Below are 52,241 nucleotides of genomic sequence, written 5' to 3' on the forward strand. Positions count from 1 at the left end.
CATCGCCGTGCAAGAAGGGTCGTGTATTCTTTATCACTGAATTTGTGCACCGTAGACAACAAGGTTTCCGGTTTTTCCGGACGGACGCCGCACGAGAGAGGAAGTGTACACGTGAGACGAACATTTGAAAGCACACTCGCTTATCTTACGCTTGGCTGCGTGGCACAAATTAAGAAAAAAAAAACATTTTCTTTAGGATGACAGGCAGGGTGGAGGATGTATGCAGAGGCCAACTAAACTTGTGAGGACATAACAGGCTTACAGAACCTAACGACAAGACATGGCAGATTGGACAAAGGACAATTAACTGACGTGAATGGGAGCTATAACTGACACGAGTGACGTTACGGCAGACGCAGACTCGGCAGCCCCTGACTCATCACGCTCGAAAGTCCCAGATTCACTGCAGTATTCTTTCTCGCCTTTCGCCTTGCGTGACCTTGCCATCTTGACCTGCAGCGCCTCCCCGTCGGGGTCAAGTTTCATCGGCAGGCTGCAGCTATGCGAGTGTTCGCAGCGGTGACAGGAAGATGAATGGTCGTAGACACGTGAGAAGGTTCTGCGAAGGCGGGTGTTTCCCTGCGGTATCGGTACATCGAAACACGCGTGACTTTTAACTTTTTTCATTTTTTGTTCTGTCGACACGTGCACTTGCCAGACGTCGGGAAGCGTTATAAGCTTATGCGAGAGGGCACAGTAGTCGGTGTTCGCATCCTGAGCAGGTTTTCCGCCACAGAAGGATACTCGGTATCTCAGAGAAGCGCACGCTTTTGTCGGAAGCTAGTCTGGGTGAGTTTGCTATGTGCGAATAGATATTTTGTTCGCGATGGTGAAGTGCCTGTTTAAGTTGGGATTGGCGAAGCTCTAAGATCGGTACACACCAGTGCATAATTAAAAACCGAACGCTAAAGCACACCTAGGAAATGATTCACACGATGATTCGAGGAGTGTCCTATTCATAGACGCGCGTTCCTTATAGTGTCACTTGACATAGCACAGAATTATGCAGTGAAAAAAAGAAGTGAAGGTGAACCTATTTACATATCATGATATAAACACTAAAAAATTTTACTTGTGAGCAAGAATAAAGCCATGTCATTGTTATGTGAATCAATGAGATGATTTACATCTAGCTCTTTTATTTTCGCTTTGTGTATGCCATCTATGTTGAGATATACAGTTCCGTCAATCAGCCATGGCGGTGGTGTTATGATGCTGGAACGGTGACCCGCTGGTCGCGGTATCAAAACCCGGTCACGTCGGCCGCGTTCTCGACAGATGCGAAAATGCTTTAAACCCGTGTGCTTACATTTATGTGCTCGTTGAGGGACCACAAGTGGTCGAAAGTGCTGAAGACATTCACTACGGACGACGACAAATAAGAGGCACTGGCAGGTGGGGAACATCAGCTCCTGTTTTCTTGAAGGTTTCGGGCCAGAAAATCGCGCCCAATGCTTCCAAGAAGGGTGCCAACGAAAGTGTGAAGTGCTCTGGATTGCTCCGATACCAAGACTTTCACGGTGGGCAAATGAAACAAAACTCAGGCGACTACGCTAAGGCTATTACAAGCAAGAACCTAGCTGATCCTACCGGTAAATAACAAGATTTATCCGGAGTCCTCTATTCCTGCAACACGCGATCGATGCCACGACACGATAGATCTCGCTCATAAGCTCTGGCGCTACTTCGCGTCACGCAGTGACAAAGAAAATACTGAAGAACAGTGGGACGCAGCTTTACGCAGTTGGAGCGACAATTATGGGTGGTCCAGTGCGCCCACGAAGCTGCTGAAGGCCTAGGTCTTACGGTTCCAACGCGGGAGCGTCCCAATCACGGCTAGGACACACCAGCGCGACCTATTGGACGTTGATAAAGTTCTTTCATCCATCCACCTGTTGACTACGCCGTATCTCCTATACCATATCATGTTTTTTTTATTTTAAATGCTATGAAGTATTATTTCCTCATTCATCTTTTTTTTATCGGTCAAAAGAAGCGCTTCGCACAGACGATTACGGAGAAATATGGGGTAACATCATCGTTATAGGAGTGAGAATGATCGCATGAAAAGGGGATCGTGATTATTGCGCTCTTATGGAGTACGTTCTATTGGGAGGTAATCTCGTCAACGGCCTAACAATCGTCCCCGTTCTCGCTGTTTGGAAGGTTCGTGTGTTATGTTTCGGAAACAAATGCACAGCCCCTGTCTTTTTAGGGGTGTATCAATTCTTCTCATAGAAATGAGACCGGGCTTGTGACCGTGAATTCATAATGGCAACGAGCCACCTGTACCCCCCCCCCCCCCCCGCCTCCACACACACCATTGAGCCAGCTGAAGAGAACTTCGCGCCTTCCAAACGTATTAACTACACATAAAGCGTGTCTCCTTCGCGGGCGCCTTTATCCACGATATAAAGGAAATGGCGTGTTTCCCTTAATTTATTCTTTTTTTAATGCTTGTTCTTGCGCACCTCTGAAAAACCTCAGTACATGTTCAGGCACAGCCACTATCGTAATCCATTGATGGTGCTCGACTACAGATCCGCAGGTTACGTAATCGAATCCTGGCAGCTGCGGCCGTGTTTTCGGTGGAAGTGAAAATGCTCGAGGCCCGTGTGCTTAGATTTAGGTGCACATTAAGAAGCTCCAAGATGTTGAAATTTGTGGAGCCCTTCACTACAGCGTCTCTCATAATCATATGGTGGTTTTGGGGTCTTAAACCTCTGGTATTTTGATTATATCTTAAGGCAAAATATTCGGCCACGCTATACCACAAATGTAGTAATTTTGATTTAGTCAGCTCGTCTGGTACGTTTCGAAGACATTTTACTACAATGGCGAGTGAAAAACGAGAAACTCAATGAAATGTCACGAAATGAAGCTCAGACTTCAAGCAGACGTGAAAAAGCAGGGAACGTACATAATGCTTCAGAAAAGCACTCGCAATTACATACGACTGTGTAATTACAAATGCTATTAATGAACGAATGTGCACCGGTTATTTTTATAATATAGCAAGGACCCCTGAATTATTTATATGCTGCATAACAGCTATTGCCTGCAACTGACGTTCCCTGAATCATATTTGTACCCAGCATCCTCGACTGAAAAAATGAACTCGCCGCAACAGCCAAGGCGCTGTGCTGCTGCGAATCACCCTTGACTGACAAAATGAACTCGCCGCAGCAGCTAAGGCGCTGTGCTGCATGGTGCGAATCTTATCATTCACAGCAGCACAGCGTCTTAGCTGCTGCGGCGAGTTAATTTTGTCAATCAAGGGTGCTACGCGCGTTACGTGGCCACCGCGGTAGAACCATTCCACGTTGGCAAGATGGAAAGTATGCTCTTCGCTCCTTCTCCCTTACGCCCCTGCGATCTTAATCATCATTCATGTGTTCGCAAATGCCCATACGCAAGCTTGGCTGATGTGCTATTCACATTGCTAACGGAGTTCAGGGACAGCTGGTATAGCTGGCCGCCTTCAGAATCAACTAGTTGCTGTTGCACCAGTACGTGGGCCTGCTGCGACAGTTGAACACTTTGCGGTTCATCTCATTGTATGCCGGAGCAGTGCCGGTGTGAGGGATGATTAAGACATTCGCGCGTAACATGTCCAAGGAGACAGGGGCCCAAACTCTGGGGCCTAACTTCTGAAAACACTGACTGTGCTGGCAATACTGTTAAATGAAAGAAAGGTGGCTGTCATACTCCGGCTATTGGGGCACCTTTACTGTGCTTTCGTGCAGCGCTGTGCGGGTGCTTGCATATCCTGTCGCAGAACCGCGGTGTTTCGGCATTAGTAACTCGGAAATTGCGGCCGCTCATTAATCGGTCTAAACAATTTCAGCACTGATAGATCGGGAATAGTAGCGTTTTGCGTGCGAACTTGCAGTATGCTTGTCGAATCAAATCATATTTTTTTCCTCTCAAATAAAAAAAAAACTTTCAAGCGAGCAAGCTGCTTAAGGACAGACTTCGTGCGTATCAAGCATCTCGAAAATGTGGAAGCACTTGAGCGTGGCGAAAAATTCTGAGTTTAGACAGCAAACGTTCTAAGTGCCTTTGTCGTGCTCTACAAATTCGAACTTCAGTAAACTGTACTACCCAATTTTTATTTTACAAAAAAAATTCTCTAATAAAGACATGCAGCACATATGTGAAAAAGAGGCGCATTTGTAAGGCAGCTAGTTTTAATGAGTCGCCAGAACAATAATTTAACCTTTGCACAGAAATTACTAATCGAACAGTTGGTGGTTGATTCCTGTTAGCTGGGTTGGGCTTGGATAAATTAGTGATGCCTTAACTTCCGCAAGTTTATCTTGCTAAGGACCGCCTGAATAACGGCTTGTTGGCGGATCCAATTTTTTCTGGAGCGAAACGGTGTCATATCATGGCACGTGAAATCAGTGGAGTATTTCTTGGTGCCAACGCATCTACAGCCAACAGTCTCACTAGCCCCTATAGCTTGCACCTGATGTATGAAACAAATTTTTAAATAGCTCGCTAACTCAGCGAAAGAAAATTCAGTAATTAGGCTATCATCTGAATCTGCATTCATCACTTCATTACCGGAATATAGTTCCAGGTTATGGACCCTGCCGCGGTGGTCTAGTGGCTAAGGTACTCGGTTGCTGCCCCGCAGGTCGCGGAATCGAATCCCGGCTGTGGCGGCTGCCTTTCCGATGGAGGTGGAAATGCTGTAGGCCCGTGTGCTCAGATTTTGGGGCACGTTAAAGAACCTCAGGTGGTCGAAATTTCCGAAGCACCACACTACGGCGTCTCTCATAATCATATGGTGGTTTTGGGACGTTAAACCCCACATATCAATCAGTTCCAGGTTATGGAAGTATTGCACGACATAACCAGCCTTTACAGAAACAGTTCGATGCAGCAGCCGTTGGAATTTTTGCAGTGCAGCATGGAACCTTCAGTGGTATGACTATGCCACGCAAGGGCGCCTTCTATCGTGGGATGCATATCACAATCGAATGATAAGATTGCCATTTGTACTATCGCGCCAAACTCCTACGGCTCGCTTCATATTGTTTTACATATTGATGTTCACGATTGGAAACATTGGTCGCGGTCAACATATCGCTATCATAATGGGCCTGACTTTACGCTGTCGCCGTTCAATGATGAAATTTCACGCTGTTCGTAGAAGTATATTGTATCTGTTTATGGAATGGCTATATATAGCATTTCCAAACGCTGCGGTACAGCTTCTTTGTCACATCTAAAACCACGAACTGCTCCATGTCTCGATACACGCAGTAATATGGCTGTGGTACTACTTTCACTCACAAACACGCGTATGAGTGCTCGCGTGGTTGCTTAGATTAAAAAACAATTGATGGAGCCCACTGTGTTCAATAGTAATCAGGTGCGCTCAGCGAGGCAAGCCTCATATTGTCATTTGAGTGCGCGAAACCTACATTACATCAACCTATATTGTTAATTTGACCCATGACGTGCGCTAAACAAGTCGACTTCGTGATATGTATGCGTGGCGTATACAACCTCTGACGCGGCTTCCTAACTGTGATCAACCGATATGGAAGTGCGCGTGGTCATGCTAGGTTCAAATATCTTCTGCCCATACTAGGAACAAGGTATGTTACGCTATCACCAGGGTACACTTCCGTCCATTCTCTGATTTTTTAACAAAGCATCTCCAACGCAGCATATTTAACAAAGCAGTTCGCGCTGTTCATCCGGGGAGCTGTGCCGTAACTGCGGCGTTCGGTTTGGCTAGCACGACTTCCCGCTCCGGCGTGTCACTGAGAGGTGTTCGCAGAAGCGAATTTCTGCTCAGCTATCGAAGACTACAACTTCCGTACTTCATTCAGCATTCATGACGGAGCAGCGCATCAACGCGGAGGCAGCGCTACCATTGCCAGGAAGTGGCGCTGCACCCCCGAGTCACCCAAATGATGGATGCGCCGATGACGAGATCACCGGTGCCGACAGGACACGCTCGCATGAAACCAAGGCAGCGGCAACCGAACCACCAGATACCACAGCGCTCGCCTCCAACAGCAATGCGACGACCATCACTGACACCTCCGAGTTGTGGTTCACGGAATTAACCTTCGGGCCCCTGTATCCGCGGCATTGGTACACCGAATTTCACGGAGACCGTACGCGCGTGGTGGATGGACAATCGTTGTTGCAGAAGCTGAAGCCAGCGGGTGCACGTGGAAGATCGTTTCAATGGTGCTCGCTCTGCTGGAAGCAGATGCGGCGTCATCCGTGCTTGTACGCTCCTGGTATTGCCTTCGCCATAGTGATCTTGCTGTTCTTGGCGAAGATTATCAACGACGCCTTTGTAAAGTGCGCATAACCCCACTTTTGTGCTACTTCTGGGCATGAGACGACCTGTCCCTGCCTGACTTTGAAACAATGCCGTCGAAATGAAGTGGACCAATGGAAAGCCTCCGTCCAGACTTTATCCCAGGGGCTGGTCCTCGCATTACGGCGCGAAGGTGCGTAGTCATTGCGCTGACTTCGTGTCACGATAGTGCTAGTGGGCGTCATCGGCGGCTACAAATAGGCGTGATTTTAGCTTTAATGCAAATGTTTTCTTGTCTCAGTTGTTTCACTACGCTTATGGGCACCAGGCAGAAGCGCCGCTGCCTCCGGACGTTGTTGGACATCGGCGGTTTTCCGCGCAGTAATTATACATCGACGAGCGAATGTCAATTTTAATATTTACCTTTTTGTTCATTTTAACCATGTGTGTGAACACCTAGCTAAGCACTAATAAACCATACGAACAATGGGTTGGCGTCTTGTATCTTCTCCACCTCCTACGTAGACGCAGCCGAGTACGCAAGAGTATGACGTTGGGCGTGTTGGTAATGGATAACTGCTCAGGTATAATTTGACGCAGGACAAGAGAATGAACTAAGCCTGTCGCCAAAATTTCTACAAGTAAGGTTTATTTAGAAGAGCGCACACACAGTGGAAGTTCGCGGCTACGATCACAGCTCACTCGAATTTAAGACTGATACAAATTTGTTCTTTGGTCCCGAACAAGGTTCCTTGGCCTGCCACGTAATGTAGTACGTTGGTAACAAACCAATTAATTTCCCTTCCAAGATATTTGATATGAATGTACGGCACGGCGCAAGTATACGAAGAAGTGCTGTCCACGCTATCGCGGAAAACGCACCAAGCACATACGGGCGCTGGCATGCGCGCGTTGCAGACAAATTAATGAAAATCATGGGGTAAGACACAGTGGTTAGAACTGAACCTTCAGTGACGTGTCATAGCCTCCAAAAGTGTGTGCGCGAGTCTTGGAACCCTAATTTGACTTGATGTGCCTTTGCACTTATAGATGCCAAATGCTGTTGGCGTCGTGCACTTTTTGTTAACGGGTGGACGCGTGCTCCTGTCGTTGTACTTTGTTTGCACGTGCTACGCATCTTATGAAATGGGGACAAGGACTGAAAGAAGACGAGGGCGGCCTTGTTGAAAGAACTAGGCCTTTTGACATCAACATGCACGAGTGCTGGGGACTCATTTTTGTGGTCGTTCGGCCGTAAATCTCCTGAAATACAAGTTCAACACCGCCACAAAGAAAGAAAAAAAGTAACAACATAAGAGCGCGGTTCTTAAATTTTCTGGCCGTTATCTAGCGCGTCAAAGCACTCTTTATGTCACTTTCGGCGCAGTACTTTTGCGTCATTTGAAAAAGCATATTAAGATTTGGAAAGGGCTACTGTCTCGGATCACAACACACTTGGTTCATTACCTGCATGGACTGTATAATTATGAGTTCAAATGGAATAGTGGACGTCTAAAAGCTTCACCGGTGCTCATTCAGAGCTGTTCGTGACTTTGATGCGGCCCTAAAGAAGAAATGAAATTGTGGACCAACATCTATTGTCGCACGCTGATTTTCCGTAAATTCTAGTGATACGAATCTGGCATGATATGAACATATTTCTTAATTCAGCAAAATTCGTATCACCGATGTTTTAGTTTACACACTTTTGCAATACAAACAACAACAAAAACAACAACAACAACAAACAAAATCATACAAGAGGCTCGCAAATGTCATGCGCAAAAATTTTACGTTCTCAGGAAATAGTCATCATTGACAAAACTCGAAAGAAAGAGAGCTGACACAACTCGGCACTAACATACAGATCCTCTCGTCTATGTCTCGATAATTTCTTTCTGATTTCTGATTTTTTTTGCAGTAGAATATTTTGTTTTAGTTCTGTGCTGTGTCTAATTTGGCGTTACGTGATCAGTTATACCAGACATACATGGCTTCCAGCATTTGCATTAGCCGTTGTAGACGGATTGCCAGATCTTATCGTTAGCGCCTCGACTCCTAATTCAACAAAATGTCTAGAAGCAGAGGGGACAGCATTTACCTGAGCAATTGTTGACTCCACTGAGTAAATTTTTAGCAATCCGAAAACCGCAATTCGTCATTGCGCCAAACCCAAGATCGACTCTGCTGCTGCTAGAATTACTGAGTCATCTCTTTCACCTAATCGCCCAGCTCTGTCATTTGGGTCCTTACACAAAGTCGACACCAAGGCAACGTGGTCTCACACACCCAAGCCCAAGCCCTCGTCAACAGAGCGGATAGTGAGCTGACTTCGGTTTGCAGAGCAAGTGATCTGCTCCTCAGCTGTGGCGATGTTGCATTGTTTTACAGAAATTCATGCCAAACGTAGCCTCCACCATCTGATTTCTTTCAAGGAGTGACCAGGTTTTGTGCCGTAGACTTCAAACGGCCACAGTGACGATTCCTCTCCTTCTCTCTCTTACAACGCATGACGAAATCTCTCCTCACAGCAACTTTTGTCCTAACACGAGGGCGAACTTCGCTCGTCTTTTTCACTTGCACCGAAAAAACCTCAACCCTCATGGCAAAAGTCAGAAAACCAGGAGCGATGGGAAGACGCTCTGCACAGCTCGCAACCGGTGCTAAAAGAGAGCTTTAGGAGAGCGTACATACGCTGTCTTGCGTTTGCGTTGCGCCTGCGTCGTATTCTCACTTCTTGCGGGCTCCACAGGGTGACGAAAGCCAACGCCACTCCTGCAAGCTTTGCGCACACTATTCAAAAACTCCCTAAATCTCCGGACAGTGCGCAGGGCGAGAGAGGTCACCGAGACACAAAAATATCCGACAATCTAGATCGGCCACAGGGCCCTTCGTCGTCCTGCTTTCTCCACCCCCCCCCCCTCACACAATTCTTTCGGAAATCACCAAACTTGCTTATCTGCCTACATGCCTCTGAGGCTACTTTATGACGACGAAGAGTGGGTTGGAGCCTTCGACGACCCAAAAACAAAAGCCACTGCTCTACAACCCAACCGACACACGAACTCGTAACGTGATTCCGGTTGTGTGACGCCTTGTTGTTCTTTTGCTCTTTTAAAACGTGTTATTATAGTCACATTAACGCGATTTGTTTCTCTACATGAACCCTGCCTAAGGTCGGTTTGCAACGAATTTTCAAGCTCCGGCGTAGCTTACTGGTAGTGTGCTGCGTTAGCAAGCAGAGGACCTGGATTTGAGTCCTAGTCTGTTTTTGGTGTTTTTCATTTACTTCGTTTTTTTCTGATATCGTGCGTTAGTGGTTACGAACACCGGCGGAGGACAGTTACGGTCCTTGTTGCGATTTCACAACTGCTATCGCTTTAATAGTAGGGAGAGAGTATAGCGCTGTGTGGTACAACGAAAGAAAGCAGTAGGTGAGGCATGCAGATGCCAAGCTTCGCTGGGCCCAATTTTGCCGATTGGCCGATTTCGTTCATTGAATGACCAATGTAGGGTCTAGATTAGGTACAACTTGCTTGAGCGCACGTACCACCCTGCCTTCCGCATCTCTGTTTCTATTTCTTCTTTCTATATGTGTCCACAATTTTTATAAGCACAAAATTTAGCACACAGTGCATAGGGTATTCGGAATGGATGTGTTTGGTACCACTTGTGGATCAATACGAGTGATGAGGAATCCTTTGCAGTTAGAGGGAACGGGTGGTGGGTTTAAACAATTAACGCAACATGCCGTATGAATTGGTTACTTTCAGTTTTACGTTGCAAAGAATGGACATACTAAAATGCCTCGCCACTTCAGTCCCATGGCTCGTCATAAGTGCCATCTGCAGCCACACTCAACCAGTGTTGCCGCGACACAAAAAAGGCACAACTTTGCCGCAAAGGCGAAGCAATGAAAGTGATAGTAACAAATTGGAAGATCACGCGCAGAATTGCAAGCAGATTGAAACGTGCCCTGCGTTTCTCACGCACTAATGACGCATAAAACGTACTCACAGGTACAGATGCACGTGAATAAGCGTCTCAGTTGCTACTTCGCTGTGTCTGAAAAGCATGCCCTTTCCGCAAATGAAGCCCCGCCATGGTGGTCTAGTGGCTAAGGTACTCGGCTGCTGACCCGCAGGTCACGGGATCGAATCCCGGTTGCAGCGGCTGCATTTCAGATGGAGGCGGAAATGATGTAGGCCCGTGTGCTCAGACTTGACGCATGTTAAAAAACCCCAGGTGGTCGAAATTTCCGGAGCCCTCCACTACGGCGTCTCTCATAATCATATGATGGTTTTGGGATGTTAAACCCCACATATAAATCAATTATCGCAAATGAAGACTGTGCAACGAGTGCAGTGACCTTTGTGCGCCCGCCATCTACAACAGAATTGTTCCAGCAAAAGCCCAAATGCGTATTATTGTCCCCACCATGAGATAGGCAAGCGCATGCGTCCCCACCCCGCAGGGCAAGGTACGCGTGGGAGATGAGAGCGCGCGCTGCCGCGTCGTGACGATCTGGCGACGCGCAACGAGTGCTCATTGCGCCATCTCACTGGTAATGCTGAAAACACGATAGTTCGCCCCGGGATGACCATCACCAGCGGTCAGTGGTAGATAAAAATAGCTTGTCGTTCACATGTTGAAAAAAGTGCTCTTCTGTGGCTCAGTGGTTGACGCCTCACACTCACAATTCAGTGGTCGAATGTTCGATTCCACGCGCCGGATTCCCTTTCTGTATTATTTTTTTCTTGCATTCTCATATAAATAGATACATACACATAAACGGTGAACGATGGTGATGCTGACGCCAGCGGCAGAATCCAGCCCAGAGTGTCCATATAATTGCTGTCGGAATAATAAATGTGGTAGCAGATTTTTCTCATGGGATATCAGTGGAAACCAGTAGATTTAAATTTTATTATTTGCGCTCAGCTCTTCAATCGCAAGTCAGCACTGATATAGGTAATCTACCAAGTAGTACTACAGTTTTCACGAAGTAGTAAAAGTGATGACTGTACGATTACTAGTATGCCGAAGGTGTCCACCCAGCAGAAGTCAAGACTCTGAGAAAATATACGAAGGTTTCTGATGGCACTCTACACACTGATGCTTTAGAGTTTCAGCCATGAAAACAGACACCTTGTGAACATGACTAGCGTATTTCTCTCGGAAGTATGTACCACGTGTCCGATGTCTTCATCGTGTCGAAATGCTTTCCCATTGAAAAGTTTTGTGACTAGAATGATTTTCTCCCTCTACGCCCAATCACCCCTCCACATTCCAGGAAGAGTGACTCTTAGCTATAAAAGCTTTCGAAAAAGCACTGTCTGAATGCCATTCCTATGAAAAAGTTTTGTTTATTTTGTATACTACAAAAATAAAGAAGTAGAAGAGCCGAAGAGCCAGAGAATGTAGCATGGAAAAAATAAATTTTGTTCCGGTAGTATATAGCTGGGGTCGAAAGCTGCTTGTTTGCAAACTTTGCTTACACATGTGCAGGGAAATTTTTGCGAAGTGTCAGCGTGGTTCATTCCAAAGAAATCGAGAGTGGCTTTTTTGCAAAAATACTTCACACACGCAAATGCTCGCTCAGAGGCTCTTTAGTGCTCTGAAGTTGCTTAGTGCTTGTCCAGGCCTCCGCATTCCAGCAAAGTAGTGGACTGCGAAAGAGAGAAAGAACAACAAGGAGAGGCATGGACGCATGCTGATAGGAAGAAATTTTTTTTTCGGATATTCTGTTGTGCAAGCTGTTAGTTTGGAAAACACACGCATTACAAGAAATTATTTTGATGTGTCACTGAGCAAGCTGATTCTTTCTCCCTTCTCTTGGCTGCCACCACACGGCACCTCGTCTAATCAAACTAGACGCTGAAAAAGTAACAGCTTGTGCGATCGTTTCCGCAGAAAATACCGTAAGTTGGTAGATACGGACGCTTTATCACTCCATCAGCAGATAATTTAAAAAAAAATGAGTAGATCTACTGATTGATCAGCAACTGTGGCAACAGTGCATTCAATCCGTTGCCAGACATGTTTCCTTTTCAAATACGCGAGCCTACAAAAATGATGCTCCCGTGCATATGTTGAAGGAAACTGCAAAAAAAGCTTTACAACCGTTTTACGTAGAAGCCGAAGCATACGTTAGCTTCGTGTCAATATCATGTTGCTATGCAGTACAACATACTAAAGAACAGAAGGAACCACTGTCGCAGAACAGTGCGGCAACTTGTACAGAGAAAAAGGAGTGATTTATAGTACATAGAGAACTTCCAGGCCACGTGGTGCATTGTAATGTCCATTGAGGATGGGCTTCACGGGTCCCGTAAATGCCTCTGTGGACCCCTCAGATGCCGCGGACCCCCACTGAGGACCACTGCCTTCGTGTCTTCCTATTCTCTTTACTGTGTCTCTTTTTTTCAGAATTCTGATTCACGGCCTTTTAATAGTTCTCACCAGAATAACTAAAAAACTACACTTCTTCGCAACTACCAATTGATTGCAGAGATAAGCAACACCTCGGATCGCAAGCTGTGATCTACCCAGAACTGGTCACGGAATGGCAGGCCACATCATGACTCTCTTGTGTACTATCGCAGTTGCATTCGTAACAGCGCAGTCAATATCAGTTGTGAGACCATCCATCGAACAGGCTGAGCAGCGCGTGCGAGAACTGACCCAGTTACTCAGTGACATCAAAGGTATGTTGTTCTCATTTGGTATACATTAAGGGTGACGAATCACTGGTGCCATGCTTGGCATTAATGACCACGAGGCGAGTTACGGAAAGAAAATAAGCATAAGAGGGCTTGTGAATGCTCGTATTTGTTGTATGACACAAGGTACTGCGCCATGCAGTTATGGGCTTGTGTACGAATGTGAAATCAAGGGATAACGTTGGGCTTAGTTGGGCACTTGTACGTGAGACCATGTTAGATCATGCTGGGCATTTGCTTGACAAGCCAACGTCATCAACAATATGGAACGTATAAGGTATATTTGGTATAAAATTAACTAAAGAGACGCACGGATGGCTGAACGAAACAGAAGAACCAAGGGAAGTCACCCCGAAATGTTATGGTAAACATATCATGAGTTGTGCATTTTTGAAGGATTTGTGACGTTCACCGATAGCTATGTTACCGTTGTAAGAACGTTGTCGTAGTCAGATATTTCAGTTGCTCTAAGTCATTTTCAATCATTCTAAGTAATTAATAATAATTTGCTGAATCTTTGTGAAGATAGCTTAATTATTAATAAATACTTGTTTTGTCACCTATGTATTCGCAAGGTATTTGACCCATTTGAAGATTTTTCTCACTATCGGTAAAGAATCATTGTGAATCATGCTCAGTAATTTCCAATGATGAGTCATTCTCAGTGAATTTGATATATGTGTAGTCGTTATTAATGTCGCCACATAGCCCCGCCGCGGTGGTCTAGTGGCTAAGGTACTCGGCTGCTGACCCGCAGGTCGCGGGTTCAAATCCCGGCTGCGGCGGCTGCATTTCCGATGGAGGCGGAAATGTCGTAGGCCCGTGTGCTCAGATTTGGGCGCACGTTAAAGAACCCCAGGTGGTCAAAATTTCCGGAGTCCTCCACTACGGCGTCTCTCATAATCATATGGTGGTTTTGGGACGTTAAACCCCACAAATCAATCAATGTCGCCACATAGCTGGTACTAACTTCGAATTCAGTTTGGTCGCACTCATCTTTTTCTGAGTTTATTACTTAATAGATAGTCAACTCCTAGTTGCAGCAAGCAATTTAACATAACCCTCACTGTAGGCGTTGTCTCTAGGTTTTAATTTTTTTAATCTACTGATATTGTTGGCCTATAGGTCGTTGCAGGATAGGTCGAAAGCAGTAATTTTTCAATGAGTGCGTCGTATAAATGTTATTCAATAGATTGCAGAGCCCTACCTAATACCACCCTCATCGCCAACATCGAGCATATTATGTATCATTACACATGTGATAACATGGTAACTCGTTTCTTTGGACTCACGACTTCATTTTATTGATTTGTACAGCTGCCGTTCAACCTCGCCACTGCACCGACATCTTGCATGCTGGCCAGCAGTCAAGTGGAGTGTACAACGTATTCCACAAGGCCGCTGGACCTCAGGGACAGAGGGTGTACTGCGATATGGACACAGATGGTGGAGGCTGGACGGTGAGTATTACCAACGATGAAACTGTATTAACCAGAAAGCACCACAACGACATAACATGAAGATTACAGAACACAACATCATGTATACAAGAAGCACGGATTGATTCGTTGGCAGCCGTAGTGCATAACGTAACAAATTTAGGAAGTTCTTGCTCGTTTGCCCTAACAGATAATGTGCTGGTCGTATCTAATTTCAGTATGAAAGTTATCAGTTGTCTTGTCCTGGAATTGAAAACAAAGACTATTAAGTACTGACCCGATCAGCTTCAGTGCTATTAAACTACCTTGATTTTGCTTGATGAAAATGACCTGAAACCAATTTTAAAGCAATATACATGATAGAGCGCTATTATGCATATCGGCAGTTGACATGCTTATAAGTGTCACAATACCTAGTTTTGTTTCGAGACATAACAAAGTTAGGAATACGTGACACGCGCACCAATAATCAGGTCGTCAATAATATATGTGAGTTCACTCGCATTGTCCGTTCGTTGGTACATGCACCACTCACACGTATTTATTACAGTAATAAATATTTCTTTCGTTGCAGCAGAAGATCTGCAGCGGAGGGGGGGGGCGGGGGAAGGGCAAAATTTTTTGGCCACGCTTTCACAGGAATACACGTGAGAGTGGCCTAGGATAATTTGATAAACTATATACGTCCTGGTTCATCATCGTCATCATCAGCTGGGCTAAGCCCAGTGCAGGGCAAAGGCCTCTCCCGTGATGCGTCAACCAACCCAGTCTTGTGCTTTCTGCTGCCACGTTATTCCTACAAACTTCTTTTTTTCATTGGCCCACGTAATACCTAATTCATTATAAGTGGAAGAAAAGTAATTCAGGTAAACAGTATTTTATTTCTGGAAAGTGATAATTATGGGACCTTAGACGTCTGCCCTAACTGTGCACAAAGCGACTAAAGCGCTCCCACATTACTTGAAGACAACAAACCTGAGCGACCGCCTGTAGATGGTGTGTGCTCCCCCAAGTGTGCTTGTGATTGTATGTTCCTTTCTTCGCTCTCTCCAACCTCTTTTCTCCCCTTCATTAATTACCCAGTGCAGGGTAGCAAACCGGACGTGCATCTGGTTAACCTCCCTGCCTTTCCTGCATCTCCATCTCTCTCTCTTTCTCGGGATAGCAAACTTGATCCTATGCACAAGTACTAGAAACTGATAGAGGTGAACTAGGGAAACGCGAGATCACTTGTACTCAGTAAACTTTAAAAAAGGCGATGTGGTTGAAATCGAACTACAAAGGTCAGCGCTACGCCATTCTTCAGCGCAAAACTCCAAAAAATATTCCAAGTAGTGAATTTTTTTGCAGGTACGAAAGGCTACCTAGGAAATATTAACTTTATATGAAGCGTGTAAACTCTTGAATCGTGTCGTGAAGGAATATCAAGTCTATGTAAAGTGAACGTAACTCAATGTAGCAACGAGAAAATGCGTTTTCCCTTTGATGCGGAATCAAGGTAAAGAATTGTTCCACAGATGGATGCATAAATTTTAAGGCGGTCCTTTGGAACGCGTTTAAGCACGTTGTCGGCCGTTACCACGTCCGAACAGAAGAACCAAGTTTATCTGCTCTGTCGCGTGCCTATTGGACTGACCATAACTGCCTTACAAATTCGGAGCTGGTAATGACCCCCTCCCATTTGTACGGCGTTATGACTTCTCCGCCCGTTCTGTTTTTATGGCAAGTTTCGTAACCATCAGGTTGAAGGATCCCTTCAATTCCATCCTCATACTTAGAATCCGGGGAGGGCACACCCTGGGAATGAATCAGTCCTCACCTGTCTTAAGACCACTGCTGACGTCCTCGATAGGGTTGCCACCTTTCATCTTGGGGCTTTGATAAACATCCGTGACCATAATAGCTTCCGGTAGCATACCCCTTATTTGTTAATCGCGGCCTATAGTTGCCTATGTGGTGAGGTCGTCTGCATAGGCAAGTGAATAATGCCATATACTTCGGATTGCATTTCAAAGAAACAAAACGAGGTTGAGTTAAAGAGGGTCAGATCTAAGAGTCGCCCTTTTGGTGTCCCTTTGAAACCAAGCCTCATTGGGTCCGAAGCGAGGTTGCTCATCTTGAGGACGGCTTCTCGGCTCGTTAGGAATAAATTTGGGTAGCCCTGAAAGCGCTTGCCAAGCCCGAGACACGAGATCTGCCTCAGCACGAAATGATGGAGAACGTTGCTGAATGCCCTCTGCCCAATTCTAGTACGGCTCTTATGTCATCTATGTTGAGATCAATAACTTGGCCTTCGGTGAGATTCATGGCATCTACCTCCCTTGAAGCCTCTCTTGTTGTGGGCGTAATAGTTGCGGTCCTTCGGATGACGAATATTCCTTTTCAGAATGGGGTGTTCGGCCCACCTTACTCACGCACAAGATGGGCCGAAGGTTGTCAAAGGTGGCAGGTTTGTCCGGTCTGGGGATGAGAATATTGGTTATTGTCTTCGAAATTTCCCGGACACTGCCACTCTCCATGCCCGGTTGAAGAAAATCTTCAGGTATTGCACCAGCTTGTCATCCAAGTTCCACAAGACCTCGTTCGTGACCTTATCTTCGCCAGGGCCGACTTGCGACTTAAGTGGCACAATGCTTGCCTGATTTCCTCGCATCTAATTTCCGCACCCATTTCTGAGTTGGCGCGTCCTCTGTTGTAGAAGACGGGGTATGCAGGATGGAGGCGATTGGTATGTACTTCCCAGCCAGGTCTCCCAGACCCTGATTGTTTCGCCCGGAATTTACACCCTGCTGCGTAAAGTGTGCGAGTCAGCCTACATCTCTAGTCCTACCTGAGTAGCTCTTATTCAACATATGCTTTGATATTCTAAGGAACTGCCCTCCGCATGGGCTCGTTGATGGAATTTTAGACCTTGTCCAATTCTGCTTAGAAGAAACTTTACCGCATTCCTCAAAGCTTCAGTCGACTTCGGAGATCTTACGAAGCGTGCGTTTGAGATGCTGCCCGATTCTCCCGGAGGGGAGGAACTGTTTGGTCACGAGATTATAAGACAGCACGCTGTGCATACTTTTTTTGGAAGGGGAGGTACTCAGTGACATCTCTAAAGGTAGGTTGGATGTCCTTGCCGATATGTGCCGTCTGGCGTTCAAGGGCGAGCTTTCTTCGTCCTCAGACCATTCATCTCTTAGATTGCAAAGCTTGTCCCAGTCGGTCACTTAGAACCTGTACCGTCTTGCATGCCTAATCCACAGGACAGTATCCAGGAGATAGTGTGCATTGCCAAACTCTACGTTGAGGTTATTCCCATAGATTTCCACCACGTTTTGGACAAAAGTGAGGCCCGATGTGATGTCCCGGCTGGACAAACTGCCACATCTTGTGGGGAAAGCAGGATTACATACTAGCATAAGTTAGTCGCCTCCCTCCAGATATCTGCGTCCTTGTGAGTGTCGTGTGGGTAGCCGCAAATGTGATAAAAAGCGTTAGAGTTAGCCGATATATTTAGAACTTGTGTCTCTTAGCCAGCGGAGCGCAAGACACACAAAAGAAACAAACACGTAAACAGGACGGCTGCTAGATGTCAACTGAAAATTTGCTGACATAAAGCGATGCAAATGTACAGGCACGCCCAGTATCCACAAAGAGTGCATACAGAACTGTTAGCGCTGATGTCTGCAATGACGCTTCAGACACGCTGTTTATTTCACTTACAACCTATATAGGGAAGGCGCACGGACGCATTTATCAGTTTCTAATAGTGAGGAAGTATGTCTGATGTATTTCACCACATTGCTGAGCAGTAAAACTGCACAACAGATGGAGGAACGCCCTTAACGTCAAGCGTCCAAAAACACCTTCGGCAGTTATATTGTTGATCACCACGTTATGGACTGCTTAGAAAGCGTAGGTGCATATTCCTTGCAGACCCTATGTACACGCTTGTGTATGCCACTCGTTTTCGTTACTTGTATCAAGTTGAGGCCAAGAAAGAGCAAAATATATCGTACATTAGATGAATCGAAGCTCCTCCAGGATTCATTTGTCTTCATTTAATCTCATTTTGCGTTGTAGTGATACATGCAACTTTTTTGAAGGCACTACCACGTTAGACGAGTCGTGCGACGTGCCGCTTCCTGCAAGCAATGTGAAAAGCAGAAATTTTTTCGCTCACATTTGAAATAACGAAAAATAAATTTGCACTTTATTTCTAGCCTGGGTTTAGATTCAATTTATGCCAAATGTAAGCATGAATGACTTAAGGACAAAGGGATATTAATTGCAACTTAATTAGAACGAGCTACAATAACACACACAGATTAAACAATTATCTCGTTATTTTTGCTGCAATATAATATTGAGTGCCTTGAAGTAACATTGTAGTGATTTGACACATTTATACACAGTTCCTAATAGTTGGCGTCTGAAAGGGATATACAAAAATATTCACGTACTAGGCTGGAAACGCTTTAGGCAAACGACAGCCTAAAAACCTTCGAGATTTTGAATATCTTCGCCTTGAAAAGAAACAGATTAACAATACTGTATTGACGCTGAGTGAAACGTTGAGGCTGGCACCTTCTGTAACATGGTGTGTCAATATGGCTATAAACAGACGAGTCACTTCTATATTTGCCTTCATTTCATTGTATTCGTTATTTTCAGGTGATTCAGAGGAGAGGCCAATTCGGAAACAGCGTCTACCACTTCTACAGAAACTGGGACGAGTACGCTGATGGCTTCGGAAACGCAAGCGAGGAATACTGGATTGGTAAAGTGTACTTGAAGATTTTGAACATGTTTGATGCAATTTCTAGGAACCCCTTTTTTAGGTAAAATGAAGTTACTAACAAATGATAACAACTGTGCATGTAAGATCTCCTAAGCGTACGGGTGGACAACAACAACAGAAAAGAGAAAGGACTAATGACATCGCAAAATAGCTCAATAACATTCAAGAGTAGTAAGCAACGAACGTTACAACCGTGGGAATTTCGGAATTCACGTAATACTGGGATATACTGAACGTATATGCATCACAGAGATGTCTCCGCTATCCCAATACCGCGATAAATTTGAATGGCTGCTGGCAATGCATACCATTTGTGGGAGAAAATAGCGCCAATGTAAGAGGCGGATTTTTCATCAATAACGGGTGTCAGAACTGCCAAGTACACATTTATATCTGCCTTCATCTGTTCCACGCAGGAAACAAGGCGCTACACGCTCTGACCTCGGACGACGATACGTTCACACTGCGCGTCGTGCTGAGCAACAGAACTGGCGAGAGCGCATTCATCGACTACGAGAGCTTTCGCGTTGGAAACGAAGAGAACCTCTTCAAACTGCAACTGGGAAAGATCCTGGGACCAGAAGGTAACACCGCTGTGCTTAACGAGCACGTTTCTGTTGGAATGTTTCTTTGAGCAGGATACTTTGCATCTCACTGCGAGTTTATCGATAATGTCAGCTTCGTGTACAGTTCTAAAGCGCATTGCGCATGTGCTATATTCAAAAACCACACAACAGCAAGTTGCAGACTAAGTGCAAAGGCCGTCTGATTCCCAATCCCGGCAGCCGCTTTTCGGTCAGTATGAAATACCGAGAACATTAGTGAACTTAGATTTAGGTGCACTTTAAAGAAGCCCATGCCGTCGAAATCAATCCTAACTCTCCCACCACGGCGTGCCTCATAGCCATGTGATTAAGATGTCACGTGGTCTTGAAGAACGGAGAATCCTTAGTGTTTAAGTCTACCATTAATAATAATGCTCTAAAGCTTTCATGAGAAATGTTTTAATGTTATATTTTTCATGTCACACAAATTAAGACGAATTAGACATATTCTAATAATGTAGTATATTTTTGTAGCTCACTGGTTAAGGCCTTTGGCGCTAAGGGCTCTTGGTTCAAACTCCAGGAACGCAGAAAAAATATTTGTTTGTACACTTATTTCTTTATAGCGGCGGTAGACTTACACGACGGGCACACGGACGTACAGCGTTCTCGTCCAGTCGGCCAAGACATACGTACGCGTTCTAGACGGATTGCATAACAGAAGCTCCAACAACACCTCGCCTACAAAAGCCGATAGCTTGCCCAACCTTTCTCGCAAAAACATGCTTGTTTCAAATGAACAAGTGATTTTGCTGCAGTTCAATCGCAAGGTTACAGTTATAAAAAGAAAGATGTCGGTTTTCTTCACAGAAACATTACGTCGAGTTGATTGATTGATTGATTGATTGGTTTGTGGGGTTTAACGTCCCAAAAAAAAACAACCATATGATTATGAGAGACGCCGTAGTGGAGGGCTCCGGAAATTTTGACTACCTGGGGTTCTTTAACGTGCACCCAAATCTGAGCACACGGGCCTACAACATTTCCGCCTCCATCGGAAATGCAGCCGCCGCAGCCGGGATTTGAACCCGCAACCTGCGGGTCAGCAGCCGAGTACCTTAGCCACTAGACCACCACGGCGGGTCTTACGTCGAGTTGAGTATTGATGAAAGAAAGCGTTAGCACAAAGATATGCGTTGCGCTGTGTCTGTGAAAAAAGAATTGCCATACTAACGCAATAGTGTGAGAGAAAGGGTTTCGCACAACTGCGTCACTGCAAAGCGTCACTGCATACGTCACTGCAAAGCGTATAAAATATAACCGACGCAAATACGACATTTCAACTGCTGCTCGCATCATGATTTGTTTTATTGCCTTTTTATCCAGGGTGGGACGCGCTTTCCAATGGAAACGGCCAGAATTTTTCTACTTTCGACAAGGACAACGATGTGGCGCCATCTGAAAACTGCGCCATGCGGTACCGCGGTGGTTGGTGGTACAAAAACTGTCATCTTGCCAACTTAAACGGCCTTAACCTGAATGGTCCGCATGACAGCTTCGCAGACGGCATCGAGTGGAGCCTACGCGGTTACCCGGCCCGCCTGTATCACTACTCATTCCCAAGCGTGAGCATGATGATACGACCCAGTGGATCACTTATAGATCGCCGAAGCAGGCTGGTGTCTCCGCCTATCGTTTGACCTAGGCCAATAAATGTCGAACGAGAACGTTCCCTTTGCGTGCATTCATTTAGACCTCTGCTGATGACACCCAATTCCCATATGCGGTTGATCTCTGCCGTTTCAAGGCCGGAAGGAGGACGACTCGCGCTTCCGCGCTTCTGCGGTACGCGCATGCGCATGAGGTATAGTCGTGTTTTGTAGATGCTGCACAGTACGACGGTGACTCCAATCGCTTTGTTGCTAACGTTGTGGACCTAAAGGGACGCGTATTATCAACCGCGTCATTCAGCACGTCGTTGGCTTGTAAGGCAGAGCAACTGGCCATTGCACTGGCAATCTTCAGGCCGGACAGAGAAGAGATATTTGCAGACTCGAGATCAGCCCTTCAAGCTTTCTCAACTGGGGCTGTTTGTGAGGAAGTTGCTAGGGCACTTGAGGGTAAGGTGCTGACTCATCACGTCATTACATAGTTCCAGGCGCACGAAGGCGCGGTGGTAGGGGGTTGGCCAACGTCAATGAGTTGGCCCATGCCCAGGCGCGAGGTCTTGCCAGCCACGCCGGGCACTGGGAAGCCGGTGTGCCGGTTGGGACCGGCGACGGACTTGGTACGACCCTTTCGGAAACTGACCCACCCCGCTTCAGGCACATTCTCTCCACCTTTAACGAAATCACTAGCCACTACCAGATGAGCCACAGGGCTTTCCCATTGCCCCATCAAAATTTCACGAGGCCCCAGGCCGTGACTCTCAGGCTTCTGATGACAAAGTCGTATCCCACATTCACCGTCTTCAGCAGGTACACAGAGGTCTCCCCTCTGTGTCCCGACTGAGGGGCGGTTAGTGACTTTAAGCACATGCTCTGCGCGTGCCCATCTTTGCAGCACCACACAATCCACGGCTTGACGAAGGAAGCCTTCTCTGCTTTCCTCACGAGCAACGACTGGTTTGACCAACTCCGGGCTGTCCAGAAGGCCCCCGATGCAGCGGTGAGGCGTGGCCTCTCTGTCCCAACGTGGGAGCGGCCCGCAGTCTTACCCCTATAAAAACAGGGTGAAGATTCTTCCGGACCCGAATAAAGTTATCTATCTATCTATCTATCTATCTATCTATCTATCTATCTATCTATCTATCTATCTATCTATCTATCTATCTATCTATCTATCTATCTATCTATCTATCTATCTATCTATCTATCTATCTATCTATCTATCTATCTATCTATCTATCTATCTATCTATCTATCTATCTATCTATCTATCTATCTATCTATCTATCTATCTATCTATCTATCTATCTATCTATCTATCTATCTATCTATCTATCTATCTATCTATCTATCTATCTATCTATCTATCTATCTATCTATCTATCTATCTATCTATCTATCTATCTATCTATCTATCTATCTATCTATCTATCTATCTATCTATCTATCTATCTATCTATCTATCTATCTATCTGCTGATGACAGCAAAATCATGTCACAAAAGTCTTTACTTGGGATATATCATTAAGCTACGAAAATTGCGTAGATGGCTCGCCATTTTCGTCATTCAGAAGTAGCCTAAGTAATCAGAAATTCTAGCATCCATCGAGTTGCTGGTCCTCGGGTGCATGTCTTTTGCTTAAACACCACGCCCAAAGCTAATAACGATGTTGTGGTTCATTAAATCTAAAATTAGAGTGAATTGCGAGACCTCTTTTAGAGTGTCAAGAGTCTGATGACACATAACTGAATGTGTAAATGAATAAATGCAGCTGGCTGTAGCGGCTTCATTTTCGATGAAGGCGAAAATGTTTGAGGCCCGTGTACATAGATTTAGGTGCATGTTAGAGAACCCCAATGGTCGGAATTTCCGGAGCCCTTTACTACGGCGTTTCTCATAGACATATTGTGGTTTTGGACGTTAAAGCCCGGATAATAATAATATTTAAATACACGTCAATGTCTAAACCACGTTTGCCATTCATACACCATGTGACAAAAGTTCAATAGGCTTATGGCATGCACCTTCCCGTGACCGCCAAAATGCGCGCTTGGTGTCAACTATTGTGAAAATAGTAATTTATTGATGTTCAATATCTTCCTTATCTGTTTTGCATCATTCCTACAGGTGGCTTATTACCCACTGCTACCCATTTTTACGAGGCATTCGTATAAAGCGTTTTCTGACTTCGTTTGTTTTTCTCCGCGAGTACAACGCACGGTTCACATTTTGGAATCGTTAATGTCTAGACCCATAATAAAGAAGAAAAGGCGGATGTGTTGTGCAGGGGTTAAGAAATCCTGATTGTAGGAGCCTGTGTTTTAACCCTTGCATGGAAAGAAATTTTCGTGAGATGATTTCTATCTTGATGGCCAAGATACGCTACACAAGGTCAGATAAAAATTGTCGACTTGGCGTATTGGTGCATCATGATTTGAAGTGTAAGGTGCGATGGTGACAGCGGACAAAGGTACTTTCATACGTACACCGAGTGCAACTTCTAACAACGTTTATTCAGAAAGAAGGACCAATGTGTGTAAACAATACGCACTGTCACAGATCACGAACACGCAACCACGTTTGGGTAAAGCAAAGCCTTTGGTGATAGTTAATACAAGCTCACACTTCAACGATTAAGCTTGAAGGTTTAATCTCACTGACTTATTTTCGTTATATTTACCGCAATACCTGGGACGTTCTTCGCACCTCGCCTTGTGGCGATGGCAGCGGTGACTTCTACAGGCCTGCGTGGCCAAATGTCGGCGCCTTCAAGCTCTGTTGTGGCTCAACGTTCATGGCCCCACATCAACGACGGCTCAAGAGATGCCCCTGCTCTCGTGCCCATGGATGAACAGGTGACGGCCGGCCCGTCTGCCTACGCCTGAAGCTGATATGAAGCACTGATTCTCGTGAGGATGCTGGCCCTGTACACTGCTACGTAAATAAACTTCAACACATGGCAACTAACCACAAAATAATGTTAACCCGACGTGACTACTGTATCGAATGAGAACATGTGTAATGTTTACAAAATCAGGTAGGCAGCACTGAATCCACTATTGAGGTTTAACGAAGATTAGGGTCAATTTAAAAAGCAGTTGCGAGAACAGGCGTAGATCTGTGGTAAAATGCTTCACTACGACACAGAATACTTGGGTTCGATTCCAGCCGGGACCCTGACATTTATTCTTGGCATTCGTCGGGTAAAAGCTACCGATGTCGGGTATCTTTTAACGCTCACACTTTGAAATCGCCCATGTGTGTTCTCGTTGCTCCTGCGTAGATACCATGTGTCAACCACCTGTGGCACATACCCGCATACTAGCGGCACACACCCGCCCGTGGGTATGTGCCACTGTTTAGCGGGAAGTGTTAGACGACGTACGCGACGGGATTGCGACATTATTCATGTCTTGACCAGCGCGTCATATTCGTCGAACCATCCTACTATCCATGCTAATTTTGGTTCACGCCAAGTTAAGGGGGTGAGCACGAGAGCACTGAAACCTAAGAGGCTTGATAGATAGATAGATAGATAGATAGATAGATAGATAGATAGATAGATACGCTCAAACTCGCCGAAACTCGCTAAGAAATGCTTTGAATTTAAAATTGACGCGCTGTTGGCCGTTTCAATACCAGTCGCTGCCGGTATCATCATCACAAATAATTAAAACTTTCTTGTGGTCTACGTTACTCATCAGCAGCAATAACACGGATGGTGCCTCAAATGTTGGAAAAAACAGCAACTCGAAAAATTGCTTCTGGACACTACAAATGATATATTTTGTTCGTAACCGATTCTTCTTCAGCACTGATGGCCTCTTGATACATACAGCCTGCGCGCTGCGGGAAGAGCTTTGATATTCACCCGTGCATAAACGGACAAATCTCGAAACTTGGTGACATGGTGTGTACTTGACTTGAATTTCGAGCGCGAAAAACACACAATCTCCAAACGAGAGGACAGGATGGCGGGGGCTTTTATCTAAGGATTGAGTATACCAACTTGCCAAAACATTGCGCCAGTTACGAGGCACGTCAGCCGAGAAAGAAATAATCTTGGTAGAGGTAAGGATCGCATCTCAAGGAAGCTGCTTCAAGCGTTTAATGTCAGGAAGTGAGGGGTCATATGTGCATGCCAGTGACACAACGGTGAGAAAAATAGGAAGGCAGAAGCTGAATACATCGATAAGTTTTGGTAAGTGAAAACGTGTTTGACTAAGCAGTTGACTGTGTGCGCATGTGTGCTTTTCTAGTTACATTTGAGGGCGATGCGTCAAATAAAGTTAGATGAAATTAGCGCCCGTCCTGTTCTCTCATTTTGTGAATGTGTGTTTGTCGCGCTCGAAATTCCTGCGCATAGTCTCTCGGCACTTTATGTTAACTTAAAGAAAAGCCACTTTTGTAGCCGACAAAACATGAACGCGACAGAATAACGAATTGCCACCTTAAAAAAGTGGCAATTCATTGATGCGAACATAGATAAGTAGATCAATGCAAACATAGATAAGTAGATGAATACTTGTAATAAAGCTCTTTATTCAAGCACGAAAAAGTTTTCGAATATCAAAACAAGCTTCATTGCATACCTTTAAGATGCAGTTCATGATAGTTTTTTAAATTACTTAACTGGCTTTAACAAAAAGGTTCTTTACCTAATATTTCAGTATATACATCTGTTCTGTGTTCTGTGTTAAGCGCTTGTGGCGTACCCTATCTTTTCCGTGTTTTTTCGCGCTACGTCTACGTTGTCATGGATGAGTATCAAGTCGCTCTCCTCTCCGTTTTGCATAGGTGCTCTATTGCCATGGTTTCGTATCACTTAACAAAGGATGACCAATTATCTATTTCGCTGGTCGGATCATCATTTCAACCTTCGGGTAAGAGTAGTGCGCCGCCTCCGAAGACGTACCTTCCCACACAATACCATCCCCGGAGCTGTCATGGTGGCCATTCAAGTTGAGTCCGTTGAGGTTACTGGTGTCACAGTCGAGGTACCACCAGGCACCACGCAAGCGCTCAGCGCAGTTGAACGCCGAGGCATCATTGTCATGATCATAGGTTGTGAATTTCTGGCCTGAAAGTCTTTCCATAGGGTCACCTGAAAATAAAAGCGTGAAAGTCTCGTGAATGACAGAATTAGTTCATTCACCCAGGTCAACTCGCTGAATCACCAAAGAAAGTCTTCATCGCAAGGAATTTCTTTTATGCGAGTGCGCGTACGCGATATATATATTGTCAATGGTTTCAACTAGCAATATTAGTTCCTCAGTTGAGACTTCATTGGATGGGACACTGCCTCAGCGCAAAGTTTATAAACTCGGCAGCAGACGCGAGGAATTGGGTACTTTTCAGTGATTCACAGGCCGCTTTAGGATCGCTCTCTAGTACAAACACGACAGTTATAAGTGATAGTATGACATATGAAACGCTGGAAGAGCTCACCAAAGCAAGCAATTCGCAACATGAGATTACATTTCAGTTGATACCTGGCCATTGCAACATTCCTAGAAACACAGCAGCCGATGAAGCGGCACGACAAGCACATCGTGAAGACGTTACTGTTCGTTTACCAATTTCGAAAAATGAATTGCGTAGTATTATAAAGGCTACAACTTTCAGAATGCGCAAAACTACTTGGTTTGGCCAAAGTACAAAAAACTGTGATTTATATCACATCGATACATTCATTTCATTCAAAATTACGCTAGCATTAGATAGAAGCATGTAAACTGTTATTCACCGATTGAGGTTAGGCACCACCTACACAAAACATTTTTTGCACAGAATTGGCAGAGCTGAATCTCGCAAATGCGAACGTATGTTTATAGATGAAGACGTGTGTCACCTTCTCATAGACTCTCCACACCATGACACGCCGATAAGCCGTCTCAAATCAGAACTGTTGGCATTAGGCCGTAGACCGTTTAGCATGAAGAAACTTCTGGGCCCGTGGCCAATTGGAGTTTTGCAGACTCACGCTTTAAAAGCGCTAACTTGTTTCTTACAAGACAGCGGAATCGCAGAAAAGTACTAAGAAAGAACATTTTTTCATTTGCATAACACATGTACTTATTATGTGCAGTATTATATGACACCCATCATATGTGTGTGCTGAAGTGAAAGACGTGTCGACTGGTTTGTACACATGAGCGAATACATCCTCATAAGGACCAGACGTGTGCTCTGCTCTTTTTACGCTGGTTGGATCAAATATTAAGGAGGGACATTATCAGATACTTCATTCGTTGTCTTATGAACATTTCCTTATTATTGTGTTGTGATATGTGCATATGTGTTTTTGAATATGTGTGCTCGAGTGTTCTATCTTTCATGCACTGTTTCGTATGTTTTCTTGTAAGATACGTGTTCAACTTTCACTCAAGGGCTAAGGAGTAGCCGGTGCCATACTTTATCTCCTTATATATCATATCAATAAAAACATTGTCAATGGGACGAAAAAACATTTAGTTGAAACACACACACACACACACACACACACACACACACACACACACACACACACACACACACACACACACACACACACACACGCGCACACACACACACACACACACACACACACACACACACACACACACACACACACACACACACACACACACACACGCAATACGCGCGGTGTCTAGCAGTATCACTTAGTAAACGAACACAGAGTGCAGAACAACAAATTGGTAATAGATCGAGTAATCAGTAAGCAAAATTTCACTAGGTCGCGTATGCTCTAACATAAGATCACTCGAAAGAGACAGCCTCCTTTTATTATTTTTTTTCGTTTCAGCCGGTGTATTGCTTCTGCCTTGCCACCCTTCAAATGATTTCGGCACCAATCATGTTTTTCCCGTTTCTCCAAGATTGGAGGCACATCACCTGGTTTTGCAATGTCTCTATGGTCAGCCCACCTTTGATGATGTCGCCGAGATGATTTCAACATGTAACGCCATTATGGTGTCATAAATTTGTTTCGCTATCTTGACAGCATGTGGGAACGACATCACGCGATGATGGTTTTTCGCACCACTCACGCTGAGGCCTCTGACGCATTTCGAATTTCACGCAGCGTAAAAGGCTTTTTCCCTTATAGTTAGCAAGATAAGTGAAAAAAAAGTGCAAAGTAGGACTGTCCAAAATATAAGTTTGCTAATTGTCAAGACAAGACAAATCGTCAAGAAATCAGTCAGTTGCTCTGACGCACGTTTAAAAATAAAGCATCCAGAAAGGAGAAAACTAATTGTGATAGGACCGCAATAATTGCGGCGCTCTCACTTTCAGTCTCCCCTACTGATCTTTCTTTCTTTCTTTCTTTCTTTCTTTCTTTCTTTCTTTCTTTCTTTCTTTCTTTCTTTCTTTCTTTCTTTCTTTCTTTCTTTCTTTCTTTCTTTCTTTTTTTTCTTTCTTTCTTTCTTTCTTTCTTTCTTTCTTTCTTTCTTTCTTTCTTTCTTGTTGAGTGTGCTCGCTTTTAACTTTTTCGCCCTTCACGCGGGGATTCGCTTTCAGCCACATTCTTACCACCGTTGTGAAACTGTTACGGTGTTTGGCTCATGACCCCAAGGTCGTGGGTTGGAACCTGGCCGTGGCAGCCATCATTCGATCGAGGCGAAACGCTATAGACTCGTGGGCTGTCCGATGTCAGTGTAAGTTCAGAAACACAAGCTGGTCAAAGTTTCTGGAGCCCTCCATTACGATGCATATTGTAGTTTCAAGACGTGAAATCCCCACAGTTATTACTGTTTTCATCCCCGTAGTTAAAAGCACAGCTCATGTGTTGTTACAGGCAAAAACGGTGGCCCTGAATGAATAAAAGGCAACAAAAAAAGGTAATATCGAAATGTAGCAATTTGAAATGGGATCACATATAAGGAAGGAAGAACTTTGCGGAAATTCAATAGAAAACCCGTGTTCCCATAGCCCCAAACGTCCCCACGGTGAAGCTGCTCAAAACATGGTCGAACGCTGGACAGAAGATGATGAAGTACATCATAGCGTTACTAGCCGAGGACAATGTTGTTACGGGGAGAATATATTTATGCTGTATATAAGCAGAGCGAATTGAGTGGCGGACAAGATGGCTATTAAAGCGAAAGCTGTTACGTACAATGAAACTCTTCGCCTATACATCCCTTAAAAGGTGCGAAGAAAGATTCCAGGCGTTTTTTTTGTAGTACTGCTGATCGCGCTAACTGTGCGAGTTAATGCAAAAGGGGTTGCCAGTTTGTCACAACAATACAAAAAGGTGACACACACCTCAGCCGTTTTTGTCCCCCACCGACACATCATGGCAGCGCAGACTGTTATGACAAGGTGAGCATTCCGCATATGTGAGTTGAATGGTCTTACCTGTCATTCCCGTAAAATCTCCTATGCGTAGTTGAAACAGTTCCTCTTCACTTGCTACGGTGAAAGTCTTGTAATCGAAATACGTGCTATCTTCAGTGCTGTTGCTCAGTACGATTCGCAGTACCATTTCCTCGTCTCCTGACGTGAGGGCGTGCAGCGCTTTGTTACCTGTGAACGAGAAAATGAGTACTTCTCTAGGTGTTTCAATATTTCGAGGTTATTAGACAATCCTACAAGAAAAAGCTTGAGAGGAAGTAGGTTATAAATCAATTTATGTACAATGCGGACACATATAAGCTTATAAATCATCCTCAGCCTCCTATTGACTCAATTTTGTCGCAAATATATAGTGTGATGATTCGTGGGCCAAGGAGCTCAATGAACAGGAAATGAGATGGGGATGAAGACAAACCTTTTATATACAACACGAAGAGGCAGCAGACTATGTCACAAAACACAATAGACCATTAGTACGCTCAAAGAACGCGTTAAAACTTTTTCGCAACAACGTAGCGTCATAATGCGGCTCATGAGTACGCCTTCGGTACCCGCGGTAATTTGCCACTGATAATACTGTTGCAGTTGTGGTGGTCGTCGGGGTGAAAGGGAGTCTGCACAGGAATTGCGTTCTAGGTGCATTTGAAGCTGAATTAACGGCCAAGCACAGCAGGAGGCCACCCGCTTATCTGCAGGCTCTAGCTGTGACCTCCGGAGCAGGGACCTAGCAGTCGGTCACCACCCTCAGGACACGGGCTGCTTGAGATGCCACCGAGCAGATTAGGAAGCTGCCCGAGCACATGAGAGGTCCAAGCCGCACAGACGAATGCCTTAATAGACCACGAGTAGCCGTGCTTGCTCCAGAAGATTTTAACCTCGTTATCTCGGTTTTCCCCGATGATGATGATGATGATGATGATGATGATGATGATGATGGCCTATATTTAAGGCTCACACTTACTCTAGGGGACTGGCCACTGCTTCCTTTTTTCTCTCCAGTGATGATGACGATGATGATGATGACAATTTCCCGAAGAATGACACAACCCACCACGGGAGATAAGTCACAAGACACGTGGCAGGAGAATTTTCGAAACAAAATAAGCAGGCTCCCGTAGACCACACTGTCAGAAAAGTCGTCTTCCACTATTGATCTAGCACCGTTTGTTTTATTACTGTCTTCTGCTCACGAAAGCAAGTTCTTGAGTTACACTAGAGAAAAACCTATAGCAACGGCAACCTTTCGTCTAAGACGGACGTCACAGCTATAATTGCTACAGCACTAGAACGAATCAATGAGTTTAGTATAGTGATACAAAGCTATCGGAATATCGATAGCAATAATAGTTCTCCTTCAAGATATCGATACTGAAAATAAACTATCTGTAACATTACTATGAAGACCCTGTCAACAGTATCGATAATAATATCGGAAGTACTGTAAACGAGAATACTACCGCTACTGCTGTGCATAACGGCGCTGTTGTGGGCCGGCGATATTGTCAAATATTTTGCCTTAGCCTACTGTAACAACAATATAATCGTTTAATTTGTGAGCAATATTTTGACGTAAGAAATAAATTATTTCCGCAGTGAAAATGCCTATGTCAATGAAAACGTTATTTTTGAAAAGTAACCATTGATATATTACTTCTGTCAAAATAAGTTTGTCTTAGTTTATGTTTGAACGAAAAATCCTAGCAGTTATTACGTGAAAATGTTATTTAAGACCAGGAAATAGCATATAAAATTGAAGGGTCACAGTACCGCTATATGTAACGGCTCCGTTTCCGCTACAGATTAACGGTTAAACTTAATTATGATGTGTCAGTCAAGCATTATGGAGATAGAACATACACGTATGTCATATTTCTTCACCTTCACCCTGTCGTTCGTTATGAACCACGCACTCGGGGAACAAAGCTCATGCAGCAGTGAAATGGCACTGTTGATTTTATACTATCACTAGTTGATTGATTGATTGATTGATTGATTAACGTCCCAAAACCACTATATGATTATTAGAGACGCCGTAGTGGAGGGCTCCGGAAATTTCGACCACCTGGGGTTCTTTAACGTGCACCCAAATCTGGGTACACGGGCCTACAACATTTCCACCTCCATCGGAAATGCAGCCGCCACAGCCGGGATTTGATCCCGTGACCTGCGGGTCAGCAGCCGAGTACCTTAGCCACTAGACCACCGTGGCGGGGATACTATCGCTAGTGCTACAATACAGTTCCGGCTGAACTATCGACAGTTCTACGTCGATAATGTAGCATTGCCTAAGCGGTGATAAGTTTCAGATTCCATTACCGGGTGAACCTACCCGTGCACGTAATGAAGTGTTCATATGAAAGCTATATCCCACCTAACTCGAGCCAAGAATTTGAAAGTGAAAGGTTCTTAGGAGGTGAATTGAACCAAGCGCATACTACTCGCACTAGGCTGTAGGTTCTCAGGCCATTTTTTTATTTCTCCCCATACTAAATAATTATATTTACCTTTTTTATTTATGGGCTGGAAACCCAAAATATGAACACTGAGATGTAGAGCACTTTCAGAAACCACCGATTGAATCGTTTTCTGTACGATACGTCTAGCACTGTTATTTTTTACGCGTAGTAAATAAAGCCTATAGCAGCACTTTAGCAGTGCGCTCGCGGTCCATCACACGGCTTTTTTTTCTATTTCGCAGGCTTTACTTACAACGTTGACAAAATAACAACGCGAGACGTATCGTACAGGAAACAATTTAGTCGGTGGTTTCTGAAAGTGCTCTACATCTCAGTGTCCACATTATGAGTTTCCAGCCCATAATAAAGAAAACAGGTACTTAAGAATTATTAATTTTTAGCATGGGGAGAAATAAAAAATTGCCTGAGTACCTACAGCCTAGTGAGAGTATTACGCATTTGGTTCGATTCGCCACTAAAGTGTCTGTCATTTTCGAATTCTTGGCTCAAGTTATGTGGGACACCCTGTATATCAGTGTGGACATTCAACCATAACTGCAGCAGCTGCTATCACAGCACAATGTACTCTTGAGTACGCTACAAGAATTGAACCGATACTACCATATGTGCAGCCACTTCAAGGTGCGATTTTACAACACAATAGAAATTGACGACGTGCTGCAGCCACTGCAAGTATAGCGTCGTTTGATAGAAGATACTATGGACATCTAACGATTGGTGCTGCAGCTGAAAATACGGCGCGAAGTGTTTGTGATAACACTGTTGATATTCAGAAGCAACTTCAGCTGGTGAAAATGCAGCAACACATGGTTGTTAGGACAATGTTCATGTTAAGCGGCTATATACTGCAGCTGCAGCATATACAACCTTGCGCTTCGAAGAAATGCCAGGCCTGCGCGGAAGGCACAGTACAGTCACAGTGAAAACTATAGGGAAGAGCGGCCTTTCAGAGCTTTTTCTAAACAATCATTGTGTAACTACTGGAAACATTTGCTGGATACCCACTGGAGCATCAATAACAAATTTTTTGGGTGGTGCAATATGAAATGGGATCACATATTAAGAAGGAAGTAGCGCTATGGTAGTGCGGCGCCGGAATTCGCGATACTGTATTTCTTCATTCTCTTGAGAAGCGTCGTATCCAAAAAACACGAGCCAAGAATTTTGCGCCTATTGTTCAAGTAGTGGCTGATAACGACGAGGAATTATGGCTGAAGTGGGTATGCGCACCACTTATTGGGGAACAAGAAAAAGCTTTGTAAGAGGTTGGAGCTTTCGACGTCCCACTCACCACGCTATTGGCATTGTGTGACGATTAGTTGTTCTTTCGCTGTTTCAAAACGCTTTATAAGTTGTATTAGCGCGATTGCTTTCCCGACATCAAGCCTGCCTAAGGCAAGTTTGCCAAATCGTCACAAGCACTGGTGTAGCTCCGTCCCCTATGAAGCTTGAAAAAAAAAGTTTTAACATTAGGTGGTGTCCACATGTTTCATACGGGAACCTCGCCAGTGAAAACGTGGCTTGAAGAGAGAGCGATGTATGTACCATGGGGAAGCAGCTGTCTCCTATGTAACAAACCTGTGACCATTGAACATGTACTTGTTGATTGTAATAATGCCATTTACTTTTGGCACATTTTACAGAGGACTTCAAAAAAAGATTTACCTCTTACTCCACATGGAATCCGTTTTTTGCCTTGTGATAGTTCTGTGCAACATTTGGACGTTATTTTCTTACTTGGTCTTCATTCGATTTGGCGTAGTATGTTTTCGTACACTCTGATGTAAGAGTTCTATCTGTTCATGAGTGTTTCGTGGAAGCTGTTATCAAAGTACGATGTGTATAAAACTACCGACTGTGTTGAAGATGTAATACTTTTTGTTTGATGCGTTAGAACACATGAAGCGTGTGTCATTGTCCGATTAACTTGACCTGTAGTCAATGAGGCAATAAAGAAAAAGAACTGGTGCGGCTCAGAGGTAGAATAATGGGCTGGCACCCAGAGTACCCGGGTGTGAATCTCACTGTGTCATTGGCGCTAGTTTTTTTTTTTTTTACTAACTTCGCGAGATGTGGTTACGGACACCGGCGGCGGCGGTGGCGGACAACTGCGCGTGACTCGAGTTTAAAATTGCGCTGTAAAAATTGCACTTATTTAGAGACTGAAGTAGCTGCTCATACAGGCCATTGTGTTTCACAGTGAAGCTTTATATTGGTAGGGTTCCGTCGACTTTTTGTGCCTCAATAACAACGTATGAACAACAGAAAGAGTCTTTTTTCGAGGGACTCTTTCTTTTGTTACACATAATCATGTGAACCCAGCGGTAAGTTAGGCCCATTGATTCATAGCGGCTCCAACTTTTGGTTTTGCTTTTAGTGCACAACACTTACGCAATTGAAGTAAAAATTATGAGGACGAAAAACACGGCTAATCTCGCCATCAAAGAAATGATAGATAAATAGATAGATATGTGGGGTTTAACGTCCCGAAACCACCATATGATTATAAGAGACGCCGTAGTGGAGGGCTCCGGAAATTTCGACCACCTGGGGTTCTTTAACGTGCACCCAAATCTGGGTACACGGGCCTACAACATTTCCACCTCCATCGGAAATGCAGCCGCCACAGCCGGGATTTGATCCCGGCTGTGGAGAGCAGACAGATATGTCTTGAAATTATTCTGCAGAAAACGAAAGTAATGTACAACAACCTCGGAAAAGAGCAGCGCTTCGAGGTAGGTAATAGTGCACTTCAAGTTGTAAAAGACTATGTCTACTTAGGGCAGGTAATAACCGCAGAGCCGAATCACGAGATTGAAGTAACTAGAAGAATAAGAATGGGGGGGAGCACATTCGGCAAGCACTCTCAAATTATGACAGGTAGATTGCCACTATCCCTCAAGAGGAAGGTATATAACAGCTGTATCTTTCCGGTACTTAGCTACGGAGCAGAAACCTGGAGACTTACAAACAGGGTTCAGCTTAAATTGAGCACGAAGCAGCGAGCAATGGAAAGAAAAATGGTAGGTGTAACCTTAAGAGACAAGAAGAAAGCAGAGTGGATTAGGGAACAAACGGGGGTTAAGGATATCATAGTTGAAATAAAGAAGAGTAAATGGACATGGGCCGGGCATGTAGCGCGTAAACAGGGTAACCGCTGGTCATTAAGGGTAACTGACTGGATTCTCAGAAAAGGCAAGTGGGTTAGGGGGAGACAGAAGGTTAGGTGGGCAGATGAGGTTAAGAAGTTTGCGGGTATAAACTGGCAGCAGCACGCACAGGACCGGGTTAACTGGCAGAACATGGGAGAGGCCTTTGTCCTGCAGTGGACGTAGTCAGGCTGATGATGATGATGATGATGATGATGATGATGATGACACATGTCCCTGTGACGCCAAATCAGGGGCTCACTCCTCCAAACGCGCTGAATGAGTAGTCACCTCACTTTGCGTTAGGATTACATCGGGTACAGGCGCAGAGGCGGAGACTCCCAGGAGTGCAGCCCACGCTTCCGACGTGTTTCCTTGGGAAGAAGCCACGTGAGCTTAATGGCACGTCGGTGACCTCAAGGGCTGTACTATCCAAGTTATCTTGCTCGCAGCTATCATGAGTGCTAGACACTTGAACAGCGGTAAAATGTCACAAGCATCAAAAAGAGGTAAGAAAAACCCTCGTCAGTATCGCACATCATTCATTCCATGATCGTTGAGTGCTGCCTTCGGAGGCATGCCATGCTTTGGCGGCATCAATGAGGTGGCAGCCTGTCGCGTCCTGTCGACTGCGCCACTCAAGCGAAATGAGGCGGAGACAATGCCGTTGCTGCCGGCCAGCTGTTTTTTTCTGACTGTCTCTTTCTCCTCGTCTCGGTAGCCAAGCTCGCGCCATTGCGTGGGCTTTCTTACAATATATATATATATATATATATATATATATATATATATATATATATATATATATATATATATATATATATATATGTATGTATATATATATATATATATATATATATATATATATATATATATATATATATATATATACTTTCCATGACATTACTGTTTGTTAGATCTACACTACAATAATATTGTATCAAAACACGGGAAAACGAGCCCTTAAGTACACACTTCTTTTCCTTATTCATTACGAGGGTCTCCTACTGGCAGACTTGGTGCCTTAGGTTGTATACGAGGCGAGGGACTATTGGTCAGCTGCCAGCTCATAATATGTTGAAGTACTACGTGACGACACACAGGCTTATGAAAGAGTGTGCCACACTCACCGCCATGGCTACAGATGGCGCTGATTGATACTTCCAGGTTTAAATTCACTTAGATTCCAAATAAAGTGGCTGAGTGGATAGCCGCCGTGGTAACTCAGTGGTAGAGCATCGAATGCGTTATTAGAAGGTCGCAGAATCGTTTCCTGCTCCTGGCAAGTTGTCTCTTTACCCACATTTCTTTGTTCACATTAACATTAGAATTTGGTTATTAATTTTTCTTATACTTTTCTTGGCATTAGTCTCTGTTAGATCTCATTATTATTGTGTGAAAACATGCGAAAATGAGCCCTTAAGTATACAATTCTCCCCATTATATATATATATATATATATATATATATATATATATATGCACGCGTGTGTGTTTTAGTATTTATGCACCTCATGATTTCTGCAACTGGTGTCATATGATATATTTTTCAAATAATTCATAGTTATTTAGCCATAATATAATACCAACAAACGAATATTTGCAATAAGAAACTATCCGTATCGCTTCTTTTTTAGAATGAGTTCATGGGGCACCCAATTAGTTGGTGTTTGGCCACACTTTGCAAGGTCCATCGGCATCATCCTAGATATGTAGCTGTCATAGTGGGTTGAGCACAGCCGCAAAAGCTAAGCGCGCATATTTCTTATGTGTTGGATTTGCGCCGTAGATTCAAGGAACTTGACTTGGCTTTTGTGTTTGCTTTTCTTCGTAGATAAGATAAGAGTCTGTGTCTTACCTATCCAGTACTCATCAGCTGGGTTTCCGAAACCATCGGCGTACTCAGTCCAGTTCCGGTAAAAGTAGTAAGCATTGTTTCCGTACTGCCCACGGCGTTGAATGACCTGTTGTACAGGAAAAAGCCCGTGAACATAAAGTATGCTCGAAATATGCCATGGTACTTAAGCATCATTAATAATGACGATGCCAATTAGGAGTTAAATGAAGGAGTTCAATAAACAATTATATTTCTGAAGAGTGCAATGGAGCTAAAACAGGTTGTACTTTAGGTGAAAGCTTTCTCAATATTTGAAACATCGGGCCTTCACCACTGTTTTGTCCCTCGCGTCAGCTTACAATCCGCGGGTATGTTTCGCACCGCCTTTCCTATTGTGGCACATTTATCATTTTCAAGATAAACAGAACTTCTTCTTCATCCTTCAACTCGGATGATTAAACGTGTGTTAATTTTTAAGGGAACATATATTGTACTACAACGCAAGGCTGTTTGGAAATATTGCGTGGAGACTGATTACGAGGTGTATAGAACGTTCCGCCGTCATGAAGTTAGTTGGGTCGTGCTAGAAGCTTCCCACGGAGGATTTCAAAAAGGGGGTGGTTTCAATGTTTTTAGCGATCATGGTAACGCAACTTAACGAATCGTTTTGTAATCACGCTATCAACCTAGATATGGAATAGCGAGAAAGGTTGTTTAGAGCGAAAGCTTGTTTAGAGCGACATTTTACAGCGAAGCTGCTTTGGAAGGGGAAGGAGGATGCTCACTGCAGCCGACTTTACACCACCACCGCTGTTGCCACTGGTGTTCGTCCCAGTTATAGAATACATCAAGCAACACAAAATGCTTCAAGGTAGATTTGAACTGACGCTTGAGCGGGGAGAGGGTTCATTAACACAGGGTCGCCAATGTTCTTTGTTCTTTTTTTGAAGGAGAGCCAACGTAAAAAAAAGGTGAGGGAGTGAGGTCATCGTGGCTTCATGATTGCAGTCGAGTAGGAAAAACGAGAACACAAAAATACATGATCAAGTGTTTGGTACTAATTATTTCTTGCTGTGTCATCATTTTTATGCCGTTTTGTAGTTATAAAGCCCTACGTTGTATTGAGAGATAGCCAGGAAACGCGTAGAAGAGCAGAATTACACCAGGCATCGTAATACGTTAAACTGCGCAACCAGCGAGCCGTTTAAGATTTTTCTCCCCATCCGAAATCTCTGCAATAACTGTTTGTCCTCCTTTCATCATCTAACACATCGACAATGAAGGGGGTAACTAGAGACTTTATCTGAGCTTTGCCTTACGAACACGTAGTGTGTGCCTCTAATTGGTGAAAACGATTGCGTTTTAACCTGAAAGTGGTTTATGGCGGGGCCCACCAAGGCTCCGCTGGGGTATTTCTGTCACGGATATAACATTGTAAAATATTGTCACAGGAATTAAGTTTGCACGGGAGACATAAGCGAGTATATATTTAAAATATTTACAAGTGTCTGTGCCACCTATGGGCTGCCAGCATCTCATGTGGCAAGGCAGCATACGCAGTAACATGCGTTTTTAATGACTTCGCAAAACTAATGAGCTCGCTCAAGTCGCATGCTGCACTGTAAAGATATCAAGAATTTTACACAGTTGAATAAATGCTACTGGGATGAGATCACTCTGAAAGAAATATTTTTAGCATATTTGAATCCTAGGAATTGCTCTTTTTTGTGCTAGGTTGTGCTTTTCGTCATCGAACACGCTTAAGAAGTAATTCTATCTAAACCACAACTTATGTCATAGAGACAGCTGGTAATGAAGGCGGGGAACAGACTCAAAATGGTGCTACTTCATCAGAATTATTTACGGGCTCTTGAGTTGCAATGTAGTAGGCAAGCTAGGATGGATAGCATTATGGTACAGATACTTACTGTCCATCCTCCGTCGTCAGTGTCCATGTCACAGTATACATCTTGTCCCGAAGTTCCAGCAGCCTCGTGGAAGATGGTGTACACTCCGCTTATGTGTTGGCCGTTGTCAAGCAAGTCCGCGCAGTGTCGAGGCACGAAGGCATCTAAGGAGCACGATGGGCACGAAGTGTCTTTACATTTGCTCACATAATTTTAAGGTCACATATTTTTTTAATTATGTAAGTGCCGACGCATTCGTGCTTCGGTAAGCCATAGTGGGGCACATGCTTAGAGCCTCGATTGTAAAAAGGCATTGTTGCTGTAGTCCTAAAATTGATGCAACCTTATCGACACAGACTCAACCATAATAACATGCGGTTATGTTCACTTCCAGAACAACGTCAAAACAACATTAGGCTAAATCGTACTTGTACATTGTTGTAGTCTTCCGCACTTTGGTGCTTAGTTTCAGCCTCTTTTGTGCAAACATCCCGTTTCCGCATCACATATCACTGACACTCACAATGGGGGTGTTTTTTCATCGGGAGAATGAGAAAGATTCGACACCTTGTAAACGTGAGCTCTTGTCCATTGACAATGATGTGCTCTTGATTACATATGCAATTTCACGCCTAATTTACAACCACAAAGAGAAAGAATCACAAATAGACACCATGGGTGCTCGAGCTTTGTCAAGACGCACTTAGAAACAGCATGAACTCGATTTCATATTCTGCACTGGCATACGACTCCACATATCGGCCCAGCGATGAGCACACGACGTTTTGCCTAAATTGGTCAAATACGGCTCGTGACTCTCTAAATCTATATTTATTCTCATACTCAGTGCTCTTCAGCCTCTGTGAACAACACAGGCGCTGTTTCGGTGCTTTGCACCACGCCCTTCTACCCATGCTGCGCGAAGGACCAAACTGAAACTGCAGAAAAAGATTCGCACACAGTTCGCTAACGCAGTCTAATACGAAGCGTGTACTTCCCATAATTACCATGGAGGTGCACGATTGCAGCGCCAGGTTCTTTTCCAGCTATTGTACAAAACTTTATGCCCGACACCATCATATGTTTGCTGAGAAAGCGCAAGTGGGAGAGGCCACAACCATTTACGCAGGCCGAAACGTGCTATCGTGTTCCGACTAGAATACAACGCGTTGGTTCATCACACGTCTGCAGAATCTCGTTCCCCAAAGCCATCACGTTACTGCTGAGAGATTGTCAGGGGGAGGTCGGGGCATCTTACCCAGCCCCTTACACAGGCAGGAAGCGTTAGCGCGTGAGTGCGCTCTGGCTTTGCTAGGGCCAGCCTTTGCGCACGAGCAGTAAGGGTGAATGCGCCTACTGCATTGAGCTTCGCCATAAGGTGCTTCGCTTCTAATAAAACCAGTTTGCAGGGAATGCACGAAATTAGATCTACATGTCACCATTATAAAACAGAAGAACGATTAAGGAGGTATAGAATAATGTTACCTTGAAGATGAGCCTCGAAGTCCTTCGCTAACTGCTGTATGCGATCTTGAATATTCTTACTAGAAACTCTAGTTTTCGGTGCCGACAGTGTGGTTCTTGCCACGGCAGCGATCATGCAGACAATAACAATTCCACGTGCCATAGCGTGCCGTCTCCGATACCTGTATGGTGGGAAAAACGTACTTTTGTTGTAAAAACTGCTGCTAATTGGAACCCACGAAGAAAATGTTCTCTATTGTTTGCCTTGCATTGACCTGCAATGTTGCCCTGACAGTGTTCGATGACCATCAAACTGCTATCTTGCATTTATGAAAGATTGACTGCTTATGGGAAAGCAGGCACTTCGTTCTTATCACATATTTGCCCACCACTAGTGTTTTGTGGTCACTGTGGCTGAACGCTAAAGAAAATGTAATTTTAGTCGGTGGGAAGGTGAACATAGTCGCAGAAAGTGATTCCAGAGACAAGAAGCGAGTCCACTCCCAAAATTATATCACGGGGTAAAGAAAGTGTGAAGTAGTATGAAGCTGCTTTTAGAGTGGCCAGAAAGCTAAAGGTAACACCTATGGCATTGTATGGCATGGTAAACTTTAAAGAATAAGCCCGCAGCAGAGAAATCTGAGTCCGATATTCGTTTCATGGGACGAAACGTTTGTTTAATAAAACATGAGGGTCTATTTGCAAAATATTTCCGAGACCTGGCGTGGATCTGTGGTAGCAAACGTTATTGCCACGCAGATTGCTAGGGTTTGATTCCTGCTGGGATAATGACTTTTGTTCTTTGCATTCATCCACTCAACACACCATATGTCAGCTTTTCTTGATGCTCAAGCGTTAAAATGACCGTTGTGTGTTCTTGGCGTTCCTGGGTACATAAAGAGATGTCTACATCCTGCGGCACAAATACGCATACCATTGACACATACCCGGCCCCGAGTATATGCCACTGCTTTTTTCGTTTTTTTTTGGAAAGTGTTTGATGACGTACGCGACGAGATGATGACTTTATTAACGCGAAAGCGTTAAAGAGTTCGTTTCGCAGAAATTCCGGCATCGTCGTCAGTTGTTGTAATTGCAAATCAGCATCATATGCGTGACCGAAAAATTGAGGACGATGCAAATAAAATATAATAATCAAATCCTGGGTGAGAGTGGGGAATAAAGGAGGTTGGTTTGCATGGCAAGCGGATGTTCTACCACTCGGCCACGTATCTGCGTGTGTATACAGTGAAAAAAAAACTGCCTCTGCTTAGAAACGCACTAAAAGTAGGTTTCATGCTACACACTGAAAGTGACTTTGTAGATGTTTGCCTAACGTTAAATTTATCCCAAGTGATAACATTCCCTACACGAACAACCCATATTTCAACAAGCCCGCTAAATTTACTCCTAACGTCGGAACCTGATAAAGTTTCATCGGTTTCTAATCTAATCAGGCTAACTGATCACTCTGTCATTCATGCCAGTTTCCTATACAACTTGCCGACCCCCCCCCCCCCTTATTAAGAAAAGAATAACAGTATACAACAAAGCTGATTATGAAAGTATGAATAATGAACTTTCCTCTTTTTACGATTGGTTTCTCAAAGATTATTGGAAACGGTCTGCTGACGAATACTGGGAGATTTTCAAAGAGAAAATGCCACAATTATTAAACACCTATATTCCTACCATCACCATTACCGAACGTCCTACTTCTCCGTGGTACAACAACTCTTTAAAACGCCTTAACAACAAAAGAAGAGACATTTCCGCTCGGCTAAGGGATCCAATTCTAAGCAAGCATACGACAAATATTGTAATACTGAAAAGCTTTACGAATCTATGATTTGAAATGTTAAGCGAACGTTCTTCTCGTCTACCCTCCCAGACATGGTACGCACTAACCCTAAACAGTTCTGGAATGCCATTAACCCAACTCATGTGCAACCTATTTCGTTATGCAATCTACAAAATATTACAATCCCTGAGTCCTATGTCGCAGAAACACTAGATTTTACATTTTTTTCTGTCTTTACCGATGAACCTGAAGATATACTTCCTTGTGCTTCCACTCATAATTTCCCTGTTATGCCTACCGTCATCTTCGAACCTCACGGTATCATTTAAGTGATCTAGTCATTAAAAGTGACGTCATCAGCTGAAATTGACTGCATAAATTCTGAAGTTGTGATAAACACTAAACAGCTTTCTGCTGGTATACTGTCTCATAATTTTCAGCAATCACTGTCATCTGGAGTGGTGCCACGAGACTGGAAGGTCGGCAAGATCATTCCAATTCCCAAGAAAGGTCCGTCATCCTCTCCTTCCAGCTACCGTCCAATATCACAACCATGCATATGCTGTAAGCTTATGGAACATATTATCTACTTACAAACCGTGAAATTTCTTTCGTCTGTAAATTTTTTCTACCCCAGTCAGCACGGTTTTCAGAAAGGCCTCTCATGTGACACCCAACTCCCGCTTTTTATTACCGATATCAGCACATGTCTTGATCATAATATTCCTGTTGACGCTCTCTTTCTAGATTTTGAAAAAGCATTTGATAAGGTACCCCATAAACGCTTATTTCTAAAACTTTCGCGCTTAAACTTTGACCCTGCCGTTTTAAACTGGATCCAAAATTTTCTTTCAAATCGTGAACAGTTTCTTTGTGCCAACGAGGTATCATCATCCCGTTGTCAAGTAGTCTCAGGTGTACCCCAGGGTACAGTCCTCTATTCCCTCCTGTTCTTAATTTATATAAACGACTTCCCAAATAATGTCTCGTCAAGTAGCCGTTAATTCGCAGATTACTGTGTCATCTATCGCCCTATTAATGACTCTAATGACTCCTGCATTCTCCAAAACGATCTATTAACGATTGAAACATGGTGCAGAACTTGGCTAATGACTCTAAACATGAAGAAAACATCTGTCGTTTCTTTACACCGTCGGAAACATTACCTGGCGCCAACATACTTTATTTTCGGCACTAAGTTGTCCCCCGTGGACTCCTATAGGTATTTAGGTATACACATAACTCCCGATCTTAATTGAACACCCCACATGATAAACACCTGTATCGAAGCAAATAAAGTTCTTGGCTACCTCAGACGAAACTTACGCCTTGTCCCTCCTCCTGTAAAACGTTTAGCCTATCGAACATTAGTACGCCTGAAACTCGAGTACGCTTGCGCCATCTGGGACCCGCACCAATTTAATCTATCTAAAATGTGGGAAGCTATTCAGAATAGGGCAGCAAGGTTCATTTATTCTGAATATTTATATCACTAAAGTGTCACTATTGTGAAAGACCAAGCCATACTTCAGAATCTAGAATTGCGAAGCAAGGCCGCTAGACTAATCCTTTTTCACAAGTTCTTTCATTCATTGTCTAGACTAATCCTTTTTCACAAATTCTTTCATTCATTGTCTGACGCATCCAGTATCTTGCCCGCACATCGAATCTCTTCTCGTACTAGCCACCGCAGCACCTATTATCCTGCGCATACCCGCACCACTGCCCACCTTCGCTCGTTCTTTGTTCAAACAGCAAAGGATTGGAATGATCTTCCACCCGAGGTCGTTCACCACACAAGACCAGTTCAGTTCAAAACCCACAGAAATTTGTACCACAGCCCACTTCTCATGTAATATCCACTGGGGCATTTGAAGTATAATAAATAAATAAACAAATAAGTAAAACAAATAAATAAATGAACAGATGTGTCCTGTTTACATGCTTCACAATTCAGCATGAAATATGGCAATATTAATGCGTTTCGTAAGTGCCCATTGCAAGTGGGCGTCATATCATGTAACTATTATAATGACTTCGTGGTTTAAGACTGGTAACCCACTACATTAGGCACACACGCTACTGCAGCTGTTCCCTTAAGGCCACGTAGTCGGTGCATAGCAAGTTCGAAAAGGTTTCATGCACAAAGTGTTTGAAGTATGTCCTAGGACAGGATATCGCTATCGCTTTCAACTCCAACAGGCGAAGCTTTGGGGTTTGCTAATTTTTTTTATGTCGTAAACAACGCGTCATATTTTTGTTACCATCTTATCCTCCGTACTAAATTTGGTGTATCCTAAGTTAAGAGGGTCATCATGAGTGCACCCTCACGTAGGCGGCTAGATAGATAGATAGATAGATAGATAGATAGATAGATAGATAGATAGATAGATAGATAGATAGATAGATAGATAGATAGATAGATTCCAAAAGTGCTTGCAGTACGCAAAGAAATGCTTCGCATTCAACCAAAAGTTGGCTACAGCAAGCAAAAGTCGTTAACTGAATGATTTTTATTGAATACCTTGATTTCATTGGCATATAAGACAAAAAAGAGTAACGAATTCAAAAACGATGTTACTACCTTACCTTAAAAATAAGAATGGGCCTAATAACAACACTTGAAGGACTTCCTTAGTCACTGTGTATAAGGAAGACGTTTGGCAATTTACGGCAAAACAACATGATTTCAAGCAGATATTTGTGCAGGATATCCAGAACAGACGATTGAGTGTCAAAGTTTGCAAGTTTAACCAAAAACAGCGAGTGGCCGACTACGTGAAGAACCTTGATCAGGTCACAGTAGACCACTCAAAATGTCCTCTCTGAGAAATAGATGGGGAAATAGGAGTAATAAAACCAGCAAAATTTGTGCTAGTGCAGCGTCAGAGGAGAAACCCATGTTGATTTCTAACGTACAATATGTTGTCAAGAGCCAGCTCAAAGATCGTTAATGGGGCAGAACGGCTGGGCTAGACTGCACCTGCGCAAGCGAGCGCGCAGATACAGTCTAGCACGGCCGGGGGGGGGGGGGGGGCATACAGTAGAGAATCCGGCAATAATTGGAAACATCACTCTTGTAGCCCGACTTAGATACTGGAAAAACACGCGCAGTTTTCCTCATGCTAGGAAATCTGGAAGTGTTCAGAAGGTTCTTGAATATTGTTGTCAGTACTGGGACAAGTATACTACCATCATTCTTCTGTACGGCGGAAAATATGCCATCTGAACCACACAATAAGGAAGATTTTAAGCGCCTAATGCATGAAGAGTTGAGATTTTTATCTAGTGATAGCCTGCTAGATCTGCTTATAACCTTGGGCTGTTTTGCTATCTGAGTTCAAAAGTCTGAGGCCATATAAACGGCTGAAAAATGCGTGGCAAAACAGACAGCGACAGCATGCACTTCGACGCCACCCAAGTCTAGTAGCCTGATGGACTTCTCCCTTTTGCTAGGCCGTTTGCGTACATGCTTTCTAACTCAGCTGGCCGGTCAAAAAGTTTTTTCTACCAATGCAATGTACGAAATGTGGTCCTGTTCATATAGTTGTTTAGAGAGAGCGTAGAAAAAAGCTTGACTTTTCCTGCCACTTGCTGAATGACGAGCATTTAGCCATCCTGTGCGCCGGATCTTCATTCTTCTTTGGACTTATAAGTTCAGGAGAAAGACACTGGGGATATTTACGACGTTTAGGTGTATATGCGTAGTAAACTTACGCCTACTGTTCAATACTAGCTTTGTAAACTGCTCAACATCATCAACATTGGGTTTGTTCGTTCATTAATAATAATAATAATAATAATAATAATAATAATAATAATAATAATAATAATAATAATAATAATAATAATAATAATAATAATAATAATAATAATAATAATAATAATAATAATAATATTTAAGGTTTAACATCCCAAAACCGCCAATAATTTTAAGAGACGCCGTAGGGGAGCGCTCAAAAAATTTCAACCACCTATGGTTTCTTAACGTGATCCTAAATAGAATCTGGAGACATCCCAGTTACCGGGGTATTTCTTTCAAGGACTCCTCCAATCAGAAAAGAAAGAAAATACAACCGACAAGCATCGGCGCAAGGACGAGTATTCTGTCCGAAACGACACCGTGGAGAGATGTCAGCCGCAAGAAACGCGCAGATAATAGCTTACGCTTGTACTATGCTGGAAAGGCTCCACTTTCTAGCTGATAGGAGGAGCGTCCCGCTTTATGTAGTGCAGTGTCTTCGTGGTATAAGTGCGGGTCACGAGCCATTCCACAGCTTTTACTTATATTGACCGTATCGACCAATATATGCTTGTGCTGTAATAGCGGTGCCGTCACATAAACGACTACACATACATATACACCGCACACACGACTTCTCTCTTGAATGAAAGCCCTATACGCAGATTGAGGGATCGTTTCCATATGAAGCCAGAAGATAAAGAAGTGAAAGATAGATGGAGAGTTAATTGAAGATTTTTTCGTCTTGCGGAAATGAACAAACGAAGGAGTTGTTGCCATTGATTCTCGTGGGAGTCGATTAGCAGTACTGTTGAAATAAATTATATGTGAAGTGAACAAGAAAACACGTTGTGGTCTCGGCGTATTGAGGCCGAAGTATTGACATCCGGCTGTTTTTTTATTGCTCCGCATATCACCTCGACGGGTGTTTAAGGACATAATATACATACAAAGCACTGCTGTTAGCGTAATTATTAGGGGAAATTTTATACCTAACTGACAAAATTGCCAACGGGAACTGTCTTCTAGAAGAGAGGCGACTACCACACACAAGTGCTTTCGGAGAAGTCCATCAATCGGCAAAATGGCACATCTAATGTATGAGGGACCCAATCACGAGAAGGAAAGATGAATGAGATTATGTGAGTAATGCGAGAGTTCAAGATTGATTACGCATTATGCCGCAGTGTGTTTTTTCATTCCTTTTGAATTACAGTTATCTCATAGGTGCTGCACGTAGATTCTCTCCGGAAGTGAATGCTACAACTTCATATGATTGTCACAAGAAAAAAATAAATATTATGCCCCGTGTACTTTCTTTCGCCTCTTTATTTCCTGATTCACATGATTGTCTCGTACGAATATGAGACTCTTGATCAAGTTCACTCTAATTCAGGAGATGTGTTGAGAGTTTGGCTCATGTGAAACCATATTGTCACTTTATGTGACGGGGCCACTCCATTTGCGCAGGCACTAGGCAACCTTGTTACGTGATCGGAATGTGTGGAATGAGTTGTGACCCGCCGTCGCACCACAGATGTCTTGTACTACACCAACTGCATCCCGGCTCATATAAGCTAGAAAGTGGTGTCTTTTACACACCGTACAAGTGGACGCGATGTTCAGCGGGTTTATCGCGGCCGATATCTCCACGCAGCGTTCTCTCTGTGAGAGATTTCGTCCAATGTGTGGTGCTTATCAATTGCATTTGGGGTTATTTTCCGAATAGAGGACTCATTAACAGCGATACGCCGGTAAAACTGTGAGGTATACAGATAACGTACTCACAGGCGAACAGTTAGCGTTCCGTGGTAAGACGTTAAACTTTCATATCGGCTTTATTATGGACAGCCGTAGTACACGCATAAACTTATTCCCACAGAATATGAAGGACCAGGAGACCTCAATGAAAATTAAAAAGAGCCCCCTCCCCATCTCCCCCACAAAGAAGTGCATACTTGGAGTACGAAGGGGGTGGTATGAAATCTCAGAAAGAAGGCTATGACGAAAGCGAACAAGGGTAACATAAGCAACACTTTGCAAGTAAAAACAGAGTAAATATTGCGAAAGCAGTTGTGTAATGTAAATAATTTACACCTCGTTGCTTCGTACGAGAAGATTTGCATTCTCATGAATATAAATGTGAAACGTACGAGTTGGCGAAACTATATGAGCGAACTCACGTTAGAAGCAAGAAAAAAAAACACACATTTAAAATTACAAAACAGCAGTGCTGAAAGTATGGTTAAAAAATCCAAGAGTAATGTAGCACATCTTCGGCTAGAAGAGAACAATGGTGCCAGTTACATTAGCGCTTGTCATGCTGCTTAAAGCTGTATGACGCATTGAGATGAAGAATGAATGAATGGAATTAAAAAATGAAACTGTGCTATTTTGCTACTTTGAATACGGACAAGGAAACAGTCAAAAAGAGGTGTTCTCTAGCGTTTTTTTTATGTGTATCCTTGTCGTGCGTTCTCGCCCGCATGCCTAAAGCACCACTGTTTCGTCAGATGTATCCTAACAAATGCGCGCGCCTGGAAGCACTTCTCAATAAATTCTGAAGTTGAAAAAGTCAAGCAAGATTTATTTAGAGATCAAAAACATGCTCGTTGATCAATCCATGCTCTGATAAAGTCAGATAATTTGAAAAAAAAATGAAAAGACGCGAAATTATTCAGTGTAAAACGAATGACAAATGAGCCATCTGAATAAACAAGCGGAAAAGTTGTGAACATTTGAATGGCAGAGGAGGAAGTAGCGAAACGAAATGAAAAATAACATCGTTCGGTCCTGAAAAACGCGATGGAGTAGCGCACATGGCTCAGTACTACGCAGAGAGAAGGAAGTCAGTTCGAAGCACTTGAACGGAAGCGTGCACTGAGGCTCGAGCACTGGGCTTCCAAAGTGACCATTTATAAATGATCTTATGTGTTGGTTCGCCAATAATTATCGACCAATTAGGAGGAAGAACAAATATTATTCAGCGGGTAGTCTCCTGGGTGGTTTTCGTGCTTAAAATAAATCCAAGTATTTCTTATTTCTGTGAACAAGAAGCATTACTGAAATAGACATTAGCCTGTAGCGTCATGACAGCAAGTTATACGAGGAATGGAGCTCTGGTACGGTGAATGCTAAGCCACCGATGAAATAATGAACATCTTAACGAGAAAGTAATGCAACAAGCAGTGAAGAATCAGCAAACTCCCGCATAATTCCTGCCAACGAAGTGATTTAATGTGCAGCTGAAAGCACTTGCCTGTTTTCTTAAACGAAGTGTGATGATCGAACAACGTTGACTTACTGGCGTGCTTGTATACAGTGATGAACCGACGTGTTCTAGTGATTCAGTTAGACTGCATGTGGTACCGAATCAAAAGCCACTATATATTGACCTGTAAGGATGATATCCTAATGTCTAAACAGCATATGACAACGTTTCACAGTGAAGTGAGATAAGTGGAGTGACGAACTTCAGCACTTGAGTTTCAGTGAATGGCGTAAAAGCAGTAATCAGGAAGACAATGGGTGGTTGACTCTAAATTACTTTCACGTATTTTGATAAAACTTTGAAAGGGTTGCACATTTATAGTTTCAGAACGAAGACGATATCAGTCATCATTGCTTTGCGGAAGAACAATAAACGCTAAAGGGAGGGCTGTAGTCAGCACTTCATGCTTTAACTGAGCGTTTCTGATGAGCATGCTGAAGTTAAATTGTATTGTTTAAAAAACAACGCCACGTATTGTTCAAGTGTTTTAGACTGCTTCAGCACTACGCTATTGTTCATATTTTTTAACCTATTTTTGGTGAACTGTGGCTTGACGAGAGTTGGCAGACCTGACGGAAAGGAATATAAGCGTGATGTTTTTGAACTGTGTAGAAAATAAATAATGGAAGAGAATTCACACTTATCTCTCGTAAATGCAAGGCTGCAGTTAACACTTCATGCCCTCGCTGAGCGTTTCTTATCGGCATTAGAAAAAAAAAAACGTCAGCGAACTATTTCAGGAAACAACTTCACGTATTGTTTCAGAAAACAACGTCACATATTGTTCAGGAGTGCTGAATAGCAGCGTGGCATATCATGATGCTTTGCACCTGGAGTGCTTAAGCAGAACACTATTGGTCATATTATTTAACCTATTGTTCATTAACAAAAGCTTCGCGATATTTAGCAAATCACACGAGCATGGCAATACGTGTTATACCTTGAAAGTCTGCCGAGTTAACGAATCGGGCGCACTCATAGCTATATATCATAAAATGTATTTTGTGAAATCCAAGATTCAGTTATTCACTAATCAGTAAGGTCAGTAACGAATATCCAATGTAGTCATTACTTGGTTTCCCATTCACGCCCAACCAGAGCACATACCCATACGTAATAATGATATTTACGTCTACAAATATGTTCACACACCCTACCCACTTCTTTCCCAGGAAGTATTAGTGAAGTGAAGAATTAGATCTTTACAACCTTACGATATACGAAAGAATGCCAAAAGTGAAGACCAGAATAGTAGCCTCTTCCAGAAATGAGAAGACTCGGAAATTTTACAGAAACTTTGGCAGAACGAATATTTGGTGGAACTGAGCAACTTCACTGTCAACAAAGCGAAGTCAAGTGACTGGCCGAAAGACGGAAGCTAGGGCTTTACTGGCAAGAAACAACGACTTAAGCAAACTCCACTCGTGGCAAGAATAACAGACGTATTTATTCTTATTTAATGATGACGATGATATATAGGTTTTACTAGTGCAAGGGCCATGTTTGGCCAAAGAGCGCTCTGAACATTAATGAACAGTGACGGTGGTCCGTACAGAAGTTTCGCCCTTATTTATACGGCCAGCTTTTCACAATTGCGACGGGCCATCATGCTTTGTGTTGGTTATCGTCTCACGAAATTTGTCGGAACGTTTTGGCCGTTGGGTACTACGATTGCAAGAGTATGACTACAGCGTCACATATAGGTCGGGTCGGCCGCACCAAGATGCCGACGCTTTGTCGCGTTGCGCGCTCTCGCCAAGCGCCCAAGTGTCACCTTTTATCTGTTCGTCGCCGACCACCAAAGTGATCAAGTAGACGGCTGCTGGCTCGAAATAGTTCGTTGCCTAAGCGGACCTTCTTTCGCCCACAGATCTCGCCTTGCTCCAACATGCCAATACCTACTGCCGCACCATAATCTGCCGCACCACTGGCTTATTGTGGGCTTCAAACAGCCGCCTAATACGATAGTTTGCATGTTTCAAGCTTCAAAATGGAATGTTATGTCGGGAAACTTACCATCCTGTCGGTAACCAGTGGGTCCCGTCATTCCTAGCTCACTTCCTCTGGAAGTTTTACAAACGTTTCATGACGACGTAACAGCTGGTCACTTAGGGTTTCATAAGACACAACCGCCTCTCAATGCTTTTGGCCTGGCCTTTCCACTTGTGTCGCCAAGTACGTCAGCTCATGCCAGCACCGATAACGTACCACGTCTCTACCCGTGGGCCATTGCAACCACTGCCGTGCCCACCCACTCTCTTCGAATTCGTGGGCATACACTTATACGAACCTCTTCCTCTTACACACCCGCTGGTCACCGTTGGATTGTTATTGCAGTAGAAAAGCTTACTCGTTGCGCGGAGCGACCACCTGTTCCGTTTGGTTCTGCCTCTGAAGTCGCCGATTTAGTCCACTACTTCGCACCATTATTTTACGCCAGGCGCCCCGCGCGTACTTCTTAGTTACCGTAGCATGATATTTCTTTCACATGTTCTTACTGAAGTCCTCCAGGCCTGCAACACCATCCACAAGACCACATCAGCGTATTATCCGCAATGTAATGGTCTGAACGAGCGTTTTCACCTAACTTTGTCCGAAATGATCTCCATGTACGTTCAACCGGATCACAAAAACTGGGACACTGATCTTCCCTTCGTCACGTTCGCATATAATACCGCCATACAGCGTACGACGAATTACAGTAAATATTTTTTCTTTATGACCGTGCACCAACTTTTGTTCTGGACACTACCTTTCTGTCCACATCTTCCGTTCCATCTT

General features: G+C 43.8%; 2 protein-coding genes, 1 long non-coding RNA gene and 1 other non-coding gene across 5 annotated transcripts; 1 reads left to right on the top strand and 3 right to left on the bottom strand.

Annotated features, from left to right (window-relative positions):
• Positions 1-215: 215 nt before the first annotated feature.
• LOC119171441 (techylectin-5A) lies at positions 216-21,518 on the top strand. Its single transcript, XM_037422263.2, has 6 exons — positions 216-789; positions 12,804-12,999; positions 14,332-14,474; positions 19,116-19,221; positions 19,659-19,826; positions 21,174-21,518. The coding sequence occupies exons 2-6, from the start codon at positions 12,858-12,860 to the stop codon at positions 21,485-21,487; spliced, it is 873 nt and encodes a 290-aa protein (XP_037278160.2). The 5' UTR covers positions 216-789; positions 12,804-12,857; the 3' UTR covers positions 21,488-21,518.
• On the bottom strand, positions 11,639-19,121 carry LOC142803941 (uncharacterized). The gene is made up of 2 exons (XR_012894379.1): positions 18,461-19,121; positions 11,639-11,961 (listed from the first exon to the last, which is right to left on the bottom strand). It is a non-coding gene; the product is annotated as an uncharacterized LOC142803941 (long non-coding RNA).
• Positions 21,519-25,977: 4,459 nt separating the features above from the next.
• LOC119171431 (techylectin-5A) lies at positions 25,978-49,639 on the bottom strand. 2 transcript variants are annotated; one of them, XM_037422253.2, is made up of 6 exons: positions 49,494-49,639; positions 40,668-40,828; positions 39,204-39,346; positions 37,297-37,402; positions 29,817-29,984; positions 25,978-26,559 (listed from the first exon to the last, which is right to left on the bottom strand). In XM_037422253.2, the coding sequence occupies exons 2-6, from the start codon at positions 40,807-40,809 to the stop codon at positions 26,303-26,305; spliced, it is 816 nt and encodes a 271-aa protein (XP_037278150.2). In that variant the 5' UTR covers positions 40,810-40,828; positions 49,494-49,639; the 3' UTR covers positions 25,978-26,302. The 2 variants fall into 2 exon arrangements, with proteins under 2 accessions (XP_037278150.2, XP_075746401.1); XM_075890286.1 differs by having other exon boundaries at positions 49,449-49,605.
• On the bottom strand, positions 26,636-26,771 carry LOC119160208 (U4 spliceosomal RNA). Its single transcript, XR_005108283.2, has one exon. It is a non-coding gene; the product is annotated as a U4 spliceosomal RNA (small nuclear RNA).
• Positions 49,640-52,241: the final 2,602 nt, after the last annotated feature.

The sequence above is a fragment of the Rhipicephalus microplus genome, chromosome 3, assembly GCF_043290135.1.
Source record: "Rhipicephalus microplus isolate Deutch F79 chromosome 3, USDA_Rmic, whole genome shotgun sequence".
NCBI classification, from domain to species: domain Eukaryota; kingdom Metazoa; phylum Arthropoda; class Arachnida; order Ixodida; family Ixodidae; genus Rhipicephalus; species Rhipicephalus microplus.

Excerpts from the sequence above, each read along its gene's own strand:
- LOC119171431 (XM_037422253.2), bottom strand. The coding sequence starts at position 40,809 with ATGGCACGTGGAATTGTTATTGTCTGCATGATCGCTGCCGTGGCAAGA. Across the intron at positions 29,985-37,296 it reads AGCTGATGAGTACTGGATAG|GTAACAAAGCGCTGCACGCC; the intron begins GTAAGACACAGA and ends TCTCGTTCACAG. Across the intron at positions 26,560-29,816 it reads AGATTTTACGGGAATGACAG|GTGACCCTATGGAAAGACTT; the intron begins GTAAGACCATTC and ends TTTTATTTTCAG.
- LOC119171441 (XM_037422263.2), top strand. The coding sequence starts at position 12,858 with ATGGCAGGCCACATCATGACTCTCTTGTGTACTATCGCAGTTGCATTC. Across the intron at positions 19,222-19,658 it reads AAGCGAGGAATACTGGATTG|GAAACAAGGCGCTACACGCT; the intron begins GTAAAGTGTACT and ends TGTTCCACGCAG. Across the intron at positions 19,827-21,173 it reads AAAGATCCTGGGACCAGAAG|GGTGGGACGCGCTTTCCAAT; the intron begins GTAACACCGCTG and ends CTTTTTATCCAG.